Source organism: Neoarius graeffei, chromosome 20 (genome assembly GCF_027579695.1).
Source record: "Neoarius graeffei isolate fNeoGra1 chromosome 20, fNeoGra1.pri, whole genome shotgun sequence".
Classification (NCBI taxonomy): Eukaryota; Metazoa; Chordata; class Actinopteri; order Siluriformes; family Ariidae; genus Neoarius; species Neoarius graeffei.
The window spans coordinates 58,057,181-58,129,269 of NC_083588.1; the positions used below are offsets into that span (position 1 = coordinate 58,057,181).

General features: G+C 41.7%; 1 protein-coding gene across 1 annotated transcript; it reads left to right on the plus strand.

The window, feature by feature from the left end:
• The first annotated feature begins 5,420 nt into the window (after positions 1-5,420).
• On the plus strand, positions 5,421-30,966 carry arf2a (ADP-ribosylation factor 2a). The gene is made up of 5 exons (XM_060902071.1): positions 5,421-5,502; positions 23,227-23,384; positions 23,689-23,799; positions 23,898-24,022; positions 29,727-30,966. The coding sequence occupies exons 2-5, from the start codon at positions 23,237-23,239 to the stop codon at positions 29,886-29,888; spliced, it is 546 nt and encodes a 181-aa protein (XP_060758054.1). The 5' UTR covers positions 5,421-5,502; positions 23,227-23,236; the 3' UTR covers positions 29,889-30,966.
• Positions 30,967-72,089: the final 41,123 nt, after the last annotated feature.

A 72,089-nucleotide genomic window follows, 5' to 3' on the forward strand; every position in this document is an offset into this window, starting at 1 on the left:
TACAGTAGTTTCATCTCATCTCATTATCTGTCGCCGCTTTATCCTGTTCTACAGGGTCACAGGCAAGCTGGAGCCTATCCCAGCTGACTACGGGCGAAAGGCGGGGTACACCCTGGACAAGTCGCCAGGTCATCACAGGGCTGACATATAGACACAGACAACCATTCACACTCACATTCACACCTACGGTCAATTTAGAGTCACCAGTTAACCTAACCTGCATGTCTTTGGACTGTGGGGGAAACCGGAGCACCCGGAGGAAACCCATGCAGACACGGGGAGAACATGCAAACTCCACACAGAAAGGCCCTCGCCGGCTACGGGGCTCGAGCCCGGACCTTCTTGCTGTGAGGCGACAGCGCTAACCACTACACCACCGTGCTGCCCTGCTTATAGTTTTGTCATAAAAATATATTTTTGCAACTAACCTCGGACCCGTTTTGAGCAGAGTTTTTTGGGGATCCGCTTTGATATTGCTGTATCTAGAAAAGTATTTAAGCTAGGACCTTCAAATTTTCAAGGGTCAAAATCTGGCACCAGTACTTGTAGAATATGGACTTTTACATGTGTGCTTTTGGTTTATCATAGAATTCTGGGGGCTTGAAATTGCTCTGAAATTCTACACTACGCTCTGTGGCAGCATATTTGAAGGACTGTGGAAAGTGCAATTTCAAAGCCAGAGGCTTGATATTACACAGACACCTTCCCATATATACTGTGCACTTTGTATTCTAAAACTGCCCCTCTGTGATGAGTGGTTTGGAAGACATTAAAGTTTAAAAATGGAAAAAAATTAATTTGGTGACATTTTTGGCATGTTATAGCAAAAAAAAAAAAAAGACAGCATCCACCAACATAAAATTGACTTAGAAAGATTAGATGTCTGTTTTTAACATATCCAAAATTTGTGATGGTGTTCTGCCTTATTTTTGCAAAATGATTTTTTGAAAATGTGGTGTTTGCATACACGCACAGCATTCGTGGCCTATGAAAGCATTTTCAAATGCTAACAAAATGCCCTGAATTTATGACACACAGCTTAAACTCAACAAAATGCTTCATTTGATTCATGGTAAACTATACCTGAAGGATAACCTATATGCAACCTTTGACTGAAATATTGGAGCTCCAATATGGGTGAAAACTGAAACTTGTTTTGTAGTCTTGTAGTCTATTTATTTTACTATTTTACTAATTTATAATGTGCAGTACTTTATAAGGTGACTCTCTATGCAATACTTTTATAATGTACAATACCTCACTCCATAATGTGAAACGCAACACATTCACCTCAAGTCTGTGCACCTTACACACAGCACATACACCTCAAGCCTGTGCACCTTACCTTACCTTGCAATACTTCATAATGTGTAATATTTTATCTTACAATGTGACTCTCTCATGCAATAATTTATAATGTGACTGTCTCTGTGCAATACCTTATACATGCAATACCTCACTCCATAATGTGTAACACAACACATACACCTCAGACTGTGCACCTTACCCCCTTACACCCCCCTCTTCCCCCTTCCTCTCTCTCTCTCTCTACACGCTGTTTGCACTGTTATTGGAGATGCTTTAATCTCATTGTACATGTGTATACACTGAGTGCAGAATTATTAGGCAAGTTGTATTTTTGAGGATTAGTTTTATTATTGAACAACAACTATGTTCTCAATCAAACAAAAAGACTCATAAATATCAAAGGTGAATATGTATGGAAGTTAGAGTGGGGCATTTTTAGTTTTGTCCATTTTAGGAGAATATGTATGTGTTCAGGTAACTTTCACTGTGCAGAATTATTAGGCAACTTAATAAAAACCAAATGTGTAGCCATTTCACTTATTTATTTTCACCAGGTACACTGATATGACAACTCCAGATTTGCAAATAAACATATCTGACATTCAAACACAAAACAAAAACAAATCAGTGACCAATATAGCCACCCTTCTTCATGAGGACGCTCAAAAGCCTTCCATCCATAGATTCTGTCAATTTCTTTATCTGTTCACGACCAACATTGTGTGCAGCAGCAACCACGGCCTCCCAGACGCTGTTCAGAGAGGTGTACTGTTTTCCCTCTTTGTAGACCTCACGTTTTATAATGGACCACAGGTTCTCTATGGGGTTTAGGTCAGGTGAACAAGGGGGCCATGTCATTATTTTTTTCACCTTTCAGACCTTTACTGGCTAGCCACGCAGTGGAGTATTTGGATGCATGAGATGGAGCATTATCCTGCATGAAAATCATGTTCTTCTTGAAAGATGCTGACTTTTTCCTATACCACTGCTTGAAGGTTTCTTCCAGGAACTGGCAGTAGGTCTGGGAGTTGAGTTTGAGTCCATCCTCAACTCGAAAAGGTCCAACAAGCTCGTCTTTGATGATACCAGCCCATAGCAGTACTCCACCTCCACCTTGCTGGCGTCGGAGTGGAGCTCTGTGCCCATTACTGATCCAGCCACAGGCCCATTCATCTGGCCCATCAAGAGTCATTCTCATCTCATCAGACCACAGCACCTTAGAAAAATCAGTCTTAAGATATTTCTTGGCCCAGTCTTGACGTTTTATCTTGTGTGCCTTACTCAGTGGTGGTCGTTTTTTAGCCTTCCTTACCTTGGCCATGTCCCTCAGTATTGCACACCTTGTACTCTTTGACACTCCAGGAATGTTGCAACTCTGGAATATGGCAGAACTGGATGCTAATGGCTGCTTGTTAGCGTCACGCTTGATTTTCCGCAGATCATGTGCAGTTATTTTGCGCCTTTTTTTCCCCACACGCTTCTTTCGACCCTGTTGACTATTTGCAATGAAACGCTTGATTGTTCGGTGATCACGTTTCAACATCTTCGCAATTTCAAGAGTGCTGCATCCGTCTGCAAGACATCTCACAATTTTATACTTTTCAAAGTCTGTCAGATCTCTCTTCTGACCCATTTTGCCAGAGGAAAAGAGGTTGCCTAATAATTATGCACACCTGATATAGCGTGTTGATGTCATTAGACCACACCCCCTCTCATTACACAGATGCACAGCACCTGATATACTTAATTGGTAGTAGGCTTTCAAGCCTAAACAGCTTGGAGTGGGACAACATGCATTAAAAGGATGTTGTGGTCAAAATACTCACTTGCCTAATAATTCTGCACTCAGTGTAGTGACAATAAAGGCATTCTATTCTATTCTGTTACTTTTTTCTTTTTTCTTTTTTTATTTGTCCATAAACGTACAATAAAAACGGTACAGATGTGGCAGGGATGACACAAAAAAGCATAAAAACTTGTTTTCATTGTGGTCCCTTATCACAGACAAAAATAGCTACACACAATTAAAAAATAACAAAATAAAAGTAATTTGACAATACTGTATAACTGAATATCATGGGGAAGCATAGCAAAAATGTGAAAACTAATACCATAACAAATAATACTGAACGATAATGTTAATAATAGTAAAAAAAACAAGAAAAAGCAAGAGAAAAAAACATAGTAATAATAATAATAATAATAATAATAAATAAAGAATGAAATTAAAAAATATAGAAACTAAAAATACACATAATCTGCTGCTTCCTCATCAAATAGAATGTTGAAAAAGTGCTGTTTTACCTTCTTCTTGAACAGGGGAAAATTTTCTACTGATTTTATTTCTGAAGGTAGTTCATTCCAGGGCGGCACGGTGGTGTAGTGGTTAGCGCTGTCGCCTCACAGCAAGAAGGTCCTGGGTTCGAGCCCCGGGGCCGGCGAGGGCCTTTCTGTGCGGAGTTTGCATGTTCTCCCCGTGTCCGCGTGGGTTTCCTCCGGGTGCTCCAGTTTCCCACACAGTCCAAAGACATGCAGGTTAGGTTAACTGGTGACTCTAAATTGACCGTAGGTGTGAATCTGAGTGTGAATGGTTGTCTGTGTCTATGTGTCAGCCCTGTGATGACCTGGCGACTTGTCCAGGGTGTACCCCGCCTTTCGCCCGTAGTCAGCTGGGATAGGCTCCAGCTTGCCTGCGACCCTGTAGAAGGATAAAGCGGCTAGAGATAATGAGATGAGATGAGTTCATTCCAAATTTTGGTTGCAGTGTACAGAAAAGAAGTTTTTCCAAAAGGACCACACCGGGGGAGCTGAAGAGAAGAGCGACTAGATCTTGTACTGTAGTTATGGGTAACATTTTGAATTGCAGAAGACAAGTTTTGAGGCGCTGAGGAATTTTGAACATCATATGGGCTTTGAGTTGTTTGGATCTAAAATCAACTGGCAACATACCGACCCATCTAAATTCATCAGCTCCTATGTGTGTTCTGAACGGTGCATTCAAAATAAACCTAATGATTTTATTCTGTGCACACTGGAGCCGTGACTTGCTCCTTTTAGTTGTGCCAGAATACCATGCTGTGCTGGCGTAGTCGTAGTGACTTTGTAGTAGGCCTGAAGTAAGAAGTTTCTTAGTGTCTAGACTCAGGTTGCCAGCCTGTCTATACAGAAACTTTAATTTGGCATTAGATCTGCTGACTATTTTGTCCACAATGCCATCTCCATTTAGGGATTGGTCTAAAGTTAGACCTAAGTACTTCACTTCAGAAGCACTGGATAAAATATTGCCAGCACATTGTACCTGAATGGTTTTAAAATTGCATAGCCTCTTTTTTGAAGCAAAGAGGATGGACACTGTCTTGCCCAAATGTAGGGATAATCTATTGTCGGTCAGCCATTCCCTGATCGAATTCATTTCCCTACTTAATCTATGCTCTATTACCTCTGTACTCTTATCAGCCACAATAAGGGCAGAGTCGTCAGCGTATAGTAGCAATTTGCATGTAACAGCAGAGGTAATATCATTGGCATAGATGAGAAACAGCAGTGGTCCTAATATTGACCCTTGAGGCACCCCACATGTAATACTTGCTGGATTAGACAGGGTACCACCTATCTCTACAACTTGCTGTCTGGGCTCCATATAAGAGCTGAACCAGTCCAATGCTGAATTATCAAGACCCATAGCTTGAAGTTTCAGCTGAAGAATTTCATGATCCACCGTACCATAATTTAGAAGAAAAAGCAACCTGTATGCTTCAATTAGTATTTATCCATGATAAAAAGCCTTTGACAGTCCAGTAGAATTGATTATTATATATATAAATTATATTTATTATATACAATAATACAGTCTCATTTATATCTAATCTGGCTTCGTCTGATTAGATATAAATACTTGCATACTACATAGCCAGTCTAAGTAGTGCGCTAGTACAGTCTTTCAGGAAAGCTTGGTAGTTAGAGCTGTTTCTTTAATCCCCGCCTACAAAAAAAAAAAATCCGAGTATTCGTATTTGATTGGACGATATTGATTATAGGCGGGATGATTTGGCCACTTTGGACGAAATGATTGGCTATAACCTGTCTTTGGACAACGCCCATGGCGCGGCTGTCTTCAGTCCGGTGAAGGACGCCATTTTGTCGTTAGCTGTGACGAGGAGTACAGGGATATTGTTGGAAAGCGGCACTGAAAAGGTAAATAAAATACTAATTTTAAACCATAATGTTCTTTCCCCTCCTTCATGACACAATTTACAAAATACTTGCATTTTTTTTAACAGGTAAATTAAAACATATTTTCAAGCTGATATTTTAGCTGTTGAATTAGCTACGTTAGGAAATCTATTTTGCTAGCATGTTAGCTAAGCTAATATTTGACTTGCTAACCCTTATAGCATAGATGGCTAATATGTGAGTTAGCATAACGTATAGTTTATTTCTTTCCCCGATATGTTTTGCGTATTTGTATATTTTCTTGGTACGAGTTAATTTATTGAGATGGCTAACTAGTTGTCTGATTAGCTCCGGTGCTAAGCTTATCGGTAAATATTATATTACTAGCTCAGAAAAAGCAACAGGAAATGCGTTTACGTGGTTCAGGCGGCGCTTATTTCACAACAGTGAATTGAATCAATTAGCTAATTTGCTTAACAAATCAAGAATGTGGGGGAAAATGATAATTATGTGGACTGAATTTAATTAGTCAGAGCTGCTGTGGTGGAGGCCTTGTGTTTCGGATGTACCGACGTTGATTTCACAGCCGCATGATGAAGGGATATGGAGTCTAGGGATATGGAGCAAGAGAGATTTGTGTTCTTTTTAAAGCTTAAATAAGTAAAATACAACATCAAATCAGTACGTAAGCGTGTATATGTGCTTTTGAGATAATGTTTTGTGCAAATTTGAGGTCAGAGTTGAGTATTGAAGCAAAACCCCATTCTGAAATGTTTGTACTTATGCTGTAGTTGGTGCTGTATTTGTTATTCCTGTGATTTTTAGGTACTATTTGTATCCCCTTCTGACGTCACAAGGGGGGGGGGTGTTAAATTTTAGTGACTTCAAATGTGAGTGGTGCGGGTCAGGTTTTTGTTCAGTCTGGAAAAAAATGCAGGCGAGGTTTTTTTTTAATTATTGGTTGCTCACCACCATTTCCAGCAGTGTTCAGTATCCTTTTTGTTTTATCTATCTGTCTTGTGTTCTTCTGACCTGTTCTAAACTCTTATGTTGCATGGTGTCTTTTTTTTTTTTCCTCGCATGTCTAATAACTTGCTGCTGCAGCAAAACAATTTCCCATCTTGGGATCAATAAAGTAAATTAATTAGACATGAATTCCAGAAGATTACACGTTTATGGATATGGGAAACCATTACGTCAGAATCTGAAATGAGTTTATCAAGGGCCCTGTAGCTTGTGACAATCGAAGAACAGTGATATTGCGTCTGGGACACTATAAAGAAAAGTCTGGCATGTCGGAATTTTTGGTATTTTCTCACCTTTGACGAAATCCAATGCCATGTTTGTCCTGGATAGCTGTGATTTTATTATTTTTTATTTATTTATTTTTTTTATAGATAACCCACAAGGATGTTTAATGATGGGTTAAGGTCAAACTTGTAGTTCTGCCAGACTTCTGACCAGGACACGACAAGAATTTATTTCTGATCATCTAATCGGACAGGGTGACCATCGTGAAAGAAGGAGGAGGGAAAAGAGTGTAGTCTGACATTGGTATCTCTTCTCGTTATCTCTAGCCGCTTTATCCTGTTCTACAGGGTCGCAGGCAAGCTAGAGCCTATCCCAGCTGACTACTGGTGAAAGGCGGGGTACACCCTGGACAAGTCGCCAGGTCATCACAGGGCTGACACATATGGCCCTTTTCCACTACCCTTTTTCAGCTCACTTCAGCCTGACACGGCTCGCTTTTCGACTACCTCAGAGCGGCGCGACTCAGCTCGCTTCAGTCCTGCTTAGCACCCAAAACTCACACAGTTTTGGAGTGGGGCTGAAGCGAGCCAAACCGAGCCGAGTGGGGCTAGGGGCGTGAGGAGACACTCCCCTGTGCACTGATTGGTGAGGAGGAGTGTCCTCACACGCCCCGCGAGCACGCTGAGATCTGTAAACACCGTAAACCCGGAAGAAGAATAATTACGAATTACGAGAATTTCTGAAGCCTTATGCGCCTCGCCTCATCTATACGCTCTTGCCAGTATCTGTTGTCGGTGACAACAAGCCACAGCACCAAGACCAGCAACACTAACGACTCCATGTCCTCCATGTTTATTGTTTACTATCCGGGTCGTGAGACTGCCGCTTAAAAGACCACTGATGTCACTGTTTGCGCCGCCTAACGACATCACGTGACGTCCACCCACTTTCGCTAACTCCACCCAATGTGTCCACCCACTTCCAGCCAGCATGGTTCAGCGCGGTTGTAGTCGAAATGCAACTCCAACAGCCCCACTCAGCTCGACTCAGCACGGCTCAGCCCAACTCAGCTGCGTTGGTAGTGGAAAAGCGGCAATAGACACAGACAACCATTCACATTCACACCTGCGGTCAATTTAGAGTCACCAGTTAACCTAACCTGCAAGTCTTTGGACTGTGGGGGAAACCGGAGCACCCGGAGGAAGCCCACGCGGACATGGGGAGAACATGCAAACTCCGCACAGAAAGGCCCTTGCCGGCCGCGGGGCTCGAACCCGGACCTTCTTGCTGTGAGGTGACAGTGCTAACCACTACACCACCGTGCCGCCCGACGTTGGTATTAGCCGAAGTAAATTTGTTGAAAGAAGTTTAAACTCTGGTGTACGTCAGAAAGTACTTGCTTTCGACAAATGAACGTGTAATAATTATAAGTATGGATGTGAATGTTGTTGAGGGTGATTTTTTATTTTTTTTTTGCCCCCCCCCGAAAACCTCTGGGCTGGTTTAGGCTGTATTTGGCGTCTTGTACGCAAGTTGTCCAGATAGTTAACAGTTTTTGATATCAAGTGTGATATCGGATTGCAGCTCACATTTTATGTTGTAGAGGTGTATGGTTTTGCATACAGGTGTTTCATGAAAATGAGAACGTGCTAAACGTGCTATCGTTCTGCCTTTAATGTTGTGCATTGCTTGGTAACAGATGCTCGGTTTACAAGGCAATATCAGATCTGTTTAAATCAAGTCAAAGTGTAAAAGTCTCGGTGCAAAAGTTCTTGTTGACACAAGTTGCTAAATGGTGCAAAAACATTTACACTAACGCTCAACATGTTGGTGATTCATGTGATGTGGTTTTGTTTCACACTTTTTTTTTTTTTCTCTAAATTGTCACTACAGATGTCTGGTTTTGAACATGAATCAGAGAACAAACATACTGCTTTGTCCAGTCGTCTTTAAACATTGTTTTTCTGATAACGTCAGTTAAATTAATGCAAGTGCATGTTGTTAGATAAGCTGCAATGGTTCATGCTTAAAAATTTGGAGTTACTGATTTACAGCTCGTTGTTTCATGTGCTGATGGGTTTCAGTACGGTGTTTCTGAGAGCTGTTTGATCCACTGAAGTGCTTTGCTGTGTCAGGATCACGTTCAGCAAACGAACAAGCCCCTGCTCTAACATTTCTCGATACTTGTAACTTGAATGTTGTATTAAAGACGACGAACTCTGAATCCTTACATTTCATCACAGGAGTTTGAGTCCACATGGCTTGGAGGGTTGTATTTGGGTTAGTGAGATGAAAAACACTACTCGATATGCTAGTTTATTATGATCTTAGGCTATCTTGGTCTCTGAGTGTGGTGTAACCAACGTTGTGGGCAAGATCAAGTGGTGTCATGTGCTTGGCTCAGAGCTCTTATATCCTAGAGCTCCAGCTGCGTTGTACATGCTTTTGTTTACACAAGGATACCTGAAAGCAAAGCATAACTTAACATGCCCTCTAGATGTAGTGCAAGTGCAGGGTGATGACTGATCAGCATGGGTATTTATAAGTGTGGTTTTTTTTTTTTTTAAAAGTAAGAAGCGCATGTGTGATGTAAGAGGGAGAAACTTTGTCACTTTGAGAGAGTATTCCCTGTGTTCAATTTCTGGAAATCTGGGACTTTGTGACTTTTTTTTTTTTTTTATAGCCTTATCTTAACAGCATGATTTCAATCCACCAGTCTTATCTTTTTCTCTGCCTCTCTTTAAAGAGCACGAGAGGCTGAAAGACGATCAATCAGCAGAACGACCGTGCATCTGCTGTTCGGCGGCGTCATGGCTGGCTGGTTTGCAGAAGGCCGTGAAGGTGTCGATCCTGATAACGCTAACTTGTCCGGCGATCTTTAGGTCCCTACAAAGCTTTGAGAGGAAAGACAAGCAGTCGGATTGTCTGTAGGTTGTGTGAGCGTTGTGCCGGTGGTTGCGGTCGTCATGGGAGGAGGTCAGATCTGTTTTCACAGCACTGAGTCGTTTGCAGAGGACTCATTATTACCTACCATGCCTCCCTTCTCTTGTCCTTTAGCAGTCAATAATTAATCCTTCGTGGACCTTGTGAATTACTCATGAGGCTCGGTTTGTCACTGTTGATGATTTTCAAGGAGTGGTGGGTGACTGCAGGATAAATGGGAGTTTTGTCAAGTAGGAGAGATTGTCAAAGATATATTTTCCTTAAAGGTCTCCTTGCATCATTTTTTCATTAATTGTGCGGTGGTCTCTAGTACGAATGAATGCCCTGTGAGCCGGTTTTGGTGAAAAAAAATGCTGTGGCGCTCCTGTTTCAGGCTGTTCTAGTTTGGTGGAGGAGTGGGTGGGGAGAGAACGACAGGATTTCAGCTCTTAAGGCCTCTGCATGCTCTTGCGACAAGGCTTTTGCAGATAGCTTTTCGCAGACAGTTGTAATTTATTGTTGAGCGGGGGAATAGGCGTGCGCGATGTTATTCACCAGCACAACGCGGGGGGGGCGAAGTCGCTAGGAGTAGTTGGTGGGTGTGGTTAGTGGAGTGTTTATCCTCCGGTTACTTATAATGACTAGAACTTTTTTTTTTTTTAATAATGACTAGAACTGGAGTCGTATAGATGTACGTACTTCCTCAATCAACCGCTCTTCATGCTGCTCCATCTTCGCTCGTGTTTTTAAAAATGCCGGTCGTGAAAACAAAACAAACCGGGAAAATAGGGAAGCGGAAGTGCGTGTACAGCGGGTAGAGTGGACCAATCGGAGCCCTCTTGTCTGCGGCGCTGTCTGCGAGGCTTCTGCGGTGGTCACAATTTTTGGGAGGTGCGCGCAGAGCGTCTGCGAAGGTGGGGGGGCTACGCAGACACTGTCTGCGACACCGTCTGCGAGGACTGGGTTGTCAGCATAAATTGGCCTTTACTCATGAATATTCGTGACATGTAAACATATCACTTCTGATTGGCTAACAGCACTGTGACTCCCTCCAATGGGTTATGGGTGAGGCCATGACTACTAATTTTCGAAGTAACGTGAGTTCGTAGGGCTTTTTCTGATTCTCTCGTTTTTCCGTCTATTTTCTTTCATAGGCTAATACAGGGAATGGGGTAGAAGAACATTTTCACGTGCAGCATGCATATGCAACTCTGAGTGACCTATGGTATTTCAAAAAGAGCAAGTATTAAACGGTTTGTCATGGAATGACACCTTTTAAATGTTACCGCGTTGAGTGCTATCTGTGAGCAAAACGTCATGGAAATGTTAGTGCTTTTTCACTCGTGACTTAAGTGTAACCCTTTGGAAATGAAATTTTTACTCCACTTATTGCTTATTTCCATAAAAAAAAAAATGTAAACCCGAACGTACACTCATTCTTGATAAAGATTTTGTTTAAAAAAGTTTTCAAATATTCTGATACTGAAAGTCTGTTATATAAGAAACAACCTTATCAAAATATGTTTTAATTAATGAGACTATCTGTGTCTGAATTATTGTCCCTCATGCATTCAGTACTTTCCGTAACATTCCTTTGCTAACTAATATAATGATGCATCTGGACCTGATTTGTATACCGCTACTACCTGGGATGGCGATGTAGCCAAAGTTAGTCTGTTTCAGTATCTTTGGTAATGTCTGTCACCTTTATTTATTTATTTTTTCCATTTCTCACTTTTGAGTCAGCTTCAGCTTGGTCCTCTTACTCAGTCCTCCGGGTTTCATGCGTGCTTGTCGGGTGTGGACCAAGACATGGGCTGAAAATCTTCATATTTGCAAAATCTGCATGTGGTGAAACAAATCAACACGTGTGTGTCTCTCTCTCTCTCTCTCGGTCCTCTCGCCTCTGTCCTTCTGTGTGTTTCCACTATGAGTCAACGTTCCAGTGAACTTCCTCATAGCTGAACTGCTGTTGTGTGCTGCAGATGTAGACCAGGTGATGAATAAGTCTAAGATTTAGTCATCCGAGAAACATTTAAGCTGCTGGAACCAATGACACTCGCCACTAGGAATGTGAAACTGGGCAGTTTATGGTTACTAGGACCAGAAAGCGGAGGTTAGAATGATTTTTGTTAAAATTAAAATCACAATTTATTTAGTTAGTTTATATAGATTGGGTTTTGGCTTTTCGTTCAAGTGTCTAAAGTCTGGTTTTTAGTCATAGTTATGGAATGGCTATTTTCATTGCTTAAGTGTATTACCGGATGTGTGTAATCATGGCCTTCCTGTGTCTTGCACAGTGACCTTTTTTTTTTGTTTAAAAAAGGTTTGCTGGTTTAGCTGAATGAAAGTGCTTTTATCTGCATTCCTGGTACACACAAATAGAAACTGGAACACTTTTTTTCATAGTGTCCTCTGATTGGTTAGACACTTAAAACACGAGGATGATGAGAATCAGGGCTCTACATTAACTTTTGAAACCACTTGTCCTGTCGGGCAAGTTGAAAGGAAATTTACTTGGCTGAATGTGAAGTTGACTTGTCTGAAGAAATATTTGAGGAAAAAAAGCACAAACTATTTGTAACCCAACAATCTTTATTGCATTTGTTTCCGAATTCACATCATGTGCATAATATCTGTGAATCAAAAGTAATCAATACTTGATATACTGAGGCAAAAGTTAAATATAGTAAAACAGACTGATACCATAATTCACCAATTATGCTGAAGTTCAGAAGCAATATATTCCAATAGAGTAGAAATTCTCTCATCTCATTATCTGTAGCCGCTTTATCCTGTTCTACAGGGTCGCAGGCAAGCTGGAGCCTATCCCAGCTGACTACGGGCGAAAGGCGGGGTACACCCTGGACAAGTCACCAGGTTATCGCAGGGCTGACACACAGACACAGACAACCATTCACACTCACATTCACACCTACGCTCAATTTAGAGTCACCAGTTAACCTAACCTGCATGTCTTTGGACTGTGGGGGAAACCAGAGCACCCGGAGGAAACCCACGCGGACACGGGGAGAACATGCAAACTCCGCACAGGAAGGCCCTCGCCGGCCACAGGGCTCGAACCCAGATCTTCTTGCTGTGAGGCAACAGTGCTAACCACTACACCACCGTGCCGCCCCAGAGTAGAAATTATAAACATAAAATTTTAAGAACAAAATAACTATATAGAAACACTAACCATTTATATATAGTAACAAATATCATAAAGTAACATTATCATAAAATTTATGACTTGATATCACTAGTTTGGACAAGAGAAACAAATAACAATGCTACAAATAAAAACAACTGATGATTAATACTGTAAATCACTGATTATACACTGAAATCTAGTTGTCAAATGATAAGATAATATATCTTATGAAAACCTCCACACCTCTATTGACTCACAGATGAATGGATACAAATAGTTTCTATTCATCTATCAACCCTTGAGTTCTGTGTGTTCTGACCCCACCCTGAAGCCAGAGCTGCACAGCTCTATGAGCATCATATTCTGCATCATCTACAATAAATCATTAATTTATGAGAAATTAAAAACCAGAATTAAAATTGTATATATTTTCATTTTTAAATTATTAACTTTGAATATATATCCTCCACTGATTAATTGTTTAATTATTCAGTGTGTCTCCTGTATGGTATTTAATAGTAAAAAAAAAGAGAATTAATAATTTCAAATAATCCATAATTATATCTAAATTATAGAGCCCTATGTTTCAAATCCCTAAACTCCTATTACTAATTAGTTAATACAGCCGGTAACCTAATTAGCAGCCATTTGACAGTTTGGTATTTCCTAGATAACTTTCCCCACTCCTGCCTCACTCCCTGTCAATCCACACGCATGCAGGCGCACATTCCAAGCCCAGCACACTCCGCCACACACGCTCGGCTATATAATGAACACCATCAACAACAATTCAAAGATTTGGAAATTACCACATACTCAACTTAAATATACAGTTGAATAATGATCCTGCCAACAGAAATGTCAACAAATCCACGTGTATGACATGATTAAAACCAATCATAAACGACCGTTTACTTTTCAGCTCAAATACACGAAGCGGTATTGGCCGGTTTCGCAAGTGGAATATTGCGCATGCGTACATTGCTCTTTCCGAATAGAAACATCCGGCGATTCATCAAAACATGTCGAGTGAAATGCTTCGGAAATCATGTGAATAAACTGATAAATTTGATATGTAACCCAAATATCGGCGTATTTTGGCACTTGTCCAATCGGACAAGTAACTGAGACGATGAACTTGTCCCGGACAAGCGTTAATGTCGAGCCCTGAGAATCCCATGATTTAATGCACGAGTTGGTTATAAAATGCTATACAATATTAGACCCCGTCCACACGTAGCCGGGTATCTGCTAAATCGAAGATATTTTTCTACGTTTTGGCCTGTCATCCACATGAAAACACATCAAAAACGAATATTTAAAAAAAAACTCCGGGCAAAGTGAAGATTTTTGAAAACTCCGTGTATGCCTTTTTGTGTAGACAGAGATAACCGGAGTTTTGCGTTTTAGAACGTCACAATCTGCGCCAAAAAAATGACGACAAACCTGCCCTGACTAGCTCGCCCCTTTCATGAGGGAAGTCGTTAGAAGTCTCCGCAGGATACTGCTCCAAAAACAGGGTCAATATGTCCACATATTTGCTTTGACAAGATTCCCAATCAACATTTTCTTGCGTCTTTTGAAGTTTATACTCCAAAATTGTGTTTAGAAGCAATTCTGTCTCCGAGTCTGTCCAGACGAACGAGCTTGGCGCCATGTTTTATGTTTAGGTGGAAGTGATGCCAACAGAGGGCTATTCTGATGTGATTGGGGGTAGGATTTGGGGAAATAATGCCATCTACAGGTTTGGAATGCTTATGAATGTGATTGAAAACGCAGATGTTCGGTTATGTGTGGAAGGGATTTTTTTCGAAGACGAGGTGGTGTGGATAAAACATTTTTATAAACGGGGGGGGGAAATGTTCGGTTTTAAAAATACCCGGCTACGTGTGTACATGGCCTTAGACAGCTTTGGCTACTTTCTGATTTATTTACATTTTCATTTGAGCTTTGAGGAAAAATGCTATTCCATGCATCACATGGCTGTGAGTGTGAAGTGAGTACACGGAGAACGACTCCAATGGTGGGCTGTACTTCTGCTTTCATGATGATGACACTTGACACGTCTGAGCGAGTGTATTATTATCCATCCATCTATCTTCTACTGCTTATCTGGATCCGGGTCGCGAGGGTAGCAGCCTAAGCAGAGCTTAGTCTATTAGTTGTTTATTATTATTATTATTATTATTATTATTATTATTATTGGTGTGCATAAAAAGGTGGCTGTGAATTACTGTTGAACGACATTCAGGGTGACTCTCAGCAGCTCATAAATCGTATTGAAGAGTTTGTTTTCAAGTCCTACACACTATGATTAATTGAAGGAGCCAGTCATCATCATGAATAATAAACCAGTGATCGTGTGGTAAATCAAAGAAACCAAATGTATTATAATGTCCCCCACTTATTGTCAGTGAGGTTATATCTGTAAATATGCAACCAGAGCCTCAAAAACAGTGTTTTAGAGCTCATAGGCAACGGTTTTAATTTTATGCACATTTGAAACTTTGTTAAACCCTCTGTAATTTTTCTTCTGGTCCCATTAAGTATTGTTAACAAGTAGTAATTAAAATAAGTTATTGCGGATCGCGGCGAATTTCTGTTCGGCTATTTTCATGACCACTTGGCGCGTGACATCGTTTAAGCCAAACAGACCGCTTGAGTTGGGTCCACTTCCGTTTACTTACTTTGCCGTTCGGCTTCAGTGCAGATGTGTGTTTGGGAATTTCCAAAGAAAAACCATGCCTTATTGTTGTGCAGTGAAGTGTAACAACGGGACCAGTTCAGGAAGAAATTTTTACCTTTTTCCGAGAGCGGAGAAGAGGCAGTGTGTGTGTGGATTGGCTTTTTCCGATAAAGGAGACGAGGCGGAGAGTGGGTTGTGCGCGTGAAACAAAATCAAGCAGTCAAAGAAGAAATGGAGCAGCAACGCTCAAGCAAAAAAGATTGGAGGTAAACATTTTTGCTTGCAATTGACAAGCCAAGAATCCTGAGGGATCCTGTACAATCATTGTGGAAATGAGACAAAGGGATATTTCCTCGCTTAGAGTCGGCTGTAAATGGTATAATGCCGCGGATGGCAGGCTAATGTGGCCTATCGGCGCAGTCAAGTAATCGTTACCTATATCCACTAGGGAGGGTTTAATTATTCTTCAGAAGGGCTCTTATTTAGTATTACAATGAAAGTAGGAATTTATCATAACTACCAGGATAAATCGTTTGGGCGCGAGTCTTGTTGAGGTCTGGGGTCACTGCGATCAGAGTCGGCCGAGTCGCTGTCCGAGGCCGCGCGGTCAAACCAGTGAGCCACATTCACCGATTGCTTTGCAACGGCCATAGGTTCATACATATATGGTTTCACCTCTCGATATTCAATTTGGAGAGTTTCTACTTCAAAATCGCTCTCGCTTTCAGACATTTTACACAACCTGTCACGACCAAAGTCTGTACACGTGTGCTCGGTTTGCAAGTAAACACAGAACTGCTCCCAGCCTGTTTGGCTTAAATGACGTCACGACGACGGTCCCCTGTCGGTGAAAGTGCGCATAAGTGAGTTATAAACAAACCTTTGGAAATTGGGCAAAATAGTATATTTTAACAGTTTTATTCAATTTAAGGGTGCAAATTAAACACGAGGCAAATTGAATTCGCTTTTTGGGTCATTCGTCTAGATAGTAAAGTTGATATTCTACGCTTCACCTCGGACCATTGCCTATGACCTTTAAAGCCGTTGTAGGAGTTTGTTTCTGACTTCAACGTTTGTCATGTTTCTTAGCTGTATGATGATGGTGGAGAAACTAGAGGATGTATCATACCCAATGAACTCTGGACTTAATGCTGCAATCAGAGTTGAGCTAATGGCCAGTTGTGCATAAATGTGTCACCTGAAACAGGCTGAGTGACTTTATCAGCAATGTTCGCAGTTCTGGCTGCACAGAAATGTGTAATTATTTGACCGTGTATCCGTTTACTTGTTTACTCTGCCGTCCTGGATGGTTTTACAACGTAATCTAATCTTAGCTTTTGTTTCGGTATGAAGGGTGACTTTTAAAGGTGCTGCAAGTGTTGAGGGGTGGACCCCTGAGGCTGTGGATTTTAATCAGTTGTGCACTTTTTAGTGAAAATTCAGATTGTGGTAACTTTAGGTTCTTCGACAGCTTTCAGTTTGGCCACTGAAAAGACATTTTCAACTTTCACATCTAATTTTAAACTCGTGTTCATGTTCAGTTTCACTTCTTTAAATTTTGTATAATTGTGCAACTCGGCAATCTCCAGTGAAATCACGGTTTAGCCATGTCGGCACATTAACAAAAAAGGAAGAAAACCCACAGTGTTCCATTTTTGTGTGTGTATGTGTGTGTATATAGTGTTTTAATTATATTTAAGTATTTCCGGTTGAGAGTACACTGTGCATTCTGGCTGCTGTTTCTCACTAGAGTTTTTTCTTTGTCTTCCCCCATTTGTGTGGTTTGATGTTTTGTTCTTTTAAGTGTTTTGTCTGCCAGTTGTGGCTGGTTTTGGGCACCGGTTCCGGTCTGCCATGGGTGATGTCTGTGCTCCTTGCTATGGACTGCAGTGAACTCGTTGCTCTTTTTAACGTCAGGGTTGTCCAGCGCTCTGTGCGGCGGTGCTTCTGTGTTCGGTGCGCTGTTCCGAACGATATTTCCCGTTGGCGTGGCTGTGCAGGTGGTGTGGGACATACCCTCGTGCCTTTTTGGTGGGATTTTGGGCAGCTACACCACTGGAATTACACCCTGACCCTCTTTTAAAGCCCCTTTGGCAACCTTGGGTGTGAGAAAGGTGCTATAGAAGTTGAACTTTATTTATTATTTCTATAAATTATACAGTGGAGTTTTTTTTTTTTTCCCCTCTTTCTCCCCCTTCCCCCATTTCATTAATGTTGTGTTTACTGCTACTCTGGGAGTGGTGCAAGAGAAAAGCCTTTGTCCTGTTGTCCAGGAAGTTAAAATCAGCGGGTTCCTATTCCGGCGCCGCCGTCACCATGCAGTCCAAAAGAGCAAAACCAGTTGTGCTCTCTGACCGGGGAGAGCATGCTATCCATCCATCCCTCCCTCCCACCTAATCGCAGAGACACAAGCCAGTCCTGGGTGTCTGAGCTCATGCATGCAGAAGAGAGTGGATAGCACTTTCATCCAAGTGTTTTATGCCGCCCCATGATGGCCTTCATTTTCTCACGTTAGTAGCCGTCATATAATGTGGAGACCTGATTGGTGGATGTGAAATGGTTAATATTAAATTGGAGGTTGAAGGGGAACCCCTCTGTGCTTCAAACTACTTTCTGTCCTGTATATTTTTTTTCTTTTTAAATACGTCTCCTCTAGCCCCTTGCCTTACCTTGTATGAGATGCCATATAAATGACACATGCTACCCTGCTTAACTACCCCCTCATTTCACACTTAAAGCCAAACAGTGCATACCCACAAGGCAAACTGCATGCGACATGAGCGACTACTCACAAATTTAAAGGCAGCGTAACCTTTTGTGATGCACAGCTGCACTTGGCATTTGAATGTCTGCCGTTCGAGTCTTTCTTAATGTTGAGATCTTTCGGTCATCTAGGATGAGATTAGATTCAACTTTGTCATAGATACAAAGTCAATGAAATGCAGTACTCCTCATCTTGTATTTAGTATTTCTGGTTTTGGAGAGTCTTATTCACTCTTTTTCTGAGAAGAGGCTGTGTCTGAAATGCTGATTTTTGTCCATCCTTAAGAATAAATAAGAATTAGGACGCCGTGTAGGGAATAGGGCACCGTTTCGGACATGGCTCTCGCCCTTACGGCTTCCTGCAATGGTGCTTCCTGTTTACAGATGGGTGTGTTTTCTGTTCATGTACAGTTGATTGTACAGGGCAGGCCACAGGAAGAGAGAAACTGAAGAAAGCAGTGATGTGAGGTTGTGACATGACTTAAACATATGGTAGTGGGTCTTTTTTTTTTTATTTAAAAGACGTACTGAGTGTTTGAGGTTATTTTCATGTGAAAGTATAAGTCATGGCTGATCAGATGATTTTGTCCGGTAAACCGTGCTCCCCTTCCTTTAGATCACACTAAAGGATTCATAATGTATACAGCAGAAGAGACGTGATCCCTTTCTGATTAATTCAGAGCTCTGATGTCTCCGTTTACAGGCTGGTAAAGTTTCTGGTTACCTGCAGTGGCCTACATTCGCCACATCACTGACCTCATTGTTCCTCTTGTTCTCCCTCCCTCCTGTCAGAGCAGTGATGCAGTGCTGAGCTGTAGCTTTTTTTTTTTTTTTCTTCTCTCTAACCACAGCATGGGGTTTTGACACCCGGCAGTCTTTTTTTTTTTTTTTTTGCGTTACATAAAGTATAAACATATTTGCTGTTTCAACTTCACGTTCCTGATTTTTATGGACAGCTGTAAGCTTCGCTTTGGTCAATAATTAATTGACCGTAGTTGTCAAGCACATAACGTGCCACAGTGGAAAAGTGGTTAATAAAGGCGAGCGATTGCACTAGGTCTGATCTGATGAAGCCACCATAGAAGACGTAGATAAAGATGGGAGAATGAACGGTATTAATGATGGCATCTAGCAGCAGGCACATGCATGATTATCAGCCTTTATCCTGAGTACTGGAGTTCACAATATAAGAACCTAATAAATAGTAGACTATTTAAAAACCAGTCTTTTAATTCTTCCTTACGAAGATGTTCGAGAACAACTTCCATGAAATCTTTGTGCAGTGTTGTGTAGTCAAGAATGTTTGATAACTGGCGTTGTGTGTAATGGTTATGAAAATGCTCAGGTGTGTGTACAGTAGTGGAGGATTACACAGCTAAAGTGTTTTTGGTGCAGTTGCGTCCCCTGCCGTGAGAAATAGAGGTCGCTGAAGTGTGACTTTAAAAAAAAAAAATCTAAAAAGAAACGCTCAGAAATAATGGGGGGGGGGATTACGTGGTAATGGACAGGAATCCATTTTATTCTGTATTTTGAAAGTCGGGGCGGCACGGTGGTGTAGTGGTTAGCGCTGCCGCCTCACAGCAAGAAGGTCCGGGTTCGAGCCCCGTGGCCGACGGGGGCCTTTCTGTGCGGAGTTTGCATGTTCTCCCCATGTCCGCGTGGGTTTCCTCCGGGTGCTCCGGTTTCCCCCACAGTCCAAAGACATGCAGGTTAGGTTAACTGGTGACTCTAAGGTGGTGTTTACATTAGACCGTATCGTTGTCGTCGCATATGCACTGTCCGTGCACATTAAAACGCCGGGAAATGACTCCACAGGCGGAACAGTTTGAATCCGCCAGGGCCCACATATTCAACCCAGTACGTATCTGATCCGGTGCTGTGTAAACATTGAGGAACGAGGATACGCAGTGCTGAGCTCTAGCTGACGTCGTCATTGGACAACGTCACTGTGACATCCACCTTCCTGATTCACTGGCGTTGGTCATGCCACGTTGGTCATGTGACGCGACTGCTGAAAAACCTTCTCCTCTTTAGTCCCAATGACACGGTGTCCCTGATTTCCATAAAGAACTTCAAATTTTGATTCTTATGCTCTCGCTCGCTTGCGCGCGCTCTCTCTCTCTCTCTCTTGCTCACTCGCTCACTCAATCTCTCACACACTTTGTGCTTGCAAGTGGTGAGTGACTTGCGCATGCCCGATATGCACTGGGATCATGTGACGTGCTGTCTAATTAGTCATGTGATTAGCGTATCCGTGTATTGGCGTTGCTGTGTGCACGGGGAACGGTTTTGTTGTAGGCACAGAAATTGTGTGTACGCGAATCGTTTTAAAAACGTTAATCTGATGATCCGCTGATTCGAAATAATGTAAACAGGGCCTAAATTGACCGTAGGTATGAATGAGTGTGAATGGTTGTCTGTGTCTATGTGTCAGCCCTGTGACGACCTGGCGACTTGTCTAGGGTGAACCCTGCCTTTCGCCCGTAGTCAGCTGGGATAGGCTCCAGCTTGCCTGCAACCCTGTAGAACAGGATAAAGCGGCTACAGATAATGAGATGAGATTTTGAAAGTCAGCATTGAGAGACCTCTGAGAACAATCTGTGACGCTGTGTCCACATGACGTCAGAGTAAATGAGAGATTATTTTCTTGACAGTTGTTAAATCTGTGTTAACGCTGCTGTCAGTCTCGTACCGATTCCTTGCCATCGGATGAAAATGTAACGTATGGTGTTCAAGTATCTGAATATTTCCTTGCTTTATTGTTGATCAAGCGTACGCATGAGCAGTGGATCAAAGGAAAAGACGTGGATGTGTTGGACATTATAGGACACTTGTCAGTTATATAAAAATTTGTCTTTGGTTTTCTTCAACAGAACAATGAGTAAACTTCTCACTTCAGTTAGAGTGGCTTTGTCATCTGAGATGCTATGATGCACTGTCAAGGAATGTAAGGTGGGGACGCCCACATCCTCGCTGTCTATGCTTTGGGTCCCAGAACAGTAGCTTGTGCACCAGCAGGTCGTCGTGTCATCTTGCGTGGCCTGTGAGCAGGCTTTTAGATAGAGGGGCGTCTGGGCGTCTTTTCGACGCCCTGTACTGAAAAAAACAAGAAATTGGACGCCCTACTTTTTAGTACGACGCCCTAAAGACGCCCTAATATTTCCGCCCGTGTTATGTCCGGTAACTTAGCTGAATATGTTAAAAAATCGCCGAGTCTGAGCTTTCCGAGGATCTACAAGCTTTGTTGACACCGCCATTTTGGAAATTTCAGAAGTCTCGCTTTGACAGCTGTCTTTCCCGAAGACGCCCAGGGTTACCATAGCAACAGCACGAGCCCAGAGTACAAAATATAGGCACCCGCCGCAGAGCTACAGAAACACGCGTTTCTATGGCTGCACTAATTTCAAAGTTGTGAGAGCCCTCGTTATAAATAAATGGGTTATTAAATAAATTTGGTGTACAAAGCACTTGTAATATGCGTTCCCAGAGCAGAGGGGGAAAAGATGTATGCCTAGGAGACACTGGCATAAATATCCAGACAATATAGCCGTAGACTATATTGCCGCAGCTAAATGTGGAATGTAGTCTATAGAAAACCGGCCTTACCTGACATGTTATTTATCCCGAATAAATCCTTTTAACAGTAAATAACACATTTTCATGCAGATTTTCCCAACATTACAGGCTACGTAGTGGAGAGTGTGGTAGTCGAGCCGGCGGGTAGTATTTCTAGTAGGCTAAACAATAATCAAATACGACACGTTCTAAAGGATGCTGGGATTCCAAAGAACGCACGTGAAAAGGACGAACACGTGGGATATTTGGTAAGGAAGATAGCTTCTAGCTTTGTAATTAATGGGTTTCTATTGAAAAAACGAATACCATTATAATGTTTGAAGACTTAGCCATATTTCCTGTGTGTTTTTTTCTTTGTTATACTAAATCTTTGGACGCTAGCGGCTTTGAAAGCAAAACTGGTCAGCCGGGGTTGGTTGTCACACTGTGTTCGGGGTTGGTTGTCACATGTAATGCAATTGCAATAGGTGCACTACTGACTGAGACAAACACAGCTACAACAAGCTTTATTTATGTAGTATTCTGCGATCAGAAAGCTTTATAGCTAATTTGTCATGCTTAATATGCAACTCCAGCTCAAAAAATCCCAGAAATATACCCATTTTAATAATAATATTCATTAAAAATATACGATACAAGAATGTTGTAACAAAGGCAAAAACACTTGGCTGTATTGCTCAAAATTTGCTGTCAAAATGAAGGAAATAGCATTTGAGAGCATTAGAAATTTCAAAATTTTCCGGGGGAGTACCCCCGGAACCCCCTAAAACACTTGTGCCAGCGGCGCTCAACGCGCCGCTACACCTCGCCACATACAGTGACACCTGCAAAAAAGTTAGACTCCCTAAAAAAAAATCCTGCCTAAAAGCCTGCCTGTGAGCTTCATCCTCCTCACTTGGATTTTAGTGGGAGTTCTGGATAGGTTTCCACAGACTGTTTTGTTGTCAAACCAGTTGATGTTGAGCACCGTTCATAGCATGTTCGTATAACAGCCGTCAATGCGCTTAGCGAGCGCTTTAGGTCACGGTCCACGTTTCCGACCCATGGATTCTGTTGTAGCCTGTAAAAGTCTGAGCTTTAACTCTGTTGTTTAGCGTAAAGGCCGCTATTCATCTGACGAGGAATTTGCTGTGTTAAATGAGGTCTCATGGTGAAGCCTCCAGCGCTTTGGTGTTCGATGACTGACTGACTGGAGTTTGACACCACTGGTGTTTTGTGTGAAGCCATGATAGCAGCCAATTCCTCATTTTCCATTTTCCTGCTTCGTGTGTGTTTATTTAGAGACGCTTCTATAGACTGCAGTCGAGTCACAGGTCACAAAAGCATTTTTGATTTAAACAGTGAACCAATGATGTATGTATGATATTCTGAGCTTGTTTTTTGTCTTGCTCAGATCTGCCACCATGGGGAACATGTTTGCAGGCCTCTTTAAGAATCTCTTTGGGAAGAAAGAGATGCGAATCCTAATGGTGGGTTTGGATGCTGCCGGAAAAACCACCATCCTGTACAAACTCAAACTGGGAGAGATCGTCACCACCATCCCTACTATCGGTGTGTTGCTATTTTATTTATTTGGTCCTACAGTTAATCCAGTTTGTATTTCTTGTCAGAAATGTCACGTGTAGGATTCTGTTCAGAGTGTTAATTTAAAAATACATTTGTTGTTGAATTACTTGAGTATTTAAACGCATAGGATTATAAATGAGCCTATTACACGGAACCACAGAAGCTGAAACAAATACTGTGCTTCTGACCCCGAGCTGTTTCCACTCACTGCTCTGTTATCAAATCCCAGTTTATCACAGCAGCGTGTAGGTGTATTTCTTTCTGACGAGGTCTCTTCTTCCTTCTGCAGGTTTTAATGTAGAGACAGTAGAATATAAAAACATTAGTTTCACAGTGTGGGACGTCGGCGGTCAGGATAAGATCCGGCCGCTGTGGAGGCATTACTTCCAGAACACACAAGGTAGGTCCCTGTATGGAGGTAAATAAATTTTTTTTAACTATTTTATTTGAAATGAAATAAAAGGAAGGATTAATTTGTCCAATACATCTGTGTGTCAGGTCTGATCTTTGTGGTGGACAGTAACGACAGGGAGCGAGTGAACGAGGCAAGAGAGGAGTTGACGAGGATGTTGGCTGAAGATGAGCTCAGAGATGCTGTGCTGCTTGTTTTCGCCAACAAACAGGTGTGTGTGGGAACATTTTCAGCTTTTAAAACACTACAGCTGGGCTAAATCAGCTCGCTCTTTTACCATTTCATAACTGTGCGCTCTTGGTGTTGTTTTTAAAAATTTTTTTTTTTTTCAGTAATCTAGTGCTAAATACAGACCAATACTTTTTAAACTGATCTCGAGCCCAGTGCTAAAGATCTCCAACTCCTATTACAATCAGTATTTGAGAGGAATTACCCAATAGGAAGCTCCAACAAGAGCTATATACCTTCATGGTGCGCTTTTTTTTTTAATATAAATGTTTTTTCTCCCCGTTTGCATTTGCACTGTATGTATGGAATCAATTTTGTGCCAAAATGTTCATACAATACTTTTGAAATATCAAACAAAAACGACAAGTCAAAAAAAAAAGTGAACTTTTTTAGACTGGCAAACAAATTATTCGTGTAATCGTGCAAAATATCAGTCTATTACTCTTCAGAAACCTTTTATTTTTGTTCCGCGTCTTTCTCAGTTTTGTTTGACGTAATTTATTTTGGTTGCGATTCCAGCTTTCTCGTTTGCGCTCCCTGACTTTTTGCTTGCAGTTTTGGCACAAACTTCACGTGTGGGTGGGCTGTCCAAGAATGCATTCCCATTGGGTAACTTGTGTTTGACTGACAGCTCCGCTCAGCGATTCTCCCGGAGGCTGTTGCGGCCATTTCCTACTCGGATTCTGGCGGACTGTTTGACGAGTGACCGATCCATTGACGGTAAACAAGGATCGAGTGGACGTCAGTGGTGACTATGATACTGAATTAATTCAACAAAGTGCAAGTACGGGACAAACGTGTTGTATGTGTTTCAGTAGTGCACATTATGCAGGTGTGTTTAACGTTAGCAAGACAGCTATTATATTGGGTAGTGGAGCTAAGGCTAACATTTGACTTGCCACGAAACACCTGCATAATGTGCACTACTGCAACACATACAACACATTTGTCCTGCACTTACACTTTGTTGAATTAATTCAGTATCATAGTCGCCACTGACGTCCACTCGATCCTTGTTTACCGTCAATGGATCGCTCACTCGTCAAACAGTCCGCCAGAATCCGAGTAGGAAATGGCCGCAACAGCCTCCGGGAGAATCGCTGAGCGTAGCTGTCAGTCAAACACAAGTTAGCCAATGGGAATGCATTCTTGGACAGCCCGCCCACACGTGAAGTTTGTGCCAAAACTGCAAGCAAAAAGTCAGGGAGCGCAAACGAGAAAGCTGGAATCGCAACCAAAATAAATTACATCAAACAAAACTGAGAAAGACGCGGAACAAAAATAAAAGGTTTCTGAAGAGTAATAGACTGATATTTTGCACGATTACACTTTTTTTTGCCAGTCTAAAAAAAAAGTTGACTTTTTTTTTTTTGTATTTTGATTTGTTTTTGTTTGGTATTTCAAAAGTATTGTATGAACATTTTGGCGCAAAATTGATTCCATATGCATGTAGGAATGCTGAAGTGACATAATCCAGCTTGTTCGTGTAACGTTAGCAGGAAGTGCTTGGTATATTGAACAATCGTTCCATGAAATCGAGTCCTACGTGAGCTGATAGCCGACGAGGCACGTAGAGCCGAGTATGATTGAGTGGAATAACTCGCATTCACTGGATTTTTGAGAAATGGAGCAGCTATTTATTTATTTATTTATTTTTTTTGCGAATTTGATAACTTTATACAAAATCATTTCTGCTTAGAATGTTAACAAGCCAGCGAAATGCCTAGCAATTTGTGAAAAATACTAATAATTCTTGAAAAATGTTCTTTCCATCAAATACTTTCATTCCATATTTTGTTACTTCTGGAGTTTTATTTTCGAGTAGAGTTTTTATTTCATCTTTGGTTCAACACGTGCCACCGTTTTGTTTTTCTCTACTCATGGTATATGAGCTGATATCCTAGTAGTGGAGTAGCCAATTAGTGCGCAATTGTTCATATCCAGTGAATGTGGATGGAATAATTGTAACTATTGTTTTATCACACTAGAGTATTATTCTCCTTCTTATAGATAAAGCATTTTCTTTCATATAGTACACGATAAGCCTACAGTGAATGTGGATTGAATAATTTTAGATATCCCTTAGAAGTCCTGCTGTATTTCCTTCGTCACATGCTCTCAAAAAAGCCTGGGATTCATTTTACAACTGTCTGTGCGTTTATTTTATTTTGATTTTTCTCCCTGCTGGCCGAGGGGATTATGTCATGGTGATGTCAGTCTGTCCCGGGAAGGGCACTCGCCTTCTGAAATCATTAATTTTTTTTTTTTTGGAGGACTTTCACAAAACTTGACAGGATTCTTTGTAATATCTCGGTGATGCGCATATTGCAATTTTGTTCAATTCAGTCGCGTTTTACCAGAGTTATGGCCCTTGACGATTAAACTTGTACTTTGACAATTTCATGAGGGTGTATTAAGCACATGTAGCAGAGATATTGCAGCGGGGGATATTGCGCTCTCTGAGCACTCGTTATAAAGGCAACACTTATGAGCTGTTTACACAGCTAATGACTAAACCCGGATTTTTAAAAATGCTGCTTCGATCCGTGTTCCGCTGGAGAGTCCCCTCAAAATAGCACTCGAAGACTGACAGTTCAGTTCCTGCAGTGTGTAGACACACAGAAAAGGGGGGGGGGACTTCCTCAAACAGTTCTAAGAACTATGAAAACGTAGGTTTAAACGTCTTGTTTAAACTCGTAGGTGGGTTGAGTCACGTTGTTTGTTCCTGATTGGCTATGCATACGTAACACACTACTGTTAATATGTCCTCTGTACTTTAAGCTAAGATTTCCAAAAGTCCATTTATATAAAATTCTTCACTTGTAAATATCCAGATAAGCAGCTAACAGGACTGTGTGGCGACAACAAGGACTTTTTAACCCCTTATTGTTCGTGATGCGTAATTTATAGAAATGAGCTCATTAATATGTAGTGGTTATGCTTTTTGTTGTAGTGTCACTTCATGGCTCCACGTTGGCTGTCAGCAGATTAAATGATTGGAAATTTCGCTTTTTAAACTTTTTTGACCTGGAGCTAGGCTGGGGGAAGTTTTTATTTATTTTTATTTATATATATATATATATATATATATATATATATATATATATATATATATATATATATATATAGTGCTGTCAAGCGATTAAAATAATTAATCGCGATTAATGTCGCGACAGTCATAGTTAACTCGCGATTAATCGCACATTTTTGTCACATAAACACCATTGTAATTCTCTTATCAGCATAAAGTGAATGGGCTTGCTTTGTACCAATTAATTTTTATTTTTATTGCAAAGCATAACACGTCTTGACACAGCCACTACAAAGTGAAACCTAAGCCGAGCACCGGCGCGGGGCTAGCAAGAAAACCATGAGTGAAATGATCTACTGTTTGAGTTAGTCTACAACTAAAGAGAGACAGGTTACACAGTCACTACGTTTACATGCACATAGAGAGAATCGAATTTCTGCCGTTGCTCGACTGAAATCGAAGTTCAAAATGCCATGTATACACCTTAATTCGGCTGAATTTGAACCGAACTTGATTTCTTGGAATCGAGCTACACGACCTAGATTATGCGATTTCTGCCGAGCTACTTAGTGCATGTATACCCTATTGAGCTACGTATTCGAGCTACTTACTTCAGCACTGCCCCTTCCGGAAGTGACGAGACCACAAGGGAAACACAACAGCCTCGGTCGGCATGACAGCGAATCATGACAACGGCATGAATCGTTTCTTTTCGTGGCATTGTTTGCACTGTTAAAATTTGGCTCACTTACTGTATCACCAAATACATCTGTACAGCTGTTGCATAGCTGTGAATTGTGTCGAAAAAAAAAAAACCAGCCTCGGTCGGCATGACACTTCACCTTAGCCACCCACTTTATTAGGAACACTTCTGTTTGTACATACAAACTACAAACACACTTCTTAGAGTTTAGAGTTTATTTTATTTTTAAAAGGGACAGTGTACAAATTAAACATTATCCTTGTGGTCAGGACAGATGTCTGTACCAGGTTATAGCAGTACATGCTAATTTCCGCCTGTAGTCACTTTGTTTATACTCTTGAATAGCTCTTCATGACGACAACCGGAAGTGTACCAACACGATGGGGCGTGTAGCGCCACCTGTGGCTCGGGTGCACAATGCACCTCATAACAATAGCTCGATTTAAACACTGCATGTAGGATTGGATTTCTCTGGCACTCTGCTGGGACCTTCAGCTCGATTACCGACAGCAGCTCGATTTGGATGTGCATGTAAACGTAGTCAGTGACGGTAGGCTTGACGTGCTTGATTATAATATAAAGTACACTATTATTAACTTTAAGTTGTTCGTTGATAAATATTGCATTGAATCTGATCTTTACTGTTTCAGCTCACTTAACACATTTTGTACTTTTACACTTTCTGCCTGTTGATGCGTCGCGCTGTCCAATCAGAGGCGGCCAAATTTGCATATTACAGGAAGGATTTCTGGGATAGCATTGAGTTTACAGTTCAGAGGGATCTGGCTTCTTTAGACGCTGTCTTCTTAAAACTGAATAAATATTTAAAAAGAGCCAAATGAGCCAGTCTTTTGAACGGCTCTTTTCAAAGAACGGATCACAAAGATGCGGATCCCATCTCTACTAGTGCGCCCTGCCCGCGCTGGTTCTTTGGGGGAGGAGGGCAGAGGACTCTGGCTGTGCGGGGCGTGGCATTACAGTCTAGCTGCTAGCGGTTTTCTAAGCAAAGTCTCTGTTCCAAGTTCCTGGCAGTTTCAAAAGCTTATGAAAAACCTACATCATGTCACAGAGCGTTAATCTGGCGATTAAAAAAAATTATCGCCGTTAAAATTGAGTCAAGTTAACGCGTTAATAACGCGACGTTTTTGACAGCACTAAAAATTTTTTTTTTTAAATAAAAAAAAAAAAATCTCTAAATCATGTAAACCAGGGCTTTTCAAAGTGTGGGAGAGTTAGACCCCCCTCAGAGAGCAAATAAACAGCGCCCCCCCCCCCCCCCCCCCCCCCCCCTACAATTTTTGTTGTTGCTATACTTAATGTTCCATTCGTATTTAAAAAAAAAAAAAAATTGGTTGTACACTTTTTTTTTTCTCTTACACATTTTAAACATCTGTGCTTTTTTAAAACATCTTTTTTACACATTTTAAACATCTCATAGCATTGTTAGCTAGCACCTCTTGGCAGACAACACACTGTGGCAGTGGAGCATCTTCAGATCCAGTCCATGAAAATCCAAACTTTAAATAATCGTGGTCATACTTCCTTCTTTTTTTGCTTGGCCCAGACTCTGTCTCCTCACTCACTGTAGCTTTAGGTACTAAAAATCGATCCATTTTGTCTCTGGCAAAGGCTAGCTGAAGTTCGCTAAATGTCCGCAATAGTAACTTATTCTGGTTTATTTTTCCTCACGTTGCGCCCCCCCTGAAGAACTCTGGTGCCCCCTAGGGGAGGCGCACCCCACACTTTGAAAAGCCCTGATGTAAACAATAGTGTTTCACAAATCACAAAAAAAAATCACAAGCTGACTTGCAGCGCAAATTTAATTTCCTCACCATATGGAAGTGACTTCACGCAGGGCTTTTTATTTATTTATTTATTTATTTAAAATGAAATTTTCATTTCAGAATATCTTCACTCCTGATGTATGTATTTTATTTATTTAAACCCCTACAGGATCTGCCGAACGCGATGAACGCAGCAGAGATCACAGATAAACTGGGTCTGCACTCACTGCGGCACCGCAACTGGTACATCCAGGCCACGTGCGCTACCAGCGGAGACGGGCTCTACGAAGGCCTCGACTGGCTCTCCAACCAGCTGAAAAACGCTAAATGATCCATTCCACCCAGCCCTCTGCGCTCTATGTGTGTGTATGTGTGTGGTGAGAATGGCAGCGCTGGATTTAGTCTCTCGGTCACCCACTTTATCCATCCCTTTCTTCTTTTGTTTGATTCTGTAGACTTAGAGGCTCTCCCCAGTGCTGACTTGTGCGCATGTGTACTGGAATGAAAGTGTGTGTGTGTGTGAGAGAGTGAGAAATGAGAGTGGGAGCAGCCCTGCTGTGCCTTTGAATACGTGGTCCTCGTACAGCTCGCTTCTCTCCCCCTCTCTGTGTCTCATCATGTCCCTCATGTCCACGGTTTTCACCAAGCAAAGAATGACCCAGGATGCTGAATGTTTTATTTAATTACTCACACAATAAATGAAGTCTTGATTTCCATCCTATGATAATGATGAAACAGTCGTGCACGTCTAAGATGTTATGAGTCGTCGTTGTCACCAGTTGGTGGTGTTTTTTTTTTTTCCCTTTTGCCCCACGTATGATGAAACTCATTGTAACCTGCATCAGGTTGGGAGGGGAAAAAAAAGAAAGAAAAGACAATAAAGTCATGTTTTCCATCCTAGATCCTTCTTTGCATTATTGTAGAAATGAGGCTCATGAGGTTGCCATGAACATCGCTGTTTCCTGAGGCGTATTGAGGCCTGACTGAAATGTTGTGACTGAAATGTGTTGACTGAAGTACACGGTTGTCCGTTCTGGCGCTAACAGGAAGTAATGCATCTGAAGTCTTTCACCTCGCATTCTCACGGCGCTAAGAATAAGCCGATGAGCATGGCACGATTTCTGTTTAGTCTTTGTTAGTGACATGGCATTAATCCATTGTTGGTGACATTGGCAGCCTTTTTTTTTTTTTTTTTTTTTTGACTGAACCAGTGCTTTGAAATGTGAAGGTTGTCTGTCTGTCTGTCTTCGAGCCTGAGAGGAGACTTATCAAGGAGCACCGAGGCTGTTTTAGAGCTGCTCCCACTCTGATTGTTCTTGTTTTCATTTTTATTAGATGATGTTCCCAGTCTTTAGCCTTGTACGAGTCACAACCATAACTGCATCCTTTTTTTTTTTTTTTTTCTCTTTTCTCAAATGCTGCAGGAAAAAAAAAAATCCTTAAACCTACTCGCCACTTTCATGATTAAGAGGGAAAAGCCAAGTGCAAGTCTTGGATCAGAGGATTTAAAAGCAGATTTTTTTTTGGGGGGGGGGCAAACCAAGAGTAGCTGAATCAAAATTCAAAATGGCAGCCTTTTCTGGACAATTCATGTTGCACTTTTTTTTTTTTTTTTTTTACAACCAGTTTCATCTGATGGCTGCTTTTATTCTCCGTCTTTTTGTTTCACTTCTGTCTTTTCTCTCGGAATATCACTCGGCCTTTTGGGGGGGGGGGGAATGCAGCCTAATACCCAGCTACCGACATTTTGATTTGACAAACTGACAGTTTCTTTTCGCCTGTCTGTTATCTCTGTTCCAAAAGCTTCTCCGAATGTTACGTCGATCATAAACCCAGCACCCCAAAGACATGACCCTGTACTGACCTCTCAGAAAGGCACAGGTGAATGTGCGCACTCATGAGACCCACAACTTGATATTTTGCAGATATTTCACTTTTCCTTCATTTCATTTTTTTTTTTTTTTCTTTACACAATGTACCAAAACTCATCAGAGTTTCAAAAACTCTAATGGCTTCTTCTTTTTATTTTTTGGGCCTTTTCATTGTAATCATGTAGACCTACTGTAGTGAATGAAATTAATTGATTTATTTCAATGACTGCATCATGTGTCTGGAGAGTAAATAAAACGTGTAAGAAAATGTATTTTAGCTAGCCTCTTCATTTAGCGCTACCTTATGTTCTGATGTGAAGCTTTAATTTGAAGAATTTGTTTCAGCAAAAATAGTGTGCATATTTTTTCTTTTTTCCTTCCTTAGTTTTTTTTTTCTAGCTTTTTTTTTTTTAACCCATCTTGTAACATCTGAGAAATGCACTATAATAAAGAGATCTCTATTATGAAGCGCTTTTTGTGTGGTTAATTTATTTGTTGAAATGACACGTAGTAGCACACATGGCGTGTTGCACTGAGATCATTGATACATCACAGCTCCAAGGTTTAATCCTGGTTCTGCCCATCTGTGGGTTCCCTCTGAGTTCTCGGGTTTCTTCCCACCTCCCAAAGACATACAGATCACTATATTGGCTTGAGTTTTATCCAAAAGGGCCTGGCTTGGACATGTGTGCACGTAATTTAGGAGAGGTTAACTCAACTGTTCTAGGCTAATTTGACCCCAAGGAATGATTTTGATGTGTTTCAAAATCGCTATTTAGGGTGAACAACCTGAAAATAACCAATCCAAGATGGCCTCCGGTATTATTGTGTTACTCTTTGTGGTTTGTGACCTGTAAATAGTAATGTGTTAAAAGTCGTATTGTTGGCTGTTAAACATTTAGGCTCTCAAGATATTGCTGCCTCATCTCATTATCTCTAGCCGCTTTATCCTGTTCTACAGCGTCGCAGGCAAGCTGGAGCCTATCCCAGCTGACTACGGGCGAAAGGCGGGGTACACCCTGGACAAGTCTCCAGGTCATCACAGGGCCGACACATAGACACAGACAACCATTCACACTCACATTCACACCTACGCTCAATTTAGAGTCACCAGTTAACCTAACCTGCATGTCTTTGGACTGTGGGGGAAACTGGAGCACCTGGAGGAAACCCACGGGGAGAACATGCAAACTCCACACAAAGGCCCTCGCCGGCCACGGGGCTCGAACCCGGACCTTCTTGCTGTGAGGCAACAGCGCTAACCACTACACCACCGTGCCGCCCCAAGCTAAGGTCAAGGTTTTAAAATTAATATATGCCAAAATTGCAGTTTCACAGAAAACATGAGAAAAACAGAATAACCCTATACCTCAAACATATCATGAAACTGGGAGGCCTATGCACATAATTTAGGAGAGTATAAGAAAGCAAGCATTTGATTAATATGAAGAAATTTTATTTTCAGATCATACTATTATGATCAATGGAATGTTAAAGTGAAAAATACAAAAAAAAAAATACTTTCGTACGCAGCAATATCATGTGGTGTAGTGGTTAGCGCTGTCGCCTCACAGCAAGAAGGTCCTGGGTTCGAGCCCCGTGGCCGGCAAGGGCCTTTCTGTGTGGAGTTTGCATGTTCTCCCCGTGTCCGCGTGGGTTTTCTCCGGGTGCTCCGGTTTCCCCCACAGTCCAAAGACATGCAGGTTAGGTTAACTGGTGACTCTAAATTAACTGTAGGTGTGAATGGTTGTCTGTGTCAGCCCTGTGATGACCTGGCGACTTGTCCAGGGTGTACCCCGCCTTTCGCCCGTAGTCAGCTGGGATAGGCTCCAGCTTGCCTGCGACCCTGTAGAAGGATAAGGCGGCTAGAGATAATGAGATGAGATGAGATGACCTTAGCTTGTTCCCTTTTCCTTCAATCATGAAAATGATGTCACTAATGGATTCCCCATTAGGAATCCATTAGTGCCACCCCAGTCCACCGTGTCACCCCATTGGCAGCATGGTTGCGTAAGTGGTTAGCACCGTCACCTCACAGCAAGAAGGTTCTGGGTTTGAGCCCAGTGGCCTACGGGGGCCTTTTGTGTGGAGTTTGCACGTTCTCCCCGTGTCTGCATGGGTTTCCCCCCACAGTCCAAAGACATGTGGTTAGGCTAACATGGGAAGGCCTTGGGCTGAAGCGCCCAAGACTGGTGGCGCGCACGTTCGCAGCGGCTTTGCTCTCCTTTGATGAGCTAAATTTCATTGTACATTTGTCCAGTGGGCGGCACGGTGGTGTAGTGGTTAGCGCTGTCGCCTCACAGCAAGAAGGTCCTGGGTTCGAGCCCCGGGGCCGGCGAGGGCCTTTCTGTGCGGAGTTTGCATGTTCTCCCCGTGTCCGCGTGGGTTTCCTCCGGGTGCTCCGGTTTCCCCCACAGTCCAAAGACATGCAGGTTAGGTTAACTGGTGACTCTAAATTGACCGTAGGTGTGAATGTGAGTGCGAATGGTTGTCTGTGTCTATGTGTCAGCCCTGTGATGACCTGGCGACTTGTCCAGGGTGTACCCCGCCTTTCGCCCGTAGTCAGCTGGGATAGGCTCCAGCTTGCCTGCGACCCTGTAGAAGGATAAAGCGGCTAGAGATAATGAGATGAGATGAGATTTGTCCAGTGCCAATAAAAACATTCTATTCTATTCTATTCTATTCATACCCAAAACCCCATAAAATGAAGTATTGCACATACTTCTGTGGTGAGTGGTGCAAAAATTGGTATTTTCAATATGGCTACCAGCAGCCGTCTTGGATTGGTAATTTTTGGCCTGTTTGCCCCGGGTAGCGATTTTGGCACACATCCTAAGTTGTTCCTTGGATTCAAATTAGCCTATAAGAGTTGATTTATCCTCTCATAAATTATATGCATACATATCTAACCCAGGTCCTTTACTACTATTCACTTTTCAATGTTCCTGGGATACTCTGGATCCACTGAGACTCTGTGTAGAAGATGAATGAATGGAAAAAACTATAGACTGCAAAACCTGTGTTATTTTTTTCACTGCAGCACTCAAATGCACCACAAGGTGGCACTGACGTGTTCACATTTTTGTCCGTACTTTCGCTTCATAGTTTTCTTATTTATCATAAACCATAACAGGAAAAAAAAAAGGTTTGTTAGAAAGCACTAACACTGGAGACTCCTTCCGTAAATGTTAACGAAATGTCTCTTCATATCAACAATTGTCCACAACTATTGTCAGATTTACTGTTAGAAAATTAATCAACACCTGACCAATCAGATTCAAGAAATTAGTGCTATGGTATAAACTATTAGTATTACAGCAGTCTTTTTGTGGTCTTATGAAATGAAATGACTTGACTGTTACTGTCTGTGCTCTATGTATGAGGTGTGTGTGTGTGTGTGTACTGGCAGGATTGCTGGTATTTCTAACTTGGGTCACATCTGCTTTTCCTTGACATACACAATCGAGGTTATGAGACAGAAATACACCACATGGGCTCAACCATCTACAGCAGGCTCATCATATGACTGCCTCCAGCAATTCATTCACACGCACACACATGCGGTAATGTCTCTTTGTGAGTGATTCTTTCATTTGATGGGCAGCTGACAGATTTGGGTTAGTGACAGTGAGTGAACTGTGGCTTTTGTATGAATGTCAGGCAACAAAGAGATTTTCATTGCTTCGTTCAAAGCAAGGAACCTGACGTACGTTTACCGATTTACAAAAAAACACTTGCTTAGCTACATATTAAATCGCATTTACGCTACCGTTCAAAAGTTTGGGGTCACCCAGGCAATTTTGTGTTTTCCATGAAAAGTCACACTTTTATTTACCACCATAAGTTGTAAAATGAATAGAAAATATAGTCAAGACATTTTTTCTGGCCATTTTGAGCATTTAATCGACCCCACAAATGTGATGCTCCAGAAACTCAATCTGCTCAAAGGAAGGTCAGTTTTATAGCTTCTCTAAAGAGCTCAACTGTTTTCAGCTGTGCTAACATGATTGTACAAGGGTTTTCTAATCATCCATTAGCCTTCTGAGGCAATGAGCAAACACATTGTACCATTAGAACACTGGAGTGAGAGTTGCTGGAAATGGGCCTCTATACACCTATGGAGATATTGCACCAAAAACCAGACATTTGCAGCTAGAATAGTCATTTACCACATTAGCAATGTATAGAGTGGATTTCTGATTAGTTTAAAGTGATCTTCATTGAAAAGAACAGTGCTTTTCTTTCAAAAATAAGGACATTTCAAAGTGACCCCAAACTTTTGAACGGTAGTGTGTCTTATTTGTTTCATTGCCGTCAACAATATACTGCACTTTTTCACTAATCAAATGTAAACCTCCATTTCATTAAAAAACGGTTTCTCCCATAACCTGGTACGGAAAGTATGAACCGGAACGGGATGGTACATTACAATAACGTTACGTTTTCTAAATATTCCGGGCTTTCATACTGAACATCTTGTACTCACACGTATCACTGTCATGTATTCTTTGATTATCCAGTATTATTATATCCCGTCACACTGTATTAACGTTATATTCACGATATTTCCAATCGAAATTAATCTAAAAGCCCGGAACTTCAATTACGGAATATACCTCGGCGTGACATCACAAAGAAATCCCGTGTGGCGTTATATGTTTTGACAATAAAACAACTCAACAATAAATTTTGTTTTTCTTCTAACTTTATTTATTATACGTGACGTGACGGGTTCATCTATAAAGGCGGGATGACTAATGTCAGTACCGATTACAACCCCGATTCCAAAAAAGTTGGGACAAAGTACAAATTGTAAATAAAAATGGAATGCAATAATTTACAAATCTCAAAAACTGATATTGTATTCACAATAGAACATAGACAACATATCAAATGTCGAAAGTGAGACATTTTGAAATTTCATGACAGCAACACATCTCAAAAAAGTTGGGACAGGGGCAATAAGAGGCTGGAAAAGTTAAAGGTACAAAAAAGGAACAGCTGGAGGACCAAATTGCAACTCATTAGGTCAATTGGCAATAGGTCATTAACATGACTGGGTATAAAAAGAGCATCTTGGAGTGGCAGCGGCTCTCAGAAGTAAAGATGGGAAGAGGATCACCAATCCCCCTAATTCTGCGCCGACAAATAGTGGAGCAATATCAGAAAGGAGTTCGACAGTGTAAAATTGCAAAGAGTTTGAACATATCATCATCTACAGTGCATAATATCATCAAAAGATTCAGAGAATCTGGAAGAATCTCTGCGCGTAAGGGTCAAGGCTGGAAAACCATACTGGGTGCCCATGATCTTCGGGCCCTTAGATGGCACTGCATCACATACAGGCATGCTTCTGTATTGGAAATCACAAAATGGGCTCAGGAATATTTCCAGAGAACATTATCTGTGAACACAATTCACCGTGCCATCCGCCGTTGCCAGCTAAAACTCTATAGTTCAAAGAAGAAGCCGTATCTAAACATGATCCAGAAGCGCAGACGTCTTCTCTGGGCCAAGGCTCATTTAAAATGGACTGTGGCAAAGTGGAAAACTGTTTTGTGGTCAGACGAATCAAAATGTGAAGTTCTTTATGGAAAACAGGGATGCCGTGCCATTCGGACTAAAGAGGAGAAGGACGACCCAAGTTGTCATCAGCGCTCAGTTCAGAAGCCTGCATCTCTGATGGTATGGGGTTGCATTACTGTAGTGCGTGTGGCATGGGCAGCTTACACATCTGGAAAGACACCATCAATGCTGAAAGGTATATCCAGGTTCTAGAGCAACATATGCTCCCATCCAGACGACGGCTCTTTCAGGGAAGACCTTGCATTTTCCAACATGACAATGCCAAACCACATACTGCATCAATTACAGCATCATGGCTGCGTAGAAGAAGGGTCCGGGTACTGAACTGGCCAGCCTGCAGTCCAGATCTTTCACCCATAGAAAACATTTGGCGCATCATAAAACGGAGGATACGACAAAAAAGACCTAAGACAGTTGAACAACTAGAATCCCACATCAGACAAGAATGGGTTAACATTCCTATCCCTAAACTTGAGCAACTTGTCTCCTCAGTCCCCAGACGTTTACAGACTGTTGTAAAGAGAAAAGGGGATGTCTCACAGTGGGAAACATGGCCTTGTCCCAACTTTTTTGAGATGTGTTGTTGTCATGAAATTTAAAATCACCTATTTTTTCTCTTTAAATGATACATTTTCTCAGTTTAAACATTTGATATGTCATCTATGTTCTATTCTGAATAAAATATGGAATTTTGAAACTTCCACATCATTGCATTCCGTTTTTATTTACAATTTGTACTTTGTCCCAACTTTTTTGGAATCGGGGTTGTAATAAAATGGTGGACGTGATGGATGTCACAGTGAAACTGGATCAAAAAAGGTAAGATTATACATTATGTAAATAAACGTCACAAAAATGGTATTGCAGGACAGAACAGCATATAACCCGGAAGGCAAATATAAGAAAATATGTGACACCACATTAAAATACGTAACAGTACTGTTCCGTCCCGTTCTGTTCTGTACCGGGTTATGGGAGATGCGTTAAAATATGCAGCTGATGATGTATTAAATTCTGTCAAATAATAATTCAGGCTTCATTTCATTCTCTCATTCATCTTCAGTAACAAGTTTTGTTTTGGAAACTCCATCCATTCCTGCTCAGGATCGAATCCTGGAGCTGTGACATGAACGCACGACCCGCTGTGCCATTTTGGTGCCGTTATATATAACGATGGTTTCTTGAACTCTGCTTGAACAACTATTCCAGCTTTTCCTTCACTTTCCTCTGGAAGCTCTCCTCCTCTGGGTCCTTATTGAATTACTGTAATATAATTAGGAGGTTTTATGTCTCTTGTCACTCTTCGCGACACAGATATTAACAAGTGTTGCCAGGCAAAACAAACCTCGCCCGGTAACACTTATGATGAATATGAAGGAAGATATCATGAAAAAAAAAAACAATTTTGACCTTGTGTGTGAACATACACTTTATTGCCAAAAGTATTTGCTCACCCATCCAAATTATCGGAATCAGGTGTTCCAATCCCTTCCATGGCCACAGGTGTATAAAATCAAGCACCGAGGCATGCAGACTGTTTTTACAGTTTGGAGCTGGCCCCTTCCTCTTCCAACATGACTGTGCACCAGTGCACAAAGCAAGGTCCATAAAGACATGGATGACAGAGTCTGGTGTGGATGAACTTGACTGGCCTGCACAGAGTCCTGACCTCAACCCGACAGAACTCCTTTGGGATGAATTAGAGCGGAGACTGAGAGCCAGGCCTTCTCGTCCAACATCAGCGTGTGACCTCACAAATGCACTTCTGGAAGAATGGTCAAAAATTCCCATAAACACACTCCTAAACCTTGTGGACGGCCTTCCCAGAAGAGTTGAAGCTGTTCTAGCTGCAAAGGGTGGACCGACGTCATATTGAACCCTATGGATTAGGAATGGGATGTCACTTAAGCTCATATGTGAGTTAAGGCAGGTGAGCAAATACTTTTGGCAATATAGTGTACTTGACCAATAAATATGGTTCTCTGCTGCTCTCAGCCAATCAGAACACACCGTATTGCACGATTGTTACACTCTTACATTCTTACAGCATGATGACATAGTGGCTACCGCCTCTATATGAAGCAGTAGTCACAAAAACCTTGACCGGATGACCCCCCCCCCAAAAAAAAAAAAATGTCGGAGGTTCTATTTGAGACCAATGCCTATCTATCCTGAAAGTTTCATGAAGATTGGTTAAGCCATTTTCCAGTAACATAATTAAAAAAAAACAAAACAAAGAAACCCCACCAAAAACAATACCTTGCCCCGTGGTGGACTCCGTCCCGGGTGAGGTAATTATCTGACGAGTGACACACCCAAGCAGTGAGTCTTTACATTGTGTTGCTTCCCACTAGAACTGCTAATGCCAGATCCTGGGACTCTTCTACAACTGAGGCATCTCAGAGTCTCTGGATCTGCCTGATTCACCCTGATGATCTTCTGCTTGGAGGTTTCTGTACTTGTCGCTCACATTCTGCTCTTGTAGATGTTCTTTATAACTTGTGGACACGCTAAATTCCCAAAATGCACAAGGGATCGAAATCAAAATCTGGTTTTCTCTCAAATGACTCTTGGTAGAAATGAGAAACTGTCTTAATCCTTGCTTGCTTAATTCTTGTTACTTCTACCCCCTGGACCAACATGTCTGTACCCTGAAGCCACTCGCAGACCACCACGCTGATAATATGGCATGAAATGACCACTAGATGGTGCCCTGCTACACAATGTTCTACTTTTCACTCTGGTCCAGCTATCACATTACTGCTGTACGAAACTGGGACACATCACACCACTTTGTCCTTCATTATTTTCCCATAACAGGATACCCTGAAGTGCTTTATTCCTTACGCAGCTCATTTCATGCTCATCACTCTTACTATAACTATATAATCCTGTATTTGATGCCTTTTTGTACACTCTTGAACGCTTAAAGTGCTTTTTTGAATCTCTGACACAACCTGTACATTTATTTAAACTCATAAATTCTATTTAGAAACCCTATAATAGTGTTTCCCTTTCAAAGAGAACCCTAATCATGAAGATAAGATGCAGTCTTTGTTTTAAGGATATGTTAAGCTTCCAAAAATGTTTTACTTGGAATCCTTTCTGATCGAGTTAAACATAAACTCTCTGTTGTCTCTAATTATGCAAACTACAAAATGTAAGAGTTCTTCCAGTGGACAAAATCAAACAAGACATCGCTCATATATATGTATATAGTGTTAGCAATCATCAATTCTGTTGTCGTTAAACCGGGCAATCCATTAACAGAACGGACGATAACAGAGTTGACACCTTCCACCATTTTGTGTCTTAACTCCACACGCTAACCTCAAACTAGCTACCACATGCCATGTATAGAAACAGAAGTTTATGGATTTTAATCATACTATTGTTGAAAAAAAATGAGTGAGAGATTCACTCTGATGTCACAATAACAGAGTTGACGAACCGTTAATCTACTGTTGGTGTAAAATCCTCAACATTTTGTTCAAATTAATGACAGAAGAAACAGAACACACCTCGCTGCTTTTCTGGAGTTTCCTGCCAGAGGACGTGACCCCTCTCGGTGCAGGTGTCATGCGTGTTATTAAAAGTCTTTGTGGATTTTATGTGGTTTTATAACAGTGTTAGCAGAGTTGACAAGCACACTGGGACGGATGAAAAAAATATTACTGAAGTTTCGCATAATACAGAAAATAGACTTTCTATGCAACTGATTTTCTCATCTCATCTCATTATCTGTAGCCGCTTTATCCTTCTACAGGGTCGCAGGCAAGCTGGAGCCTATCCCAGCTGACTATGGGCGAAAGGCGGGGTACACCCTGGACAAGTCGCCAGGTCATCACAGGGCTGACACATAGACACAGACAACCATTCACACTCACATTCACACCTACGCTCAATTTAGAGTCACCAGTTAACCTAACCTGCATGTCTTTGGACTGTGGGGGAAACCGGAGCACCCGGAGGAAACCCACGCGGACACGGGGAGAACATGCAAACTCCACACAGAAAGGCCCTCGCCGGCCCCGGGGCTCGAACCCAGGACCTTCTTGCTGTGAGGTGACAGTGCTAACCACTACACCACCGTGCCGCCCCGCAACTGATTTTATAACGGTTAATAGAATAAGCCCCAAAAAACAGATTGTTAGACTGAATCACTTCATGTTTATTCGAGCTGAATGGATGAATCAGGAGTCGAAGACAGCCAACAGTGTGGGGGAGGGGTGGGAGTCATTTAGTTAATGTTTTATGCATAAATTGGGTCTAAAATGTCCATCAAGCATCGCTACTGGTGAAAGTTTGTCCTAATTTGCATTATTGTTCAAAACTGATTCAGTAATTACACTACCGTTCAAAAGTTTTGGGTCACTTTGAAATGTCCTTATTTTTGAAAGAAAAGCACTGTTCTTTTCAATGAAGATCACTTTAAACTAATCAGAAATCCACTCTATACATTGCTAATGTGGTAAATGACTATTCTAGCTGCAAATGTCTGGTTTTTGGTGCAATATCTCCATAGGTGTATAGAGGCCCATTTCCAGCAACTCTCACTCCAGTGTTCTAATGGTACAATGTGTTTGCTCATTGCCTCAGAAGGCTAATGGATGATTAGAAAACCCTTGTACAATCATGTTAGCACAGCTGAAAACAGTTGAGCTCTTTAGAGAAGCTATAAAACTGACCTTCCTTTGAGCAGATTGAGTTTCTGGAGCATCACATTTGTGGGGTCGATTAAATGCTCAAAATGGCCAGAAAAATGTCTTGACTATATTTTCTATTCATTTTACAACTTATGGTGGTAAATAAAAGTGTGACTTTTCATGGAAAACACAAAATTGTCTGGGTGACCCCAAACTTTTGAATGGTAGTGTATTTTGTGGAAAATAGCAAAAGGTTTATCTCGGAGACGCGAAATGTACCCTGAATTCTCTAAACGGGGCGTCCCTTTAAAACTCGTTTCATGTCGTAATTTAATGTTCCTTCAAAATGAGTTCTGAAGGTACAAAAATCCTGGTACTGTATGAACACCAATGCAAAGAAATAACATACGCTAATTACGTTTTTTTTCCCTTCTTCTCACTGCTAGATGTTCCAGATGACATGGATGATTGAAAACCTTGACAGACAACAAAGTAAATGAGCTCATGAACTATTTTTATCCAACAAACCTTGTCCTGTCTTTTTGTTTATTCATCTTCAGGAAGCACTTTATCCTGGTCATGGAGGATCTGGAGGTGAGTCAGGAAGACTGGGTGCGAGTCGGGAATACAGCCTGGATGGGATGACAATACATCTCTCTCTCACACACACATAATTACACACTCATTTTTACCTAAGGGAAATCGATCATTGGCAATCCACCTTCTGTGTTTGGATGATTGCAGGAAATTGGAGAACCCGGAAGAAACCCACTTAGATGTGCAGAATCAATAACCCAAGATTAGGATCGAACCCAAGACCCTGGAGCTATGAGGTAGGAATACTACCCACTGCAGCTCTGAACCATTCTTCATCCTTTCCCTTTGACGAAAAATTAAACCTTGTAATTCAGTACTCTTCATCCTCCATGCCACTGTGCTGTCACTTCAGGGCTTTTTATGTTTTTAATCGATGGCCTGTTGAGTATTTATTGCCAGGTTTGAGAGCACTTAGGCACGATTTAGCCATATGCAGTGATTTAACGAGGATCGCTGATGGGGATCGGCTCTCCAAAAAAAAGTGCCAAACAAGATGATGGAGTGAGCAGGGCATGATAATGAATTTATGCTTGAGATTTATGCTGCTTGGATTTGTGAGAGCAGCTCAGTGTGTCTGTGAGCAAGAAAATGGTTGCAAAGGTGATCAGGGGCCCCGAAAGTTGTCTCCCATCTTGCACATTTTCTGCTCAACAAGATTTCAGGTGGCCCAATCGCCAATGAGATGTTACCTTGGAAACAGCACCTTACTTATTTATAGAGACGAGCCAGAGAGAACAAGTGAAAGAGAGACGGATCGAGAGAAAGGAATACACTTATTTTATGTACATGGGTTTCATTTAGAATGAAATTAATCGCAAAATATCCACAGATGTCTAAGGCTTTAAGGCAGAGATGTTTTTATTTTCCTCACTTTAGAAGAGATACTGAGTTCCATAAGAGTTAATGTAGCGTTCAACAATAAATAAGAGATCAACATAAATCACTGTGAAGCTCCAAGAACTCAGAAAGGTCAAGGATACCCTCCAGTAAAGGAAATCAATTCTAGTCCTGATGACTTCAGCACTGTTTGGTGATTTCCCTCCATTAAAGCACCTAATAAAGCTGGTAATTAACTGCTCAAATCAGGTGTCATTAACACAGAAATCACACGGTGGTTCTGGATTCGAGTCCTCTCCGAACAGACATGATTGTTTTTGACCTTTTTGTGGTCCATGAGTTCTGAGAGCTTCACTTTGATGCCCATCTTTCACTGCTCCACTTTAATGCTACATTAACCTCATGGACCTGAACATACCCTTGGAGCAGTCGAGTACAGAGCACACGCACTTAGGCACTGATGCTCCGAATGCACTATAAGTTTAAATTTACTGGTTTTTATAATTGTATCATCCAGATCATTAAGAGCTTGATTATTAACTAATGAGCCGAATCAGGTGTGTGGGGAGCACAGAGAGCTGCAGGGTAAACTGTAGGTAAGACATCAACAGGACTGGATTTGGGATGTAACTGTAAATTAATGTCTGAAGGCCTTCAGTATCTGTGTGATAGAGTGATGAGAGGATATGTGTAATGTTGATTTTTAGTTTTTGATGTATAGAATATCTGTTTGGAGATGATAGATTAAAATGTTTATATCCATCTCTCCATCTGTCCAGCCATTGCCATTTCTAGCTATAAGGGGTATAAAGGATCATTTAGAGCCCCTGAGCCACCAAGCCAAAATAATATTGCATAACATAGAATAGTAAATAATCAGCCCTGATCATCCATCCATACATCCATTCATCAAATCCACCATCCATCCATCTAAATCAACCATTCATCCATTCACCAAACCAACTATCTATCAATCCATCCATCCATCCATCCATCCATCCATCCATCAAATCATCCATCCATCAAATCAACCATCAATCAATCAATCCATCCATCCATCCATCCATCCATCCATCCATCCATCCATCCATACATACATCCATCCATCAAATCATCCATCCATCTATCCATCCATTCACCCATCCATCCATCCATCCATCCATCCATCCATCCATCCATTCACCCATCTATCGATCAAACCAACTGTCCATTCAACCATTCATCCATTCAGCCAACCAACCATCCATCCAACCAGCCTAGCCAGCCAACAAATCATCCATCCATCCATCCATCCATCCATCCATCCATCCATCCATCCATCCATCCATCCATCCATCCATCCATTCAGCCAACCAACCATCCATCCAACCAGCCTAGCCAGCCAACAAATCATCCATCCATCCATCCATCCATCCATCCATCCATTCAGCTAGCCATCAAATCAACTGTCCATCCAACCATTTACCCAATCAACCATCTATCAGTCCATCCATCTACTGTATCCATCCATCCATCCATCCATCCATCCATCCATCCATCCATCCATCCATCCATCCATCCATCCATCAGATCATCCATCCATCCATCCATCCATCCATCCATCCATCCATCCATCCATCCATCCAGAGATGGACACTGTCTGTTGGGCAGTCACACCAAAAATAAAAAGGGCACCTGGAGAGCACTAACTCATGTTTTTTCTACTATAAACGGCACCCTAGATGGGAACATTTCCGAAATGTAAGAGCCCCAAAAGGGCATGTCATCTCATTTTCTTGCACACAGGGAACCCTGCATCTTATTTTCTCTTCTGCAAGAGCACCCATTAGGGCACTTCATCATGCTGTCATGCTGTCAATGGCACCATAGAGGGCATCATATTTTTTCCCCATTTGAAAGGCAGCCATTAGGGCACATCATCACATTCTCTCCACTAAAGGGCACATTTCCAGGAAGGCAGACGCTCCTCCCCCCTGAGTTCGCCAGGCCACCCACTCATCCATCCAGCCATCAGAAGTTATCCATAATATCCACAGTTTGCATCCTGTCACTTCAGGATCCCCTATGATACATAATTTAAAGACAAATTCCACTGATTATACAACATTTCTGTATAATTCACTCATTTCAAAGCTTGTTTTGTTGAAAAATGAACCGTTCGAAAGAAACTTATTAAGTCAGAGTTGTACACAACAGCAGTGACAGGAAGCAGGGGGTAGGAATTTAAAAGCGACTAAAAGGACATTCGTGCAAAATATTACAAAAATGCAAAAATGGATATGTTGCTGAATGTCTAAAAGACTGTTTTCGAGTAGTTTTATGACAAGATTTTGATCCATGATCTCATCTCATCTCATTATCTCTAGCCGCTTTATCCTTCTACAGGGTCGCAGGCAAGCTGGAGCCTATCCCAGCTGATTACGGGCGAAAGGCGGGGTACACCCTGGACAAGTCGCCAGGTCATCACAGGGCTGACACATAGACACAGACAACCATTCACACTCACATTCACACCTACGGTCAATTTAGAGTCACCAGTTAACCTAACCTGCATGTCTTTGGACTGTGGGGGAAACCGGGGCACCCGGAGGAAACCCACGTGGACACAGGGAGAACATTCAAACTCCGCACAGAAAGGCCCTCACCGGCCACGGGGCTTGAACCCGGACCTTCTTGCTGTGAGGCGACAGTGCTAACCACTACACCACCGTGCTGCCTTGATCCATGATAATTAAGCAATAAAACAAGTGGGGGCAGGTTGCTATAGCAAAGTAATCCAATATGTGGTGGTGGATTAATGTGAAGTTATACTATTATTTTCCAATAACAGCACAGTCAGATGTTTTTTATTCCTCTTGTACCACAGCAATTCACGAAGGTTATAATTGTTCGTGTCCGCCTCTTGACCGGGAGATTGTGAGTTCTACTTGCGGTTGGGTCATACTAAAGACCATCATAAAAATGGTACCTACTGCCATCTGGCAAGGCATGCTGCACTACAGATGCGAGTGGGGAAACTCTTGTGGTTACCAGAGGACTAGCCCCCTACTGTAACCCTAGCTGTATAGGCAAAAGGCTGAGGGCTATAGAAGCGGCCAGTGCGCCTTAAGGGCCTGGTTAGTACTGGGACGGGAGACTGCCTGGGAAGATTAGGTCCTGGCATGGGAGGGACTTTGACTTTTGAATACAGTCACTCCCTAACTAATGTCTCTTTCTTGCTCAAGACAAAAAGCAAAGAAAGAAACAAAGAAATGCAGTTTCTAATGTTACCATGAAACTAAAGTGTAAAGTAGATTTTTGTAGATAACATATTAGAATGACGGCATTAGTTATAGAAAATGACTCAATATCCTATGACCAATCAGACTCAAGAATAGCTCAGGCCAGATATTACACAATACATCACAGGCATTTCATAGACGCTTTTATCCAGAGTGGACGTACAACAGGACCCTGACATACCCACAGCAATGGGCAGCAAAGGCACTTCCACCATTCCTGCTGGTCTATGGAATCAAACCAGCAACCTTTTGGGCCCAAAGCTGTTTCACTAACCTTTAAGCCATGGCTTGCTTCGTCAATGCATGTTCAGCTTCAGTTGACATTTATTTAAGTTTCGGCAACATAGTGTCCTTCCTTCTTTCCTCCTTCCTAGTTGGGAGATTGTGGGTCAAATCTCCCGACTACACTGCTTCTCTAGTCATCTTTGTCCATTGCACGACAACACATCTCATCTATGCTGAGGCTAGTGATGTCTTGCATGTTTTTGACGTAAGTTAGTTGAGGTCTTCTTCTCCTATTATGGCCTTGCGTTGTTGTTTTAAGCATAGCGATGTCTAGTTGATTCAGTTGGTCTTTTAAGCCAGTGACCGAGGGTGTGCCTATAATTATTTATGCAAGGTTTCTCCTTTTGGTGGCAGCCAAGACATATTTGTTGGTGATTCTATCAGTTTGCTTGATGTTTAACATAATATGCTAATAGCTGGCAGCAAATGAGTTCAGTTGATTCTTCATGGTCTGATTGAGTGTCCATGATTCTGCCCTGTAAAGGAGGATGGAAAGTATCAGGGAGTCAAACAGTCAAAGCTTGAGTTGCAATGAGATTTTGTTGGACCTCCAAATAATAGTCAGTTTCCAGAAGTTGTTGCAGGCACTTCCACGTCTTTGACGGAAATCTTCCAGTGATGATAAAACGTGTGCTCTGAGATACTTAAAGTCAGTTACAATTTCCATGTTTTGTAAGGTTGGTGGTGGTGCCTCAGTGCAAACATAATTAATGAACATGACCTTGTTTTTTTCTTTGTTGACTTTCAAACATACAACCCCGATTCCAAAAAAGTTGGGACAAAGTACAAATTGTAAATAAAAACAGAATGCAATGATTTGGAAGTTTCAAAATTCCATATTTTATTCAGAATAGAACATAGATGACATATCAAATGTTTACGTTCACGTCACAGCTCCAGGATTCGATCCTGAGCAGGAATGGATGGAGTTTCCAAAACAAAACTTGTTACTGAAGATGAATGAGAGAATGAAATGAAGCCTGAATTATTATTTGACAGAATTTAATACATCATCAGCTGCATATTTTAACGCATCTCCCATAACCCGGTACGGAACAGAACGGGATGGAACAGTACCGTTACGTATTTTAATGTGGTGTCACATATTTTCTTATATTTGCCTTCCGGGTTATATGCTGTTCCGTCCTGCAATACCATTTTTGTGACGTTTATTTACATAATGTATAATCTTACCTTTTTTGATCCAGTTTCACTGTGACATCCATCACTCCACCATTTTATTACAACCCCGATTCCAAAAAAGTTGGGACAAAGTACAAATTGTAAATAAAAACGGAATGCAATGATGTGGAAGTTTCAAAATTCCATATTTTATTCAGAATAGAACATAGATGACATATCAAATGTTTAAACTGAGAAAATGTATCATTTAAAGAGAAAAATTAGGTGATTTTAAATTTCATGACAACAACACATCTCAAAAAAGTTGGGACAAGGCCATGTTTCCCACTGTGAGACATCCCCTTTTCTCTTTACAACAGTCTGTAAACGTCTGGGGACTGAGGAGACAAGTTGCTCAAGGTTAGGGATAGGAATGTTAACCCATTCTTGTCTGATGTAGGATTCTAGTTGCTCAACTGTCGTAGGTCTTTTTTGTCGTATCTTCCGTTTTATGATGCGCCAAATGTTTTCTATGGGTGAAAGATCTGGACTGCAGGCTGGCCAGTTCAGTACCCGGACCCTTCTTCTACGCAGCCATGATGCTGTAATTGATGCAGTATGTGGTTTGGCATTGTCATGTTGGAAAATGCAAGGTCTTCCCTGAAAGAGATGTCGTCTGGATGGGAGCATATGTTGCTCTAGAACCTGGATATACCTTTCAGCATTGATGGTGTCTTTCCAGATGTGTAAGCTGCCCATGCCACATGCACTAATGCAACCCCATACCATCAGAGATGCAGGCTTCTGAACTGAGCGCTGATAACAACTTGGGTCGTCCTTCTCCTCTTTAGTCTGAATGACATGACGTCCGTGATTTCCATAAAGAACTTCAAATTTTGATTCGTCTGCCACAGAACAGTTTTCCACTTTGTCACAGTCCATTTTAAATGAGCCTTGCCCCAGAGAAGACGTCTGCGCTTCTGGATCATGTTTAGATACGGCTTCTTCTTTGAACTATAGAGTTTTAGCTGGCAACGGCGGATGGCACGGTGAATTGTGTTCACAGATAATGTTCTCTGGAAATATTCCTGAGCACATTTTGTGATTTCCAATACAGAAGCATGCCTGTATGTGATGCAGTGCCATCTAAGGGCCCGAAGATCACAGGCACCCAGTATGGTTTTCCGGCCTTGACCCTTACGCACAGAGATTCTTCCAGATTCTCTGAATCTTTTGATGACATTATGCACTGTAGATGATGATATGTTCAAACTCTTTGCAATTTTACACTGTCGAACTCCTTTCTGATATTGCTCCACTATTTGTCGGTGCAGAATTAGGGGGATTGGTGATCCTCTTCCCATCTTTACTTCTGAGAGCCGCTGCCACTCCAAGATGCTCTTTTTATACCCAGTCATGTTAATGACCTATTGCCAATTGACCTAATGAGTTGCAATTTGGTCCTCCAGCTGTTCCTTTTTAGTACCTTTAACTTTTCCAGCCTCTTACTGCCCCTGTCCCAACTTTTTTGAGATGTGTTGCTGTCATGAAATTTCAAATGAGCCAATATTTGGCATGAAATTTCAAAATGTCTCACTTTCGACATTTGATATGTTGTCTATGTTCTATTGTGAATACAATATCAGTTTTTGAGATTTGTAAATGATTGCATTCCGTTTTTATTTACAATTTGTACTTTGTCCCAACTTTTTTTGGAATCGGGGTTGTAGTGTGGAGTATTAAAAAAAAAGTCTCAAAATCTGATCAATTTCAACTGAAATGCAATGGATTGATGAAGAAAAAAGCAAAATGGGATGAATCCAGAAGCAGAAAAGCTCAGGGCAGAGGGAAATTGGTGGGGTCAGAGCAGCAAATGTGCTCCCATGCTGACTGAAATTGAATGTCTATGTTGCCACATTTGGCAATTCACAATTCCACTTATTCCACAAATGTGAATGTGACTGGAGATAAAACAATAGCTGCACAATATATCACTGTCCGCAAAGACTTTCAGGCTCATGTCAACCCTGTAGTTTTGGTAACCTTTTTCATCTGTCAAAAACTAACTGGGAAGGACTGGACCAAAACTAGGGTACTCTGCTGAGTCACAGATTTGAGACAGAATTAATTTAAGCTACAAACATGAAATGTCAAGATTTAGTGAGAACAAATAGAAGTTTTTGTCCCTTCACTGGCCAGATATTATAATATTTATGGTTCTTTTTATCAACACGCTACAGTATTCTTCGCTTGACTGAAGCAAAGGGAGGACCTTGAACCCTTCTTTCACTATCAAAATGGTGTATTCCATTTTTGGAGCCTAAAAACACTTAGTGTCCAGTGAAGCCTTAAAGAACCCTTGATTCCCTTCCATCCATTATCTGTAGCTGCTTATCCTGTGCAGGGTCGCAGGCAAGCAGTGGCGGCTGCTGGTTTTTAAAACAGGGGAAGCCCATTTTACGCATTCATCGTAAAACCTGTAGGCCGGCTATCAAAGCATAGAAAGGTGTGCCCCATTAGCATAGTGAACTAGACAGCCCTACCTAGTGGCAGAAAGTATTTTTGCTTGTACATTTCATGTTATAGTCTGGCTTGCCAGGCTAGTGCCTCATATCCTTAATCAAAAATATCAAACATCCAAAAATCACTGGCTATTCAACGAAGAGCCTTGAACATCATACCCTGATATGCAATACAGAGTCTTTAACACAACACCCAGCTGTGCAACACATCCTTGAACATCTTCTGCAACACAGTCTGGAAATTCATAACCAGGTAGGCTATGCAACACACAGAACCTTGAATATTATACCCAGGTATAACCTATAACACAGAGCCCACCATTCTCTTAACATTACTGAACAATATACACACTTCAGATTCATGAACATGAACACTATTTATACACAAATTCTGCCCTCCGCTCCTTTTCCAGAAAATGGTCTGTGATCCTGTCATACCAGCTGGTTGTGCTTTCCAGAGACTTCAACAATTTCTGTTAGCAGCTAGCACTGCAGATCCCAATAAGGCTCAAGCTAGCCTACAACCAGATTGAACTACAAATGAAATAAACAACTGAATTCGCGAATGATCAAACTGATAGAATGGATGAAAGTTAACGGAGCACAACGAGTAATATTTACATTTATTTACAGAGTAATGTACAGAGACATCAATGAGAAGAAACGTTTATATGAAAAGAAAGTTGGACAGCACTTTGGCACACGACTACACTTTCTCGACATCCGCTGGGGACTGACTGATCATACTTCCGTGTTCCTCGCCGAAGTACCGCCCTCCTCATGTCTTTCAAACACTACCTCCAATAATCCTTCATCAGCCCGGCTTCTTGTCCCTCCCACTGTCTCGTTTAGTCCCAGAGAAGCCCGGCTTCCCTGGAAATGATGATTTTGTCAATTTTAACCAATAACAACTAGCCGAAATTGGCTGTTGAGAGCCCTCTCATAGACTGCAACGGATACCCAGCTGCCAGCCATAGAGCCCATTGAAATAAGAAAGGTTACAGCCAGTGTTGCCAGATTGGGCGGTTTTAAGTGCATTTTGGCGGGTTTTGAACACATTTTGGCTGGAAAACGTCAGCAGTATCTGGCAATGCTGGTTACAGCCTGGCAGCAAAGGTGATTCTCGTAGCGAACTGCAAGTTCGTCAGACATCACTCAAATAAGTTACAGGATAGTTATGAACGTAAATACAATCTTGGGCATATATTATGTTATGCAAGTTATTGTTTTAATGAGAATTCAACGTCGTAGATGCTGCAGTTTGGGGAGAGAATTTTAGGGGAAGCTCGGCTTCCCTTGTTGTCTCTGAGAAATCACCCCTGCAGGCAAGCTGGAGCCTATCCCAGCTGACTATGGGCAAGAGGCAGGGCACACCCTGGACAGATCATCGCAGAGCTGACACACAGAGACAAACAACCATTCACACTCACAGTCAATTTAGAGTCACTAGTTAGCCTAACCTGCATGTCTTTGAACTGTGGGGGAAACCGGAGCACCTGGAGGAAACCCACACAGACACGGGGAGAACATGCAAACTCCACACAGAAAGGCCCTCGTCGGCCACTGGACTCGAACCCAGAATGTTCTTGCTGTGAGGTGACAGTGCTAACCACTACACCACTGTGCCGCCCCCTTGATTCCCTTCCTTGCTTTATCCTGGTCAAGGTCGTGTTGAATTTAGTACCTATTCCTGGAACAGTGGGTGTGAGACAGGACTTCATTCTGATAGCAGACCAGCCCACACAGGGCACCATGCACACACACATTTGCGCATTAATTGCATTTTAGCAGACACTCTTATCCAGAATGACGTACAACATACGTATACAGAGCAGCCTGGGTGTTAGGTGCCTAGAGTTTATACAGAATGGTGCGAAAAACAAAAAACACTGACTGAGCAATGATGGTTCTGTGGGTGGAAACAAACCCCTTGTTGATAAGAGAGGTCAGAGGAAAATGGACAGATTGGTTTGAGCTTTTTTTGCCAGGAAGGCTATAATAACTCATAGCAACTCTTTACAACCGTGGTGAGCAGAAAAGCATCTCAGCATGCAACAGCAGAAGAACACATTGGGTTCCAGTCCTGCAGCCAAGAACAGGGATCTGAGAATCAAGAACGAGTTCCTATTAAAGTGGCCAGTGAGTGTATTTCATTGTTAAGAAATAAAGAAATCTGACTATGGAAATCACATTGTGTCTAAAACAGATTAGTCTTTTAAAAACCAACGTGATGTATGGGATGTGTGTGTGTCACATGATTGGGGTGGCTATTATTGTATTGTGTGTATGCATGCATGCATGTGTCTGTGGACAACCCCCCCCCCCCCCCCAATGGTGTCCCTCTGATCGACTAGCCGTCTCCTCAGATCAGTCATCACATGTCCACTCCCACATGTAACCACAGGCAGACACGTGAGACACACTCTCGAGACTATATACTAGTGTATATATATATATATATATATATATATATATATTTATTGTGTGTGTGTGTGTGCGCTTCCACTTCTTCTGCAGAAACTCGTGGTTAGTTAGTAACACACAGCTCCTCCTAAAAATCTTGACTGCATTCATAACCACTTTTTAAACGTGAGCGCTTGTGCTCTACTCTTCCTGTACTGTGTACATTGCTGATTCTCTCTCTCTCATTAACCTTCATGCTTTGTTCACTCATTAGCAGCGGATGACTGATTTTCTGTGCTCAATTTAACGAGCCATCTCTTTTGAATTTGTAACAAAAGAGTTCGGAAATGCATTTTAAAGTGTACAAAGTATCTAACATTCATCATTAGCAATGCAAAAGAGTATTTATGAAAAACAGATGCAGTGAATGGAACAGAAATTCTTTCATAAATCAATGACCATTAAATACTGTGTATGTTTTCTACATAATGAGGATGTGTGGGGTTTCTAATGCTGAAAAATATCGACACAGACAGACAAGCAGACAGATAGATCCTGTTGATATATAAACAGACAGACAGACAGACAGACAGACAGACAGACAGACAGATAGATAGATAGATAGATAGATAGATAGATAGATAGATAGATAGATAGATCCTGTTGATATATAATCAGAGAGACAGACAGACATATAGATATACAGACAGACAGATAGACACTGTAGATAGATAGATAGATAGATAGATAGATAGATAGATAGATAGATAGATAGATAGATAGATAGATAGATCCTGTTGATATATAATCAGAGAGACAGACAGACATATAGATATACAGACAGACAGATAGACACTGTACATAGACTGACAGATAAAGAGACAGACAAATAGATAGCTGCTGTTGATAGACAGACAGATAGAGCCTATAGATATACAGACAGAGAGACAGAGAAACAGATAGATAGATAGATAGATAGATAGATAGATAGATAGATAGATAGATAGATAGATACTGTAGACAGACAGAGAGACAGTTACTGTAGATAGAGACAGACAGACAGACAGACAGACAGATCCTGTAGATATACAGACAGACAGACAGACAGACAGACAGACAGACAGACAGACAGACAGATAGATAGATAGATAGATAGATAGATAGATAGATAGAGACAGACAGACAGACAGACAGACAGACAGATCCTGTAGATATACAGAGAGACAGACAGACAGAGGGATAGATAAACATACAGAGAGACAGACAGACAGAGGGATAGATAAACATACAGAGAGACAGCTAGACAGAGACAGACAGACAGACAGACAGACAGTTACTGTAGATAGATAGACAGACAAAGAGATACATAGATATTGTGGATAGACATAGAGAGATAGACAGACAAATAGATACTGTAAATAGACAGATCGACAGACAGATATTGTAGATAGACAGACAGATAGATACACAGACAGACAGACAGATACACAGACAGACAGTCAGATACTGTAGATGGACAGACAGATAGACAAAGAGATAGATATTGTAGACAGACAGACAGACAGACAGATGGATACTGTATACAGACAGACAGACAGACAGACAGACAGATACAGACAGACAGACAGACAGACAAGCTGAAGACAGCTGGATGGTTCCTATTAATCTTTAAAATAATTAGACACAGAAAGACTGTAAAATGTACAAACAACAACAACAGCAACAATAAAAAAACCTAACAATCTATTCAATCAATTTTCATTAGAAAGACATTTTTCTCTAGCAAAGAGATGAATCATATTTCTAACATTTTTATTTCCCTGTGGCACTTGGTTTCACCTGATTACCATCTTCCCTGTGATATAAATCTTTTGAAATCCATATTAATTACACAAACTGAACCAAGTCTTATAACATCATCTACAGTGTTCTTCTGCTTTTCAGCACAATAATAAAACCAGACATTTCGAATCTCTCACTCATTAACCTTCACCAAGTTGACGTGTATGTCCATAGCTCACAGCCACCTCCTGAAACGTCTCCTTTTTAACCAACACTCATCCCACCATCCGAAAAACACACAGCACCCGCTCCCCGCCAACCCAGTCACCATGGCAACTGAGGGCTCTGGGCCGTCGTGCTGCGATCTGCTCTGTGCTGTAACAGAGCTCCAGATATCTGCTAGATATAGCTGCTTTAATATTTATACCATCTTTTTTTATATACAGTACATTTTTATATACCTATACATTATGACTAATGCTGATGGTAGCATCTGGATCATTAGATTAGCTGAATCATGAATTAAATAGATGTTAGAAAGATATTTTAAGCTGATAGATGAGATGATGGGTGAATGGAGGAGAAGGAGAAGAATGAGATATACTGTTAAAATATGTAGATTTTTATTGAGGTAAATCTGTTGAGGGATGTACACTATAAATAAATATTATACAAATCGTGGTGCTGAGGAAAAGCATCATCGGCTCAGGTTAGTCACCCACACCCACTGTGATCACGAGAGGATATCCCATATAATGGAAAACTTAAATTATTCCAGAATAGTTGAGATGATGATGCTGGTAAAATCCCAACATTTCTATCTTCATCAGATGTTTAAAAAAAGTGGCGGCATGAATATAGGTCAAATGAGGATGTTATTTTGCTATTTTACAGTTATTCCACGAAATCAAGTCACACATGAGCTGATAGCTGACGAGGAGCGTAGCACTGAGTTGTGTATAAGCCATGGATGACGAGATTGTGTGGAATATAACTGTTTTATTCTAGCCACAAAATAAAAACTTTATACAAAATGTCTGACAAAATAATTTCCGCTTAGAATGTAAACAAACCGGCGAAATGAGAAGAGCAATTTGTGAAAAATGCGATAATAATAATAATAATAATAATAATAATAATAATAATAATAATTCTTGAAAAAACGATATGTTTTTACAATCAAATACTTTCATTCCATATTGTGTTGCTCTTTTTTGTATTTTTTGAGATTTTCTTTTCGAGTAGAGTTTTTATTTCGTCCTCGGTTGGTTCAACAACACGCGCCGCCATTTTGTTTTTCTCTACTCATGACATATGAGCTGATATCCTAGTAGTAGAGTAACCAATTAGAGTGCGCAATTGTTCCTATCCAGTGAATGTGGATAGAATAATCATAATTATTCTGTTTTATCATACGAGAGTATTATTACTCTCCTTCTTCTTCTTCTAGATAAAAAAGCATTTTCTTTCATATTGTACACGATAAGCCTACATTCATTTACATAATTAAATCTTTGAATTTAATTGTCACGTCTATGCCAAATTTGCCGTTAAACTCTGTTCCCCAGAATGCACCTCCTACCTTAAACTATCGCCAATATGGACTCCAATGCTGCATCCCGTTTACTTTGGAAGTCAGATTAGAACTGGGAATCACATCACACCTGAGTGAACCGTGTTCCAGTACAACAAGCCAGAAAACCAATTAGCAATACCAGTTCTATTAATGGCATTTAGCAGACGCGCTTATCCAGAGCAACATACCCAGAGCAGCCTGGGGAGCAGTTGGGGGTTAGATGCCTTGCTCAAGGGCATGTCAGCCATTCTTGCTGGTCCAGGGAATCAAACCAGTGATCTTTTGGTCCCAAAGCTGCTTCTGTAACCATTAGGCCATGGCATCCCCCAATAACAGATGATAACAATGCATACTGTGGTATTTAGGGCATACCATAGGAACCCTCACACAACATGTCCAAAAATAGAAGCCGGACAGCACTCTCTGTACTCTGTACTAATAAAGAGTATATTACGAGAGCTTTCACTCCTGTTGACACAGAGCAGCCATCTTGGATTTTGAAGTTGGAGTTGGTGAGATTTCTGAGGCGGAAATCCGACTTCAGGGAGTGTTGGGAGTGTCCAGTTGACATTTCTGAATGGGAACTCGGAAATCCTGACTTCCTAGTATCAATAGAAGGCACCACAACTCACAGCTCATATGTTCACGGTCACGTTCACGTTCACCCGATTACAGATTGCACACACTTGGACTCAATAACCTACACTATACAAGCACACTCACCACACTAAAAATGACACACCAAGCCGAGAATGTTCTTGTTTATGGTTTTTGATCTGGTCTGGTATTATCTTTTTGGATTTTGTGATTTTTTTTTTTTTTGCCTTTGCCTCTGACATCCTGTTTGTGTTTTGCCTAAACTAGCTGCCTGTCCTTGACTACATTTAAGCCTAGCGTTTTTGGATCTGTTGTTTGCTGGATCTGCCAGTTTTAATAAAGAACCATTTCCCACAACTCCACAACTGTCCCTGTTTCTGCCTCCTGACATTAATTAGACTGATGCAGAGTCACATTAGATTAGTGTTAATTTTTTAAAAGAATAGAGAGCTTAAATGGAGAGCTTATGATTGAATGGTCCAGAGTGAAGCAAAAAAAAAAAAACAGATTAATATAATTAATTCTCATCTCATCTCATTATCTCTAGCCACTTTATCTTGTTCTACAGGGTCGCAGGCAAGCTGGAGCCTATCCCAGCTGACTACGGGCGAAAGGCAGGGTACACCCTGGACAAGTCGCCAGGTCATCACAGGGCTGACACATAGACACAGACAACCATTCACACTCACATTCACACCTACGGTCAATTTAGAGTCACCAGTTAACCTAACCTGCATGTCTTTGGACTGTGGGGGAAACCGGAGCACCCGGAGGAAACCCACACAGACAACATGCAAACTCCGCACAGAAAGGCCCTCGCCGGCCACGGGCTCGAACCCAGACCTTCTTGCTGTGAGGTGACAGCGCTAACCACTACACCACCGTGCCGCCCCCACGTCAGAGTCATCAAAGATATTTGTATCATCATTATCCTGCATTTATCTTGTTCTCTTCTCAGTTTCTTGATCTTCCTTGTATTGCCTGTTTTTCTCTCCTTTGTACATTCACACTTCCTCGTTTTCATCTAGTTTTCCCTTCCATATTATGGATTATCATTGTTGATTCTGGACATTGATAATGATTCTTGGATGTCTGTTAAAATAAAACACATGCTTAGTATACGCACTTGCGTTACACGTAACACGCTAAAACAGGACTCCTTCCTTAAATGTTAAAGCTATACTGCCTTTCCAATTTTTCAAGTGCAGGTCATAAAAAATTTTCCCCCGACACTCAATTATTTTTGTTTAGTGGACCGAAAGCAACTGAATTCGAATCACAGACTTCCAATTTTATTAGTTAAAAAAAAAGAACAATTAATGAATTTATGGCCATGTGGCTGAAATTCTCCACTATTTTTTCCTGCTTCACCATGACCCAATACAAGATACTATGTCATGCATGATGTGGTGGGCGTTCCCCGTTCATACAAGGCATTGTGGGATACAAATTTGAAACAGGAGAGAAAAATGGAGGACGTGAGTGTGCGAATGAAACGTGAAAGACCGACTACAGTAACAGAAAGAAAGCGAGAAGAAAAGATGTTATGTTATATACGAAGGAAAGGAAACGCAGGACCAAACTAATAAATATCGGCGCTCAGCGAGCACCTCGGTGTGATCAGCTATTTGTTTAGCGACAGAATGATGGAACTATCAGTGCACGCTCAAAGGTAAACCTGTAGATGGCAGTAATGCAACACTGTGGATGCCAGCTGCTGTAAAACCCAAAAGAAGAAGGAAAAGAAGAAGAAGAAGGTAAACCTGCACATGCGCACACATACGGACTTCCTCTGTCTGCTTGACTGCGCGAAGCAAGTGATTTCATGCACATTATTTGCTTTAATCCCCTCAAATTAAATAACTTCCCAGCCACAGAATGGCCTGATATATATGTTATTTACCAGCTGGGAGGTCTGTATGGTGAAATACCGTGACCGAGGTCTTGAAAGTACTGAGCGAGGTCCTCTGGGCCGAGGTCAGTATTCAAGGCCGAGGTCACGGTATTTCACCATACGGACCAACCTTAAGCTGGTAAATAATATATTTATTTTTTTCTTTACCAAATTCTAACAGAAAACGAGAGCGTCCAAAAGGGAAAACCAAGCCGAGTCGCCATTTTGAATCCTCATTCACGGCTGTAATGCAAATTGCTTTCTCCTCAGTATACAAGTGTACTTCCATGGCAGGAAAAAAAACTACATTTTGCCGTCTATGTAGTCCCCTATTTAAACAAAATCGAGTCATTCAGGATTCAGCCATGTTTTTGCTCGGCGTTAGCAACAGTTAGAGGTTTTTAGCTTTCTCCTGAAATGTTTTCTTTTATTTCTTCTTCCTCAGGGTAGTAAAACTCGCTTTCGCTGTGAAGACTGTCGTTATCACTACCCATGCTGTAAAATTAATGCTATTCTCCCGAGAAATGCTGGCAAAAATTTATAAGATTTTTGATAAAAATCTTATAAAAAAGATACATGTTGACAAAAGTTGCTACTATGTTTGTTGTTGTTGTGAACAAGTGAGTCGCCAGAGGTTCGTAACTGGGGTCCGTATCATAGGATACGGACCCGCTCGCCAGCCAATCAGAGTGCAGGATTTGATGGAAACCGCACCGTGAAAAAAAATATATATATATTTTTCGATATTTCAGAAATAAACATATATCACAATGACCAAAATTTCATAGGGAACTAAATTTCACCGATTTTATGAAATCAAAAGGCCGTCTAGCTTTAAATCAAATATCTCGTCACAAAAAAACCCCACTTCACCATGTCAACAATGACACTTTTTTATCTGTTTAATCCTTTTTTTTTTTTAAATTCCGCTTCTGTTATGTGGAGCATCCGCCATCTAGGTTCTTGTGAATGATCTGTTACTATACCCACAATAACTTATTGGCATTAATATGTATTAATATATACTGTATAAACCTTACAGCAAGAACTCATCTCATCTCATTATCTCTAGCCGCTTTATCCTGTTCTACAGGGTCGCAGGCAAGCTGGAGCCTATCCCAGCTGACTACGGGCGAAAGGCGGGGTACACCCTGGACAAGTCGCCAGGTCATCACAGGGCTGACACATAGACACAGACAACCATTCACACTCACATTCACACCTACGCTCAATTTAGAGTCACCAGTTAACCTAACCTGCATGTTTTTGGACTGTGGGGGAAACCGGAGCACCCGGAGGAAACCCACGCGGACACGGGGAGAACATGCAAACTCCGCACAGAAAGGCCCTCGCCGGCCACGGGGCTCGAACCCGGACCTTCTTGCTGTGAGGCGACAGCGCTAACCACTACACCACCATGCCGCCCGTGTCCTGATGTGTAGTGTAAAAAAAAAAAGTGTGTCCCGTGGTACACATGATACACACACGATCTCTTGTTCATTAACATGCAGAAAGAAGCTGATGTAGGCTGGTAAAGCATCTGTGTGTGAGGAAGTGTGCGTTTGGAAGGGTGAGGAGGTGGAGGTGTGATCAATATATCTCCTGAAGTTTTCTACCGTTCTCATGCCTAGCTTAAACAAGAACTGCATGTGGTTGTATGTGAATTTGTGTGTGTGCATGTGTGTGTTTAATGTTCTCCTCGACTATAATATCCTGTAGTACGCTGCAGTTTGAGACACTTCTCCTGCCACAGTGTGCAGAATCTCATTGTGTCTGTACTGACAGAAGAGACAGGGGAGGGGAAAGGTTAGAGAAAGACACGTTCCTCTCACTGTCCTCGTCAGCCGTTCCCTGCAGTCAGTGCATTAACGAGAGGATGACGTGTTATTAGAAAGTTAGAGAGAATAGGGGTCGAAGTACAGCACAGTGCCTGAGGCGGAAAGAGAGAGAGAGAGAGAGAGAGAGAGAGTCATCCATTCAGCACTTCTTTATTTCTGCTATGAAAACCAGGCCACAGATATAGTCACACACACACACCCTTATTTTAAAATAATCACCCACACAACAAACCTTCAAAATGCTCCCCTTAAGCAATTTCTATGCAATGCTTATCTATCATCTACACCAAAATGCTATGTAATATACTTTAAACACCTGTGCTTTAAAATATTTTGACATTTTCTACAACCCCGATTCCAAAAAAGTTGGGGCAAAGTACAAATTGTAAATAAAAACGGAATGCAACGATGTGGAAGTTTCAAAATTCCATATTTTATTCAGAATAGAACATAGATGACATATCAAATGTTTAAAGTGAGAAAATGTATCATTTAAAGAGAAAAATTAGGTGATTTTAAATTTCATGACAACAACACATCTCAAAAAAGTTGGGACAAGGCCATGTTTACCACTGTGAGACATCCCCTTTTCTCTTTACAACAGTCTGTAAACGTCTGGGGACTGAGGAGACAAGTTGCTCAAGTTTAGGGATAGGAATGTTAACCCATCTCATCTCATCTCATTATCTCTAGCCGCTTTATCCTTCTACAGGGTCGCAGGCAAGCTGGAGCCTATCCCAGCTGACTACGGGCGAAAGGCGGGGTACACCCTGGACAAGTCGCCAGGTCATCACAGGGCTGACACATAGACACAGACAACCATTCACACTCACATTCACACCTACGGTCAATTTAGAGTCACCAGTTAACCTAACCTGCATGTCTTTGGACTGTGGGGGAAACCGGAGCACCCGGAGGAAACCCACGCGGACACGGGGAGAACATGCAAACTCCGCACAGAAAGGCCCTCGCCGGACCCGGGGCTCGAACCCAGGACCTTCTTGCTGTGAGGCGACAGCGCTAACCACTACACCACCGTGCCGCCCGGAATGTTAACCCATTCTTGTCTAATGTAGGATTCTAGTTGCTCAACTGTCTTAGGTCTTTTTTGTCGTATCTTCCGTTTTATGATGCGCCAAATGTTTTCTATGGGTGAAAGATCTGGACTGCAGGCTGGCCAGTTCAGTACCCGGACCCTTCTTCTACGCAGCCATGATGCTGTAATTGATGCAGTATGTGGTTTGGCATTGTCATGTTGGAAAATGCAAGGTCTTCCCTGAAAGAGATGTCGTCTGGATGGGAGCATATGTTGCTCTAGAACCTGGATATACCTTTCAGCATTGATGGTGTCTTTCCAGATGTATAAGCTGCCCATGCCACACACACTAATGCAACCCCATACCATCAGAGATGCAGGCTTCTGAACTGAGCGCCGATAACAATTTGGGTCGTCCTTCTCCTCTTTAGTCCGAATAACACGGCGTCCCTGATTTCCATAAAGAACTTCAAATTTTGATTCGTCTGACCACAGAACAGTTTTCCACTTTGCCACAGTCCATTTTAAATGAGCCTTGGCCCAGAGAAGACGTCTGCGCTTCTGGATCATGTTTAGATACGGCTTCTTCTTTGAACTATAGAGTTTTAGCTGGCAACAGCGGATGGCACGGTGAATTGTGTTCACAGATAATGTTCTCTGGAAATATTCCTGAGCCCATTTTGTGATTTCCAATACAGAAGCCTGCCTGTATGTGATGCAGTGCCGTCTAAGGGCCCGAAGATCACGGGCACCCAGTATGGTTTTCCGGCCTTGACCCTTATGCACAGAGATTCTTCCAAATTCTCTGAATCTTTTGATGATATTATGCACTGTAGATGATGATATGTTCAAACTCTTTGCAATTTTACACTGTCGAACTCCTTTCTGATATTGCTCCACTATTTGTCGGCGCAGAATTAGGGGGATTGATGATCCTCTTCCCATCTTTACTTCTGAGAGCCGCTGCCACTCCAAGCTGCTCTTTTTATACCCAGTCATGTTAATGACCTATTGCCAATTGACCTAATGAGTTGCAATTTGGTCCTCCAGCTGTTCCTTTTTTGTACCTTTAACTTTTCCAGCCTCTTATTGCCCCTGTCCCAACTTTTTTGAGATGTGTTGCTGTCATGAAATTTCAAATGAGCCAATATTTGGCATGAAATTTCAAAATGTCTCACTTTCGACATTTGATATGTTGTCTATGTTCTATTATGAATACAATATCAGTTTTTGAGATTTGTAAATGATTGCATTCCGTTTTTATTTACAATTTGTACTTTGTCCCAACTTTTTTGGAATCAGGGTTGTACTATAAAAAGGTGTACAGACTTTCCTGAATGGAAATATATTTACGTGTGTCTGTGAATCCTGAGAAATGTGTGTCCCAGAGCCATCTCTAAGCCTGTGTAATGTGGTGAGATCTAAAACCTGTACATACAGCAAGATCTCCCTGGAGCCTACTGTGTAAAAATTCAGCAGACCTCTCTGACCTTTCTTAGTTGTCAGAAAAAAATCGAAATAAGTGTGAAAATGGCCAGCTTGACTCGTCCCATCTGCAACCTTGGTTTGAACTAACAGTGTTATTTCTCCACTGAAAGCCAACACACAGGATTAACCCTCTGTGCATGTCATGGATATGAGTGTGTTTCAAGAAAACACAACTCAACTTGATGCAGCTTTAAATCACTTGGACTGCAGCTCAGCCAAAGTAGGTGTCCGATGAACTTGCGGTCAACTCTGTGACAGTGCTGAATTTAGCCCCAGCGTTGCCACGGTTACTCAGATACAAGGTTAGTGTGCCTCATGTTATCTGGCAGGGAGAGCAACAGAACATCTCGTACACACGATCGTGTGTACTGCTTTTGGTATGTTTTTTGTGCGTGTAAAAATTGAAGCGTACCTGTTTTACATGTCAACTATGTGACGGTGATTACATCTATGTGATTAACTGGGGGAAGTAGTCAGAATGATGAAACAAAGTGGCAGCCCACTCCCTTCACGCACATGACCCTGGGCGATAACAAGTTGATACCAATGGACACGGCAAGCCAAAAAGCCCAAAATGTGTCAACTATGTGATGTCAATTCATCATCAATAGTCCCCATCAGTTCGATGATGGGGGACCCGTGTAGCCCTTTAGTGGTGCTTCTTGCATCTCTCTTCTGCCATAGACGTCAGCCTGGCTTCGCAGAGTTGCTTTCCCTCATAGAGCTGCGATCTCCAGGCCTGGCGGTCCAAGAAAGATCTAAACCAGGACTGGCTGTCAAATCCAAAGATTTTGAGATCTTCTTTAATGCAGTCTTTCCATCTCTTCCTTGGTCTTCCTCTCGAATGTATGCCGTGTCTCAATTCTCCAAACAGTAATTGCTTGGGAATTCTATTGTCATCCATCCGGGATACGTGGCCAAGCCATTGGATCCTGTTGCCTCTGAGAATGGTCTCTATCCTTGTTGTGTGACATCAACTATGTGATGTCTAATTGAAGGTAGATGTAGCATTGCCGATGCTGCTGGATATTGCAGTGCAGGCTACGATTCCACCAACAATGTCTACTGATGAAGCCAAATTCTAGACAATAAGTCATTTGATTTTGACTTTAAAGGAGGGCATGTACAAAAAATAGATAGTAGCTGGTCTATCTGTCATATGGTTGACATCTCACAAAATGATGTATGTGATTAGTGTTGTATACTGAAAAATATAAAACCATTTGAGCACAGCTCTGCTGTGGACCTTTCACTTGGGATGTGGTACCAAAACCCAACATATTTAATTTTTACCAAATTGCCCACCCCAAATTTCTCAGTACTCACAGAAACACTCATTTATCACTTTTGCATGAATTTATCCCTTTTGAATGACAGTGTGATGCTGCAGAAACATTACAAACATATTGAGAGCCAGATTACAGAGAGATTACGGATTAATCAGACTCCAGCATGGAGCTATCCACCAACTTGATCAAAACATGACACTCGCTGTGTAAGGAAACCGCATTTCGCTTTTAGACATCTTTGACTGTTTTTACATGCAAGCGTACTAATTAAACTGGATCCTTGTAATGATCTTTGCAGGTAGACTCCAAGGCAAAGTCAGAATCTAAAGAAAGAATTTTCAAATTGTTTTTTTTTTTAAATACACTATATGGCCAAAAGTTTTGTGGACCAATCTATCAACCAATCAAGCAATCAAGAATAATTTATTTATATCACACACAAGTTCGTTACGAAGAACTGGACTCGCCAGCATCGAAGCAACAGTCGCCAAGCATCAGCTGTTGTGTGTGGGACAAGTCTGCTGCATGGAGGACACCTGACTCCCCAAGAACATCCTTGTTAGCGAACTGGAACACGGAACAAGGCCAAGCACCAAAATGACACTACCACGACCAACTGAAGAAGACCATGGCCCTCTGCAGCATCAACCACAAGACATAGGACTATTTAGCTTCACACCACCCGACCTGGAAAAGATAATCAGCAACGGAGTTGACAAGCTGGAGGAAGACCGAAGACAGAACAATGAAGAGAGATGGCGATGAAGGAAGGAGCACCTTCAGAATCCACAGCATGGCCAGATTCCTTACCTGCATTGTCCTTGACTCTTCAGATCTCATCTGGGTCTTAACAGTCATCTTAAGTATCACTATCGCCGCTCACCATTTACCCCTCTAGGAGCAATGGCCAATTAAGGAGGATTTGGATGCGTGGATATGTGCTACTGCCACCGCTGATGATGATATCACACACAGAAATTGAGTTACACACATAAAATATGAATACATACGAAGGATATAATGCTGCTTAGAAAAAAACTAGTCAAGCTAGACAGCAAAAAAGCAAAAAACAAAAACGGATTACTGTTAAAGAAGAAAGGTAGTCGCACAGATGCACAAGTCATTGAATGAGTCAACATGGATGCCCCTAACAGAAAGTGATGAAAAGTTGGGTGGCAAACTTGCCAACACACTCACTCACTATCCGTTTTAACATCTTCTTACACCACAGGTGTGTCAGATGATGTACAGCTTGACTGTAGCATCTTTCTCCAACTGTTGCATACTTTCCATCCAGGGCATCCTCAGCAGTGAGGCCCCACTCCCTTACGTCCTGTGCCACTAGCTCTTTCCAGGTCTTGTGGGGCCTGCCCCTCTTTATCATGCTTTCCACTTGGTGGGCCGTGATTCTTGCAGTCATGGTGGGACTGCGTTGCACATGGCCAAACCACTGCATATGCCTATACTTGAGGTCAGCATCCAGATCCAGGAGACCACGAATTTCTTGTTCTGGCTTCCTTTGACAGCGTCTTCTTTGGTCTCCTCACCTCAACTGCCATGATGTCATCATCATCATCTCCCTTGTCCAGCACTGTTGCCAGGCTGGGGTCCATGTGGACCTTATTGATCCACATGTCATATTAATTGGAGCATAGATTTACACAACTGAATGCCCTTCCTGCCACAACCCTCTCCCATTTCTGGGCTTGGGAAACAACGGTTCACAACACACACACCTATGGACAATTTAGAGTGGCTAATTAACCTAACTGCATGTCTTTGACTGTGGGGGAAACCGGAGCACCTGGAGGAGACCCACACAGACACGGGGAGAACATGCAAACGCCATACAGAAAGGCTCCCATTGGCCACTGGGCTCGGACCCAGAACCTTCTTGCTGTGAGGCGACAGTGCTAACCACTACACCATCATGCCGCCTGACTGCCATGATGTCCATACTGAGAATATTGATTTAGCTTCTTATAGGCTTCCAGATTTTGGAAGCTGGTCATGATGCTGTAAAGAGTTATGCAGTTTTTGTGAGAGGTTTCAGGGACGCCCCACCAGAGTCACATTAGCCTGGGCCCACCCATCCTAAGCGTGACGCAACACGAGGGCCTGTTGCGAGCTTAGTCTGGCCAGGCAAGCTATCTACAGCTCTTCCAAGCTCCCGAAAAATCGGGAGCCAATCAACTTTGAGCATCTCCAACGGCCCTGGGTAGAGGCGTGTTCAAGGCAGTGACGTAGTAGAACTACGACCAGAAGCCATAGATTGTTTACAGAATTTATGCCGGAAGCGCTTCATTCACTAGAAACATTACAAACATGGAACAAGTTCTCACTGAAAACGGAGCAAAGAGCAGCCCTGGAGGTATTTATTGAAAGGAAGGATGTTTTCGTCTTGCTCCCGACCGGCTTCGGTAAGAGTTTAATCTACCAGTTAGCCCCGTCGCGTCACATATGTCAGAGGAAAGAGTGATGTGATTGGTTTAAGCTTCGTCACAGCCTTTTCTGGCTTCGACCAGTAGCAAACTGAGGCATTTCAGGGAGGCGGGTCAACCACGCACTTTGGGAAACGGTTGGGCTTAATATCTTTGCCAGACCAAATGCTCGCAGAGCTTTGAAGTCGCGTTAGCCAGACTAGAGTCACATAGTGCTGGTGAACTAGGCGCAGACTCAGAATGGAAGACAAGCCATTCTCCTGATTACAAGCCAATGTACCATCAAAATGATTTTGAAGCTGATATTTTTTGGTAAAAATCCTAATGATCCTAATGTTGCTTTAAGGATCTGCTTCAAACGTCTTGGTGCCAGATACCACAGTACACCTTCAGCGGTCTTGTGGTGTGTGTGTGTGTGTGTGTGTGTGTGTGTGTGTGTGTGTGTGTGTACTGGATAGACATATGTAAAAATAACATGACAGTATGGACACTGTGGCTGAAAAACCAGCTTCATAAATTCCTGCTTTCACGCTCTGTAACTCGCACAACAGAATAAAAAAAATAACTGCAGTGTTCTTGGTAGCATGCCAAAGCCCTGCTGATTTAATAAAATCGCTGCTCTGCCATTATGATGTATTCAGAAAGGAGCCAAGAGACTGGTCACAAAATCAAACAGGTTTTTTTTTTGGGGTTGCTTATTGCAGGTAAAAATGTCAAAACCTTAACAGCACAGCTGCACAACAAAATTCTGTGCAAAACACTGTTTGCAAAAAGCTTAACCAGCCTGGCAAATCTTACTGATGGACACAGAAGTTTCAGATGGACAAGGATGCAGGTAAGGTAAAGCAAAACTGTTGATTTTTGCAAAGAAAGTTGCACAACATCTCATTATCTCTAGCCACTTTATCCTGTTCTACAGGGTCGCAGGCAAGCTGGAGCCTATCCCAGCTGACTACAGGCGAAAGGCAGGGTACACCCTGGACAAGTCACCAGGTCATCACAGGGCTGACACATAGACACAGACAACCATTCACACTCACATTCACACCTACGGTCAATTTAGAGTCACCAGTTAACCTAACCTGCATGTCTTTGGACTGTGGGGGAAACCGGAGCACCCGGAGGAAACCCACGCGGACACGGGGAGAACATGCAAACTCCACACAGAAAGGCCCTCGCCGGCCACGGGGCTCAAACCCGGACCTTCTTGCTGTGAGGCGACAGCGCTAACCACTACACCACCGTGCTGCCCAGTTGCACAACATGAAAGATGAAATTCAGTACCAGTTATCTTTCCCACAGTATAAGGGCAGTTTAAAATGTGACCTTATATGCACCCCCAATTCCAAAAAAGTTGGGACACTGTGTAAAAAATAAAAACAGAATGTGAAGAGTTGCAAATCATGGAAATTCTGTATTTCAAGACAACATATCAAATGTTGAAACTGAGAATTTTTTTTTTTTTTAAATATATGCTCATTTTGAATTTGATGTCAGCAACACATTTCAGAAAAGTTGGGACGGGGCAACAAAAGACTGAAAAACTTTGTAATGCTAAAAAAACCAAAACCTAATTAGGTTAATTGACAACAGGTCAGTAACATGATTGGGTATAAAAAAGAGCATCCCAGAGAGGCGGAGTCTCTCAGAAGTAAAGATGTGGAGGGGTTCATTGCTTTGTGAAAGACTGTGTAGGCAAACAGTGCAAGAATTTAATAATAACATTCCTCAATGTAAAACTGCAAAGAATTTGGGGATCACATCATCTATGGTCCGTAATATCATTAAAAGATTCAGAGAATCTGGAGAAATCTCTGTATGCAAGAGACAAAGCTGAAAACTGACACTGGATGTTTGTAATCTTCAGGTCCTCAGGAGACACTGCATTAAAAACAGACACGTGTCTGTAGTGGAAATCGCTGTATGGGCTCAGGAACACTTCAGAAAACCATCATCTGTGAAAACATTTCATTACTGCATCCACAAATGCAAGTTAAAACCAGATATAAACAATATCCAGAAACACAGCTACCTTCTCTGGGCCCGAGCTCTTTTACGATGGACTGAGGTGAAGTGGAAAATTGTCCTGAGGTCTGACGAATCAAAAGTAGAAATTATTTTTAGAAATAATGGACACCAAGTCCTCCAGGCTAAAGAGGAGAGGGACCATTCGGCTTGTTATCAGTGTACAGTTCAAAAGCCAGCATCTGTGATGGTATGAGGGGGCATTAGTGCACATGACATGGGTAGCTTGTACATCTGGGAAGGCATCATTAATGCTGAATGATAAATACATGTTTCAGAGCAATATGCTGCCATCCAGACAAAATCTTTTTCAAAGAAGGCCTTCCGTCTTTCAGCAAGACAATGCCAAACTGCTTTCTGCACATATTAGAACTGCACGGCTCCGTAGTAAAAGAGTCCGGGTGCTAAACTGGCCTGCCTGCAGTCCAGACCTATCTCCCATTTAAAACATTTGGTGCATTATGAAGCACAAAATTCAACCAAGGAGACCCCAAACTGTTGGCAAGAATGGGACAACACTTCTCTTTCAAAACTATAGCAATTGGTCTCCTCAGTTCCCAAATGTTTACAGAGTGTTGTTAAAAGTAGAGGTGATACAACACAGTGGTAAACATGCCCCTGTCCCAACTTTTCTGAAATGTGTTGCTGACGTCAATTCAAAATGAGCATATATTTTTCAAAAAACAATAAAATTTCTCAGTTTCAACATTTGAACATTTGTCTTTGTACTATTTTTCATGAAATATAGGGTTTCTGTGATTTGCAAATGATCACATTCTGTTTTTATTTCCAGTTTACGCAGCGTCCCAACCTTTAAGGAATTGGGGTTCTATATGAATGGCATTTAATAATGAAATTTATCAGCTAAATTATGAAGAAAACTAGATGGGCACTCGGAGAGTGCAAACTTCCACCAAGGACAATCAATTCTTCTACCGGTATAAGCAAATCTGCAACTGCAACCACTTTATATGTCTGGGTATATTTCCAAAACTATTAGATGTGTCTGCATGTATGTCCCAGAAGATTACTGGTACCCAGTAATGTGGATTGTGATATGATGTCATTGTATTTCTACCTTGGCTATGTTTTGTCACTAGTGAACTTTACTGCCATTGACTAGATTTTAAGATGTATGGCATTGTTGAGCGCAGACTTCCGCCAAGGCCAAATGCCATATCTTGTACTGGTAATGAAGGTGAAATTAATTTCATGGATCCACCCCGTGACTTGGATCCCCTCCAAAATGTAATGGGTTCTTCCTTCGCCCAAGCTACAGCCTTCCACCAAGATTCATAGAAATCGGGTCAGTAGGTTTTGCACAGTCCTGCTTACAGTCAGACAAATAAACCGCACCAAACTTTTTTGGTGGAGGTAAAAATATGCTGAATTTCTCTTCAAGAAATAAAATATTCTGCTCTTTCATTTCTATCTCTTCACTCTCCTGTCCTTCCAAATTAGAAAACCACATTTTTCCCCCTCTTTGATGTTCCTGCTTCTTGATGACTTGGTAAGTTGTCTAAATCTTATTTCCATATGTTTGTTATTCTTTTCAACATGTCCAAAGCCCTTTGGACTAAACCATCACAAATAGCCTGTAGGTGTGATATTGGCAAATATCTTACTTGGAAAGGCAGCCATTTGTTTTCTCTCTGGCAAATTGTAGCTACTTGGCCCAGATAAAGGCTTCATGAGTACTCTTGACCATAATGTGTGTAAAGTGTTCTTGGCGATCGCACCCAACTTTCCAGAGGCTGGGGATGCATATCAGGATGAGTGTCTCATCCACTACATCTATAATGGACATATTTACAGTGGCATAAAAGCATATTTTTATTGCATGGTAGCTGTCCCAGCTTCTTTTTAATAAAATATGGAGACCGTGGCCGAGATAAAGCCATGGACATCATCAATGGTGATGCTACACTGTTTTATCACCTCCAAACTGCTCTAAACTAGTAACTGCATTAAATCAGTGGCGAACTGTTACTATTACAGCTGGGACTTAAGCTCAGCCAAAACTTAGTCAGACACCAGAAAAGCAACAGGGCAACAGATTTTGCAAGGGATTAGCGGCAGGCTGCCAGGTCGCCCCGTTGTGTGTAGCTGTTGATTTTAAAGGTAACTAAGTAAATTACACAGGGAAATGAATACTTAAGTCTGAGTGAAAAATACTGTAGTGAGCATGCAGCGTGGAAGAAGAGTCTGGAGACAGAAATCTTAATTTCTTGGTCGTTAGCCTGTGCTACTTGCTCTCGATTGCACTGGCTTGACCGCTTTATTAGCATTTGCTAACAGTACTAATGAACGCTACACCGGGTGGAAGGTGACTTCACTGCTGCGCTGACGGTGCTGACTCACAGTTAAGCTCACGTTGGCCTTCAAGAAGGCCAAGGATGATAAACTTTTGGTCCCTCCTACTATAAATCAAAATCTGATTGGTTAATTAATCTGTCACTTCCTATATAAACATACACTGCTATGGCCTTCTGTCCCGGCAGTTAAGTCCTAACCAATAAGTGAGCCAGCTTGAAACTCTTCTCAGCCTAGACACAACAAACAGATAAATCTCATTGAATAACTCGATTTTAATGTTTTCAGGACAGTAACCCTTTCATTTCTGAAGCAAATTTGATAGAAAACAAGGCCAAATTAGAACGAGAAGAGAATAATTGTAATTTAATCATGAAAGAATGAAAGCAATGAAAGAAATTAAATATAACATTTGAAATGCTGATATGTTTGGACCTCCTCTGAACACCTAGAAGGCCCTGATGGTTCCTCTCTGCATTAAATGCATCTTTTATAACCTGACCACATGTGGAGATGCAGACTGTATCAGCCTTGTAAGAGATACACCCCTTATATGACGTCAAATATATAATATATTTTCATACTGTTTATTGTTCAGGGACATAAATAGATTTAAAATGTGTTCACTGAAATGGTGAAGTCTGAAGAGAAAGGAGAGGCTAGTAAGGGAATGACAGTTTGTTTATAGTTGCTAAGTACATCACAGATTTGACAATTCTGTTGTACAAATGGAATTAAACGCTTCAGGATGTGCTGTTTATAATAAAATAATCAGCTCTTTGGTAATAACTAACGCTGCTTCGATATCTGACATCAGAGGTGCAAATGTCATCTCATCTCATTATCTCTAGCCGCTTTATCCTGTTCTACAGGGTCGCAGGCAAGCTGGATCCTATCCCAGCTGACTACGGGCGAAAGGCGGGGTACACCCTGGACAAGTCGCCAGGTCATCACAGGGCTGACACATAGACACAGACAATCATTCACACCTACGGTCAATTTAGAGTCACCAGTTAACCTAACCTGCATGTCTTTGGACTGTGGGGGAAACCGGAGCACCCGGAGGAAACCCACGCGGACACGGGGAGAACATGCAAACTCCG

What these genes read in the sequence shown, in the direction of transcription:
- arf2a (XM_060902071.1), top strand. Translation starts at nt 23,237, where the DNA reads ATGGGGAACATGTTTGCAGGCCTCTTTAAGAATCTCTTTGGGAAGAAA. An exon ending in TTACTTCCAGAACACACAAG is followed by an intron (nt 23,800 to 23,897) that starts GTAGGTCCCTGT and finishes TCTGTGTGTCAG; the next exon opens with GTCTGATCTTTGTGGTGGAC. An exon ending in TTGTTTTCGCCAACAAACAG is followed by an intron (nt 24,023 to 29,726) that starts GTGTGTGTGGGA and finishes AAACCCCTACAG; the next exon opens with GATCTGCCGAACGCGATGAA.